Source organism: Pyrgilauda ruficollis, unplaced genomic scaffold (assembly GCF_017590135.1).
Source record: "Pyrgilauda ruficollis isolate IOZ18807 unplaced genomic scaffold, ASM1759013v1 scaffold7, whole genome shotgun sequence".
Taxonomy (NCBI): Eukaryota; Metazoa; Chordata; class Aves; order Passeriformes; family Passeridae; genus Pyrgilauda; species Pyrgilauda ruficollis.
The window spans coordinates 4690876-4760290 of NW_024528821.1; the positions used below are offsets into that span (position 1 = coordinate 4690876).

General features: G+C 56.5%; 2 protein-coding genes across 6 annotated transcripts in view; both read right to left on the reverse strand.

Annotated features, from left to right (window-relative positions):
* Positions 1–13302: 13302 nt before the first annotated feature.
* On the reverse strand, positions 13303–54609 carry STARD8 (StAR related lipid transfer domain containing 8). 4 transcript variants are annotated; one of them, XM_041485128.1, is made up of 15 exons: positions 54480–54609; positions 52228–52261; positions 22885–22956; positions 21500–21581; positions 20392–20455; positions 18740–20106; positions 17925–18098; positions 17314–17473; positions 16862–17060; positions 16556–16766; positions 16284–16398; positions 15773–15988; positions 15344–15561; positions 15018–15194; positions 13303–14911 (listed from the first exon to the last, which is right to left on the reverse strand). In XM_041485128.1, exons 1-15 carry the CDS (start codon positions 54522–54524, stop codon positions 14794–14796), a joined length of 3252 nt encoding a protein of 1083 aa, XP_041341062.1. In that variant the 5' UTR covers positions 54525–54609; the 3' UTR covers positions 13303–14793. The 4 variants fall into 4 exon arrangements, with proteins under 4 accessions (XP_041341062.1, XP_041341063.1, XP_041341060.1 ...); XM_041485129.1 differs by lacking the exons at positions 52228–52261; positions 54480–54609 and adding an exon at positions 42803–42926; XM_041485126.1 differs by lacking the exons at positions 52228–52261; positions 54480–54609 and adding an exon at positions 31142–31394.
* Positions 54610–66256: 11647 nt separating this feature from the next.
* YIPF6 (Yip1 domain family member 6) overlaps positions 66257–69415 on the reverse strand; it is a 5656-nt gene continuing 2497 nt past the window's right edge. For both annotated transcript variants that reach the window (XM_041485300.1, XM_041485301.1), the window contains exons 5-7: positions 68931–69056; positions 68671–68828; positions 66257–68019 (exon numbers count right to left, since the gene is read on the reverse strand). In XM_041485300.1, the coding sequence (XP_041341234.1) occupies positions 67901–68019; positions 68671–68828; positions 68931–69056 (403 nt within the window). In that variant the 3' untranslated portion in view covers positions 66257–67900. The remainder of the gene's footprint in view (positions 68020–68670; positions 68829–68930; positions 69057–69415) is intronic.

Consider the following 69415-nt stretch of genomic DNA (forward strand, 5'->3'; position numbering starts at 1 on the left):
GATGTACTATAAAAAAAAAAAACAACCTGGAACTAGGAGACACGTGCCAAACCTCAGCAGCACATGCAGGAATGCCTTTGTCCCAGCTGTTGCTGGATTGCCTGAGTCTGAAGGCTTTTCAGGACAGGAACCTTGTTTTTCTTAATTTATTGATTTTTTTTCCTGGCACTGAGCAGCAGTGGTGGCAGTGGCTGTGCACAGTCAGTGATGCCATCTGTCCTTTGGGTCCCGTCTCCTGAGGCCCTGCCCAGGGCTCCCCAAACCAGAGCAGGGAGTGTGGGTATCAGTGGAGCTGCAAAGTGTGAGGGGGGGCAGGAGCAGGGGCCTCCCATTGTCCCGAGGATGCTGCTGCAGTTATTGCTCCTCAGCTCCTGTACCTGTCAGAGCCCTCTCCCTCCTTCCTCAGGGTTGAGCCAGTGCCCATCTGGGACCCCTCAGCTTCTCCTGGGGTTTCACTGAACTGCTGGTTCCTGCGCAGGTGATTTGGGGCACCCGTGAGCAGAGAACTGCTTGTCTTTCCTATCAGGGCTGACGTCAGACCCTGAGCAATCAAGGGATTCCATCCCACAGCAGTACCCACACCCTGAGGTGCCAGCCCTACACTAGGAGTGCCAGCTCTTGGTCCTCCCTATTTCCTTCCCCTCCTGGGCTGGTGAACTTTCCTGCAGCCCTTCAGCCCTAGCTCCATAAAGCTCCCGATTCATTCCGCAGATATTTCCTGCGCTGGGGCTTTCCGCAGCATCTGCTGGTTTGAAGTGCTCCGTTTATTCGTCCTGGGGGCACCATTACTTTCTGCTTTAGCAGTTCTGCCTGCTCTGAAGTCTCTGCCAGGCTCCATCCACGGGAGAGAAAATTGATGAAAGAATAATAATGATGATTGTTATAAATATATATTTCATTGCGGTGGCCCTTGGTGCACGTGTTCGTCACTGATGAGGAGACCAGAGGGTGAGGGGGTGCTCAGTTCCCAGCAGGCTCCCAGCAGCAGATGTGTGTCCTCACCCTGCTGCCCTCCTCCTCCTCCTCCCCTTCCTCTTCCTCCTCCTCCTCCTCCCAAGGCACCCCTGCCTGTTCTCCCCTGAGGGTCTCAAGTCGGTCTGGTGGCCAGAAGAGCTGGACATCTCCAGAGACAGGATTCTGGTAGTGCCTGTGGGACATGTTCTGGGCAGGCTGCAGCCACTTCCAAGCCCATCCATCCATTGGGATGGCAGGAACAGGGATCAGGGGGAGAGCAGCTGAGCTGGGAATAGAGCCTTACAGAGTGGGGCATGGGGAAGAGATGCCCAGCCAAGTCTCCTGGCCTCTGCCTCCATTTCTCCATGGATTTCTGCTCTCATCCAGCTCAGTGGAAACATAAATCACCAATAACTTCACCCATAAATGATCCCCATCAGCACCAGCAGCACATTTCCCCTCTCCTCAGGAGATTATCCAACCAGGGATTCTGTGAGTGACTGCAGAGAATCTTTCCCCTTCTCTTAAAGGAAATATATTTCCTTTGTTTCACCAGCTGTGGATAATCCCTTTCCCTCCACATCCTTAGCCACAGCAGACTGAGGATGCTGTGGGCCAGTGTCCTGGCCCTCATGGCCACTCAACCTCCTCCACTTCCATTTCCTGCTGCACAGAGTTTCAGGTATTTCCTGTAGACACTTTAAAATTCCTCAAGGGCTTCTCGGTTTCACCCGCAGTGGGATGGTCTGGAAGCAGGAGCTGTGTGGAGTGGGGTACCTGGGAAGGCTTTGTACGGATCAGCATTCCTTGGCTCGTTTTCCCACTGGCCTTCCCACTCAGAGCAGCCCTCCCCTCCCTGCAGATCAGACCAGAGAGTTGAACATGGGCCCTCCTGGGTCTAAATATCAGTAAATGCAATTCCATCTGCAGCAAGGATAACGTTACCACTGCTGGCTCATCCCTGCTCCGGCCAGGAGCCATCTGTGTGCTGGGGGCTGTGCTGGGGACACACACGGATGCACAGAGAGCACCAGCCCAAGGGGGTACTGTTACCTACAGATGGAAATTCATCTCCAAGGTACTTGATCTCCTCTAAACTCCTTTGCTGTAACTCTTCCAGAGGACATCTGTTAAATCCCTCCAGGGATGGAGACTCTACCCCTGCCCGGGGGAGTCTCTCTCAGTGCCTCACCACCTTTCTGGGGAAGAAATTATCCCTAATATCCAACTGAGCCTCCCCTGGCACAGCTTGAGGCTGTTTCCTCTCGTCCTGTCCCTGTTCCCTGGGAGCAGAGCCTGATCCAGACCTGGCTGCACCCTCCTGTCAGGGAGCTGTGCAGAGCAAGAAGGTTCCCCCTGAGCCTCCTTTTCTCTGAGCCTCTCCTGGCTCCCTCAGCCACTCCTGGTGCTCCCAACCCTTCCCCAGCTTTCTTCCCTTCCCTGGACACGCTCCAGCCCTTCGGAGCCTTCCTTGTCTCTCCAATCTACATCTTGCAGCCCAGGAAGGTGGGAGAAAGAGATGTATCAATCACCAGAGCTTGCACAAATGTAGACGCAAAACCTGGAATTTTTTTATTCCTTATCTGCTGTTAGACCAGTCATAACCTCTGCTGGTTTGAAGTGCTCCAGCATGGTCAGAGGCAGCAGAGCTCTCCAGTGCCCTCGGGGTCACCATCTCCTTCCCCATGCTGCTCCAGTGGTGCATCCTGCAGACAGGAGCAGCTCCCTGCAGAGCCCCCTGCTGTGGCCATCCCAGCCTCAGATTGCAGCAGATCCTTCCCAAACACTCTGAGATCCAAATGCAAACGCACAATTCCATGGAAAACCCACAGCTCAGCCCAAGCAGCAGGTCAGGGATGTTGGCTGAAAGGCTGGTTCAGAGCCCAGAGAGAGACCATGCAGCCCAGAGGGTCTCAGCTTCCCTTGTTTGCTCCTGAGGAAGTTGGTTCTTATGGCAATTTGTGCTTCAATAAACATGAAATAAAATCCATTCTGCCCTTTCCCTGCTGGCGTCATCCCCATTTCCCTCTGTTTATCACATCATATCCATTGCCCCGGCAACCACGGCAGCCCAGGCAGGGATGGTGGTGGCAGGTGGGGCCTGTGCCAGCCCCACACCCCAGCACGAGGATCCCGCTGGCACACAGGTGTCTCCAGTGGGACACACCACAGGGAGGGAGGGGGGCTGGCAACAAACCCAAGATGGGAGAAAACAGCCCCAGAGGAGGATGCTCTTGGCAGGAGCTGGCGCTGGCCCCAGGCAGCACCCACAGGAGTGACTCTGGATGTGTTTGCCTGTGGGATCTGCAGGTCTGGACATTCACCCCCATGGCCTGGCTCTGGCTCCAGGACGGACACAAACAGAACCCCCAGCTCAGACAGAGAGCCCGGGAGCAGGCTGGGGACTTGCTCCCAGTGCAGGTCCCTCTCTGCACTCACTCGTGCCCTCGTACCTCGTGGGGCCCATCCTCTGCCTGTGCCTCCCCTGCCCTGTCACCCGGCAGGTTCATCCCTTCGCCCCTGCAGTCGGGAGCCCATTCCCGGTGGATCCGTTCCCTTTAGCCCTGTATCGGTTCGGATTCAGAGCCCACCGCTCCCAGGAGAGCTTGCGGACCCCACTGAGGACAGCGCAGCCCGCGGGGTTCCTTCCCCCTGCTCCAGGCTTCGCCCCCATCCAGGAGAGATTCGCAAAGCAGCGACAGCCCGGTCCCACGCTCCTCCCGCGGTCTCCGCCTGCCCCCGCGCGGCGGCTCCGGGCACGGACCCTCACCCACGGACAGACCCACAGACAGAGCCAGGGACGGACCCACGGACAGACTCACGGACAGACCCGCACCCACGGACAGACCCACGGACAGACCCACAGACAGACCTGCACCCACGGATGGACCCATGGACAGACCCAGAGACAGACCCGCACCCACACTCACAGAGGGACACGCATCCACCAGGGAACTGTGCCCGGACACACGGACAGACCCACAACAATTTGAGATAGAGGAGGGTCACCGGGAGGCAAGAACAATGGGAAGGACAGGTGAGAAAGCTCAAACACTGGGGGAGATTTACTGGAGAGAGGAGACTGAGACTATTCAGAGGATGGGGAAGCCCTGGCACGGGTAGCCCAGAGAAGCTGTGGCTGCCCCATCCCTGGAAGTGTCCAAGGGCAGGCTGGACAGGGCTTGGAGCCACCTGGGCTAGTGGAAGGTGTCCCTTAAGCTTCTCGTGGCAATGGGGATGGGATGGATCCAATCTGAGCTGGAACCTCCTGGATTCTCCAGAGGCAGCCCCATCTGGGTTGACCCTACAGGCAGCTCTCATGCCTCCCTGTTTCACACCCTCTGTGGGCACCAGAACCTCACTGCTACGTGCCCAGAAGGGACACAAGGCAGTGTGGGACAGGGTTCAATGCTGGGGTCACCAAGCCTTGTGCAAGGCTCCACTGGCAGAGTCAGTGAATGGAGATTAACCAGCCACAGGGAGTTGCTTCACCTCTTATCAGAGAGCTGCTCTCCCCTCCCCTGCAGTGACTCATGCTCTGCTGAGCCCTTCCCACCTCATCTGGGACGTGTTACAGCCCTGGACCATACTCCCTTTCCATACAGATGGAGATTCTTGTGGAATGTCTGCCTCTTCCTCCTCCTCTTCTTCTTCCTCCTCCTCCTCCTTTCCATTGTTTCTGCTTCTCAGGTGTCCCCTGCCCAGGTAACACAGCCTGTCCCCTAAGCAGGGCTTCCTTTGGCTTGTCCCACTCTGGAGCTGGCCCTGGAAGGGGATGCTCCCCAAAGGCTCCCCCTTTCCAGAAGCTGTTCATGCCCGTTTCTGCCTGCTTGGTTTGGCTGCCAATCCTCCCTCAGGCCAGTGTGACTCTGCCCCGTAAGGGGAAGGAGGCAGACAGCCAGATTCCAGGGAGTGAGCCCAGATCCATTGGCTCCTGGTGATGAGCTGGCAGCTGACATTTCTGAGGAGCTGAGCACGTGCCCCTCGGTTGGGTGAGGTTTAATTCAACCGTCTCAGAAGCACGCACGTCTTTCAGAGCCGGGAACGGTGGTGACTTGAGGAGGGAGCAGAGCTAAATCGGATGTCAAACACTGATTCCTTCACACATCTCCAGGGACTGACAGCTGGAGCCACTCTCACCATCTGTCTTCCCGCTGCAGCCCCCAGAGAAGACACACTCTGTTAGCTGTTCCTCCAGCTAACAATGGAGACAGAGAGAGAACAAATGCACTCATTTCCAGGCCTATGGATTTTCCATTCAGGGATTTCAGGAACACGCTGCATTGGGGAATGTGCTCTGTTCATCCCAGGGGCAGGACACAGCTCCTGTACTGTTACAGGGACACCAATGAACCATCCCATCCCCATCCCCTGCCCAGAGCACCCTTCGGGCAGGCGTGTCTGGGCTTTCTGATCCTCGGAGGAAAAACTGTCTGAAAGTTTGTATTTATTGTTCCTCGTGCTCTCGTCCTCACCCCAGCCAAGCTTGGGGAGACCAAAGGGGTTGGCCAGAATCTTGGGACACATGATAAAAGCATTTTGTCTCTAGATAGGACACATCTTCTTGGGAACGAGTCCAGGATTAATAAACCATCTTCCAGCAGCCAAGTGCATTGTGTTAACTCAGAAGTAATGAGGTCGTGGGGAATCACCAGGAGTCTGGGGTGTAGGGAGAGAAACCAGCTCAGAAAAACACTGGATTAGACCAAACCTGGATGCAAACCCTGCTTCTTTCTTCATGACTGAAACCACTTAACAGTTTGTGTTCCTGTCATTAGAGCTCCATTGCAAGCTCCCAGGAAAGCAGAAGGGGAAAGCCACAGGTACCACAGGAACCAGCCCAGCCCGGGGGGATGCAGGAGCTGGCAAGGGGGTGGGGGGCTCAGGAAGGTCTGGCCTTTGCCCCCCCAGCAAAGGCCCCCTCGGGGATGCCAGAGCTCTGCCCTGGCCCTGCAGGGACCTGTCCCCACCCTGCCCGTGGCTGGGGCTGTGGGTGGTGCTGCTGGGCTGGATGAACCGGGAGGGAGAGAGGGCTGCAGGCTCTGCCAGCCCAAGGCATCCCAGAGAGCAGGAGGAGGAGGCTGAGGGCACTCTCCTGCCCTCTGGAGTTGTCTCCCTCCAGAGCAGCTGTTGCCAAAGGGTTCTTGTTCCTCGGTGGCAGCACACCCACAAAACGTGAGCAAAGCATCTCTTTGCAGAAGTTTTCCAGGTTACAGGTGGCTGGGGCTTTGGGAAAATGACTCTAGGGTGGGGTGACATCCAAGAGTTCTCACATTGAAAGGTAGTTGCAGTGGGACAAACCCTTCTCCCCAGCTTTGCATATCATTAATTATGATTTACAGGCTAGTCCTGAGCCCCTCCCTGTGCCGTGACAGCCTCAGCACCCACCCATACTTGAATCACCTTTTTCCCCTGCAGTCTCTAGCTTAGACCACCCACAGGACTGCCAAGGCCTCCTCCCACCCCTGCCCTCGGTGTCTCAGGGAGCCACCTCCCTCTGAGAGTCACCCAAGGCTGTGGAAAGCAGCTGGGAGCAAATCCCTGCTCTGAACATTCCTGTGAATGGGGGGGCTCAGCCTCAAACCCCAACCATGGTCCAGCCGGGGCTGGTCTCTGCTCTGCAGTGTCTCTGCCACACTCTTCCCCAGCCCTTCTTCCCATGCTTGTGTTCTGGCAGGTTTTCCTCATTTTCCCATCCAGCCACTCCAGATGTCTCTTCCTCAGGCCCTGCAGAGGTACAAGAAGGTCTCTTTGCCCAGAGACCTTTGGTGCCTTATCTTCCTCCTGTCCTCCCTGTGGGTCCCTGACCCACATTCCCACTCCTACCCCAGTATTTAGCTGTGCCATCAGTCCACGAGTCCCTCAGGCACTGCCTGCAGCAGGAGCATCATTCCAGGGCTGGTGAAAACTCCCAGAGGCTGCGCAAGAAGGTCTCTTTGCCCAGGCACGGTGGTGCCTCATCTTCCTCCTGTCCTCCCTGTGGGTCCCTGACTCACATTCCCACTCCCACCCCAGTATTTAGCTGTGCCATCAGTCCACGAGTCCCTCAGGCACTGCCTGCAGCAGGAGCATCATTCCAGGGCTGGTGAAAACTCCCAGAGGCTGCTGGACAGAGGGTTCCCACCCTCACTCCTCAGGAACCCTCTGCCTTTGCTCTGGAAATGCTCTTGGGCAATCCCAACACCGTGGAGGTTAATCCAGGTCCTTGTTCATGAAAACCAAGCCAGAAGAAGGGATATTTCAGCTCTTCAAGCTGCAAGAGACAGCAAACCCATGCACCAAGGGTTCAGCCATGCCCCACTCAGAGCAGTGATACTTCATTCAGCACTGGTTTGCAGATCTTTGCATTCACAGCAATGTGGAAATGACTCTGGTTTCCAACAACGGCAAAACCAGGCTTGGGTGGGACAGGAGGGAGCTCATGCTCTCTGGCAGCACAGCTCCCTCAGCATTTCACACTAGAGCAGGGAACAATTCTGCAAACCACGAGCTGAAAAGTGATGTATCGCCCTCCTTCTCTTTCTCATCCATCAGCTCAAGTTTTCCTCATCCCCAGTTCCTGGAAGGCTCTCTTTGTGATCAACTTCCAGGAACGTGAGCCCCACCGTGCTGTGAGTTCCTGGGCAGCGCAGGCGGCCAAGGAGGACAATCCATGGGAACTGCTGAGCCTGGTGCTGCCCTCGGCCCTCGGTCTCCCTGGGTGTGGGGACACCGATGGGCTCTCCAGGGAGGGCAGGGCCTGAGCACACCCTGACCCCCGGGGGCTCCTCCCGCGTCAGCCCTGGCGGCTCACCCATCCCAGGGATTTCGTTCAATCCAGGTGCACTTTTTATTGGATTTTGTTAAATTAAACATGTGATCCCATTTTATCTGACCCGACTCTGAAGTCTCCCAGGCCCAAGCAAACGCTGCTGCCTCAGCTTTTCATTTCCATGTTTATTTACTGCCTTTCAGATCGCCTGGGCTGCACGGTGCAGCCTCTGATGAATAAATAACCGGTGCCCTTCCAGGCCAGATTGATTAGATGGATTTAATTAACGAGCCCAGCTCCCCTTGAGGACTATCCCAACTAAAATACTGGAACCAGCCAGTGTGTTAGAGCGCCAGGACCTATTGATTTACGGGAATATGAACAAGGGATCACTTAGTGACTTCATCGATGCCATAACAAGAGGCTGCGAGGGGTTGGGTCACAGCTGGTTCATGACAGGGAGATTGTTCCCTCCCACTGCTCGGCCAAGTAGTGCCTGCAAACATCCGTCCATCCATCCTCCCCAGCCTGGCTGGACCTGTGTGGCCGGGGGAACAGGGAACAGGAGCAGCCGGCTCGGTCTCAGTGGGAATGAGTGCACACGGGCGCTGGAAACCACAGGGAAAAAGGCAAAATCCTCAGGAAAGCACAGCGGGGGTTTCTCTCAAACCTGGAGCTTTGCCGGGAAGGGGAGGCAGGGCAGGAACACAGAACCCACGCTGGGCTGGGGTGGAGGGAGCTGCCAGGACCTGCCTGACCCCCGTGTGCCCAGGGCCATCCCTCTAAGGGGACAGCCGTGTGACAGACAGGGCGCTGAGCCCAGCTGTCCCCTCCCCAGCTCACCCCGCCCGCCCCCGCAGCACCCCGGAGAAGGTGCCGCATGGGTTTATTAATTAGTCCATTACATTATCGCAGAAGTAATTGACACCCACGTGTTCCTCCTGCAGGTCCCTCCCTGCCAGCCGTGGCACGGGCAGGAGCCGTGACACGGGAGCGGATAATGAGCTGCCGTGGGGAGCATCCAGTGACACCTGCCCTGTCGCTGTCCCCCCGCCGCCTGCCACGGGCGGCTGCCAGGCTCGTCGCGGTGACAATCGTCAGGTTTTAATTAGTCTCCAACACGACTCCTGTCACAAACACTCTGCTGGGGGTTGTTTGTTTTAATTTGATCAGGGACGGGCACAGAGAGGGGGAAGAAGGAAGGTAATTAAATTTGACTAAAAATCTTGGAATGCCACTAAAGCGGATGTCCTCATTTGCATAATCCGCTCCCCGCGGCGCCCTAAAGTGCCACCAGTTTGTTGTGACTCTCCCGAGGTGTCCCACGGCAGCCGGGAGCCCCAGCCAAGGGACAGGGGAACACAGGAGTGCCGTGTCCTGCTGGGGACACGACACCAGGGGCACGGGTGACAAGGCAAACACAGCCAGCTGTGCCTCCAGATCCCAGCCTCGGGAATGCTCCTGGAGCTGTGGGTTCAGGCTCCTGCACCAGGCCAGCCAAGCAGGAGGTGGTGTAGGGTCAGAGTGGGTGTCTCTCCTCATTTCGTAGCCTTCAACAACAGCTTTTGCCCTTTGGTGCTTCTCTTTCCCTACTTGTGTTTCCCGGTTTAACATGGAGAAAATGGTGCTCCCTGCTTGGCTGTCCATAGAGCAATTACCTGTAATTATTTCTGCTCATTGGCAAGCTGTTACTAATGATGTTTGCTAAAGGTTTGATTATTATTGCAAATGCTGCTTCGACATCTGGAGTTAGGGCTGGGATGCTGGGGAAGTTTCTGGGAAAAGCAGGTTTTCCAGGAAGGGGCTGTGCTTTATGGAGATATCTCAGTTGGAACCAGAGATTGTGATGCAGTTGGGGTGGGGTTTGTTTGGTTGGGGAGGTTTTTGTTATCTTGATAAAATAACGAATGTGATAAACTCACACCAGGTGACAAACAGGAGTTTGACGAGAGACAGTAAAAATCCTGCACAGTTTGGGAAGAAACACGAAATGCCACCAGCTCCTGGCAGGGCTGCAGAGGCAACAGCAGCACCTTTGGGGGAACACCCACAGTGGAACTGCCACAGGGAACAGGGGAACACTGCCACAGTGGAACAGAGGCACTGAGGGAACAGCGAGAGCAGGGCAGGGCAGCAGGAGCCACTCGCCTGCCAGCTGTCCCACAGCACAACTTCAGCAGCTGATGTGATGTGCTCCTGCCCTAGAAAGCCTCTCACAGCCCCCAGCAGGAACAGGATGTTGTAAGAATGATCGGCATTTGGGAGCAGGATCATGTCTGCTGTTACCATGGCCGTGCCCTGGGAGTGCCTCGATGCTGCCCCAGCTCCAGCTGCAGCAGCACTGAGGATGGACCAGCTGGGGGAGGATGGGATCCCCTCCTGACCTCTGCAACCACAGCGAGGGGTCTGCAGGGTGTCATTATTCCAGGTAAAAACCATGGGACTGGCACAGTGACTGTCACTAAAAGGAGAGCTGCAGCATCCTCTGAGCACCTTGCCCAAATATCCTTCCATCCTGTTTTGTAGCTGTGCCACCAAACCTTTCTAAGAAAGACTTGGTTTCCTGCTGCCTTCAGCACCTGGGTCTTCCCCGTGCCACGAGGACTGTCTGACTTCACTTACCTACAGGATCTGGTCAGATTTGTCAATCTGTTTCCAGCATGACTCTGCTTTGTGTTCCTTTTTAACTTTCAAAGTCCCAGTTAAAGCAATGTTTTCTCCCATTTGCCCACTTCCATCTCTTTTCTGCCTGAAGGATCTTCTCCTGCACCTGAGGACAGAGAGGGAATGCAGAGCCCAGTGAGGTGCCTTGGGCTGGGAGCTGCAGACAGAAAATGTGTTCTGAAGTGGGCTGATCCCTCAGGATTCCTGCTGGGACCACTCACCTTCCCCCAGGACACATGGCAGGCCCTTCTCCAGGCTGGGTGTGTGATCCCAACAGGAGCAGTGTCTGTCAGGGTGCCAGTGCAGTGCTGGCAGGGCCAGGAGTACTGCACAGGTTCACTGCCCTTTCTTTTATGTAAAGATGAATGGTTTTGTCCCAAATCTCTGTCAGTGGAGTCAGGAAGGGAGGATGCCTGAATTCCCATCTTGTCCATGACCAGACAATGTCCATTCTGCAGGAATGCTGAAATCAGAGTGCCTGTTTGTGTGACTGCCAGGCCAGGCATGTGGTGTGGTCTTCATCCAGAGACGGGGAAAAGCTCCAGGGAAGCCAGGCCTGAGTGAGAACTGAGGGCTCATCCCAGCAGCAAACAAAGCAAAAGGAAAAGCTGGCTTGGTTTGTTGAAACACAAAGTTATCCCAGTGGGAAGGGGCCTGTGCAGCCGTGCTGGAGCAGGGGCTGCCTGGGACACGAGAGCAGAGCTCTGCCATGGAGGTCACACCTTTGAAATCCCAGGATATAAATCTATGCCGAGGTTGCACAAGCCTTCCCCGAGCCCCTCAGGGTCTGCATTGTAACATTTGCTGGGCTGCACAACCCAGAGGCTGAACCCGTGTGGGGAGGTGTCCAACAGCCCTACATCATCCCAGGCTTGGGAGGAGATGCAATCCCAGGAGCTGGACAAGGACTGCTGCCAAGGGGTGGGAAATCCTTGGACTACTAACAAAGCTCATGTTGAGAAATACAACCAGAGTGTAAAGATGCTGTGACAGCAGGGGGTGGGTGACTGGACTGGGCATCACTTTTTTCTCCTGCATTTTGTTTCTCTCTCTTCATTAGCACTATAATTTTTTTTATTAATTGCTAAGCTGTTCTTATCTCAACCCACAGTTTCCCTTTTCTTTCCCATTTCCATCCCCACATGGGGGGTGGTGGGAGTGAGTGGCTGTGGTGCTGAGCTACTGCCTGGGGTTAAAAAGCCTGATCTGAGTGCAGAAGGGAAACCAGTTCACTCCTATTCCCTGAGAAAGTTATTCCAGCCCACTGGAAGCCCCCCAGCATGAAAATACTGCTTAAATCCCCTGGGACAAGAGGGTGTCTCCTGGCTGGGACTGATTCAGGGCAGGGGGAACATTCTGCCCATAAAGACAGAGAAGTTACAGAGCCACTGGGGTCCTGTCCTGGCACAGGTATGGTACAGAGTGAGGTGAATTTGAGAAGGGAGGTGGAAGTGGGTGGGGATGGGGCAGGTAGACTCCACCATCTGTGCACTGAGAGCTGTGCTTGAGCAATGCCTTTAAAGATCCTTCTGCCAGGGCTGAGGAAACAGCCCAAGGATCCCCGTGATGGGCAAATGTTCAGGCTGGACAAGCATCACTGCTGTGCTGGGGATGGCCCACACAGCCAGCTGGGATGGCTGCAGCTTCTCTTTGGAAGGAGAGAATCATCATTAATTTTCCCCAGATGCACATTTTCAAGTACCTGTAATGAAAGACAACTGTGCATGTTCTTCCCTGTAATTGGGCTGTTTGCACTCTAAATACAGTACAGCTTCTACCTGACTGGCTAATAAGGAATGATTTCCTCTCCTTTTATCTCTAATTAAGCCAAACTGAGCCTGGCATTGCTGCTCTGCAATCATTTCCCAATGCAGGGGTTTGTTGAGTTGTAGGGATTGGCTTTTATAAGGTTTGAAAAGATTAATCTGTAATAATGTGCAGGGAGAAAACATAAATCTCTGTTAATGAAACTTGGAGGATTTCAGTAAGAAATTGATTTTACATGTTAGTGTCTGCAAAGCAGGGGCTGGAGGAAAATACTCTTGGACTGATCAGCTGACAGTGAGGGAGAGGGGTTTGGGAGCTGGGATGAGCCCAAAAGCCCTGGCATGACACCAGCCAGCTTTGCAGAGACTTTGGGGTGTTATTTAGTGTTTGCACCAGCACAGCATCGTGCAGGGAGTGGGGAACCTCTTCATTCAGTGTGCTGGGGACTTGGACTGGGGATGGGGACGATGTGAGGCAGGACAGGGACCCGGTGGGAGTGGGGGGCCCTGAGAGCTCACACCCCTCCAGCAGTGGATGCCTGGGTGGGTCTGTGGAGTGCTGCCATCCTGCTGGGACCCTGGAGGAAGAGATGCCAGCTTGGCCTCCATCCCAGGACGGGGAGGGTACCCTCTCCATCCCAGTGCTGGAGCCCTGGCCATGGGTGGGTTTGGGATGAGCCAGGGCTGCCCCAATATCTCTGCCCATTAGTGCTAAAAGCCAGAGCAGTCCTGCTGCTGCCCACCTCAAACTTTAGCCAAGCTCAGAGAGGGATTTCTTCCTCTCCAGGCTTTAATCTTGCAGCCTTCATCACCATCATCTTCATCTACTCCAGCATGTTCCACCCCATTCCCATCACTACTCCCCAAACAGCAGCCGGAGGTGTCTGCTCCAGGGAATTCAACAGCACAGTGTGGTTCTTCTTCATCAGCATCACTGATGCTGGATGCTCATCTTCCTCCTCAAGGTGCTCTCCCTGCTGCAGGTGGCAATGCCAGGAGAGCCTCAAACCCTGGCAAGGCCCTGGAGCACAGCTGGATGTGGAAAATGCTGGGTTTGAGCCTCTTCACCCACACAGGGGCTGCCCCAAGGCCACAGATTGCTCAGCACTGAGCTGCTCCAGTGCTGGAGGAGCCCTGAGCATGGAGGTTTCCTCATCAGCCAGCAGATCTTGTTAGTACTTTATTAATTGCATGGATGGGAAGAGCAGCCCCAATCCAAGTCAAACAACTGCTGCACTTTCATATGATACAAAACAAAAGTCCCTTAAATACAAAATACCCAGCTCTAAATGAGCATCACCTGGTGCTGAGCTCTGCCACCAGAGTTATATATTAATATTCCACCTGTACAAGTATTTATAGATAGAAAAAAAAGAAATGCTTTAAAAAAATATCAGGAGAAAATTCACTCCCCCACATGTTAGTTATATTTTTATATATGTATATAAAATACATATATATAAAAACACAGACTAGAAGCTGACTTGTGCTTTTCTTTTTACCAAAAGACAGACAGTTATGGCCAAACTGACACTGGGGGTCCCCAGCTCATGGTTCATGTTGCCTTCCAGTTGGAACGACGTCTGGGAATTTGGGTCCCTGCCTGAATGGAGAAACCAGGTCATCTCCTGGGTGCTGACAGCTCCAGAGAACAGTTCCTTCATGAAGGGAAGGAAGGGGTAGAAAGGGGAACGGATGTCTCTGCAGGGAGTGGGTGGGCAGGGCCATGTGTAGCTGCCCGAAGAGGGGAGAATCCCAAACAACTGCCCCTCCTGCCATCCCTCCTCCCTCTCTGGGTACAGCCCTCAGCACTGAGGGCAGCACAAAGCGGGAGCTGGTCTGGGCAGTCTCTCCCCACCTCGATGCCTCTTTCCAGGCATTGCCTCTTCCCACCCAGGTGCAGCTGCTCCAGGGCTCCAGCAGTGTCCTGCCCCATGCAAAAAACAGGTCGGCTGGTTGAGGATGGCCTTGGCTTGGAACATGGTCCATTCACCCCTCCTCTCAGTGACACCCAGTGCAGAGAGAGGGCTTTTAGCCAAGGAAGAGCAAGGCATGGGAGTACAGGGCTGCTTCTTCCATGAATTCAGCACCAATGCTGCGACAGGTTCCATCTGCCCCACGACAGGGGCTGGCACCTATCTATCTATAGGCAGCCCCCTCCGCCCAGAACAGCAGCCTCTTCCACTACCACACAGTGACTCCCTGGCTGTCCCCACCGGGTGACACCACACACACAATCCCCCCCTCGCTGTCCACCCTCCACTTCCCAACCCCGCACTGCGACCTGCGGACACGGCCCCATTTTCCCCGCTCGCTCCTCCCGCCTCACTCCACGCTCCTTCACCCTGCTGCTGCTCCTGGCCTGTGTGGGGGCCACACTTCCTGCCACAGGCTGCATTCAGGGGTGACCCCATGGCCACTCTGCTCCCACACCTCTCCTGCGGGACACCACGGCTTCCCCTCTGCAGCCACCCTGCCCCGCAGCACCCGGGCCGTGGCACGGGACTGCCCAGCCCGGGGTGAAAGGACATTTATAAATATGTGCCTCTGTCTCCCCCCTCCACGGGCACTGCACCACACCGTGCCTCCTGCTGAGAGCCCCAGTCCGGATCCAATAGCAAGTCCACGTCTGAAAGGACAGAGCATCTTCCTGGTGCCTCAAATCTTTGTCTCGGGGCCGGTGGGACTCAGGGCTGGGAAAGAGTCTCGGATCCTCGCCAGCTCCATGGCACAGAGGTGGCCAAAGACCCTGTTATACCACTCGGGAGACCGACCCCTGGAGAAGGGAAGAGGCAGGAGGGGTGAGTGGGCAGGAAAGACCCTGGCAGTATCATGGAGCAGCACATCCTGCTGCTCCATCCCTCCCCGGAGGGTCCCCTTACCTGAGGTCAGCCCTGCAGATGTGGGTCACCCGGGAGCGGCCCATGGCGCCGGGCTCGATGAGGTACTGGGACGTCAGCACGATGGCCTTGACACCTCCCTCCACGGGCACCTTGTCGTGCTCCACCGAGAGGGAGCTGAGCAGGCAGGCTCCCCGCGGCAGGTCCGTGCGCCAGCGCCTGCGACAGAGCAGCGGTCACTGCGTGCCCGCCGCGGCACCGCACCGTGGGAGCCCCACACAGCCCGGGAACGGGGCAGGAGACGGGGCTGGAGCACAGGGATGTGCCCAACTGAGCCCAAACCCCCCGCGGGTCCCGGCCGCCCTCACCGGAGCACCATGCAGTCCCTGCGCGGGTGCGGGGCCATGCTGTCCGTCACGTAGTGGTACACCTCCATGTCCTTGTCCAGCGCCTCCACCACCCGGCTCTGCAGCAGGTCCTCGTCCCACAGGTGACGCTCCCGCAGCACCCGGTGCAGCACGGTGGCAGGAGGGGCCTCGACATCCGTGGAGACCTTCCACAGGCGCAGAGGGTGCCCGTCCCCAACCTGAGGGGACGAGGTGAGGGTCACACAGACTGTCCCACAGGACCCCCGGTGCTAACCACCCCTGAGCAGCTTCACTGATGGCTCCCACTGCCACAGAGCAGCACAGTCCCATCTGCTGGCTACTGAGGCATGGGGTGGGACCTGCTCTGGCTGCTGGAGAGGTCACCTCACACACATTTCCCTTCAAGCCCCTCCACACAGTGGCATTTACCTTTTTGCAGGACAGCTCCGTGTTCAGGGGCCCCGGCGTGCTCAGCCATCCCTTGAATTTCTCTGACGACTCTTTGAGCAGGTTCTGGACACTCTGCTCAAAGTAGGAGTGTAAATCCTTGCTCTCCCCCTGGCACACTAGGTCAGCCAGGGGGTGGGGATAAGCATCTGCAGCCATATAGGAGCTGCTCAGCTGCAGCAAGATGTCATGGGAGACCTGCAAGCCAAAAGCACACAGATGTTCAGTGAGGCAGAGAGATCCTGTGGGGACTTTGTGAGTGGTCCTGGACAGACAGAGAACATAACTCATTCCCTTGGGAGTGGGGAGGATGGACATACAGACTGCACCACCTCCTGCCCAGGACATAGCTGGGCTAGGCTCCAGGGCGAATGGCTGGTGGCTGCTGTCCCACTGAGAGAAGGATGTCCTCAGCTTGCCCCAGGACCAGCACCTACCAGCAAGGAAACACCTCCCATGGGCAGCTCTGGGCTGGGACACCATTGCCACCTACCTGGAAGAGCTTCTTGCAGTCGCTGATCATGTGGGAGAGCCCCTGAGTGGCGGCCATGTTCTCATTGAGGTCCTTCTGGTCCGGCTTCCCCATGGTGCCCTTCTTGTGTATGGCCCTGTGGGGGATCAGGTAGTGCTGGCACCTCTAGACCCCCTCATTTGTGTCACAGAGCAGAGCCAACAGCCCCCCCATGTCTCACCATCCCCTGCTGGCCCCCTCCCACAGCAGGCAGGGAAGGGGCACTGGGGAGCTGGGGCTCAGCCAGCCCTTACCTGGGCGATGTGCTTTCCTTCTTGGACACGTTGAGGTGGAAGATGGAGGGGGCCAGGCACACAGCCAGGTTCCCAGCCGTCATCTGGTTCTCCTCAGCCGAGGCGATGTCGCTCAGGAAGTAGAGCAGGGTCTGCAGCACCTCCCTGTTCTCATCTGGCATGAGGATGATGGCAGCCTGCACCGCCTGCAGCCGCTGCTCCTTGGACACAACTGCGGGCACGGGGCAGCGTCAGCAGGGCGTCCCCACGGCCACCACCCATCCCCTCCTCCCCAAGACCCCGTGCTGCCCCCAGCCCGGCCCTTACACTGGTAGATCTGCAGGAAGGTGTCGGTCAGCTTGCTGGTGAAGATGGGCTCGGGCAGGTCGCGGAAATATTGCTTCAGCAGGTCGGCCACGTCGTACGCTGACTGCCCCGAGTAGTCGACGTTGTCGGGGCTGGTCTCATTCATGTGCCGGAGCGCCTGGATCCGGGACTTCACCCCGGACTTGCGGAAAATGCCAACCTGCCCGAGCAGAGCAGGGGTGAGTGGGCACCGGCCTGGGTGGGACAGGCAAAAACACTCCCTCCCCAAAGGGATCATCCCTGAACCCAGAGGAGACACTGAGCGAAGGACGGCCATGGGGATGCTGCTGCGTTCCCACGGACAATCCCACCCTCCCGCTTCAGCACATGCCACGAGAGGTGAACAAGGGACCCCTAAAGCTTTTTTTTCCCCCCCAAATCCCAGTGCTGCTCCCCAGAAGCCGCAGCCTCACCTGGTCCAGGCACTGGCTGCGCAAGTAGCGCATGGCCTGCTGGATGCTCTGGGGCAGGGGCTGCCCTGTCCGCTGCACGTTGACGATGGGTGGCACCCCAAAAACCATCTTGTCCCTGTAGTCAGGGACTTTACTCCGCTTCATGAATTTGGGGACAGTCCTGCAGAGTGGGACAGAGAGACATCAGTGCAATGATCGGTGCCCTCAGCACCCCTCCTCACAGAGAGAGCAGGACCCTGGGAACACACACACACACACACATTTCTGCAGTATTTGGAATACAAGCAAGGGAGCTTCCCAGCAGGAATGGCAGCACCTTTTATTAAGCTAAAATAATTTTGATATTTGGCTATGAAAAGAAACCACTGTCCCACTCGCTTATGTTGCTGCAGCACTTTTAATGCCCCATGAACACCTGCAGCCCCCACAATGGCAGATGATGCCAAGAGCCCCCCTGGAAGCCAGGATGATACCAGGAGCTCTGGCTCACACTTGCCAGAGCAGACAGCCCTTGGTTTATCTTTTCCACACCCTGAAGCTGCCCCAGGCTGGGGACACAGCACGAGCTGCAGCCTGTAGGCCCCATCCCAGTCCCCCTCGTCCCAGCTCACCACGTCCAGGCCTGCTTGTGGGGCACAGAGTACTTCTCCATGATGGCCGTGAGCCGGAGCAGGGAGCACTTCTGGAGCAGGTTGAGCTGGGCCGATGACTGGCGGTTGATCTCCAGCGAGGCCGAGTTCAGGCTGGGCCGGTGCGAGTTCTGGAAGCTGTGCCAACGCAGCTTTCTGGGGACACACGGGACATTCCCAGATAAGGAAACCCCCACTGCTCTCCACTCCTTCATGGATACTGCCACATCACCCTCTGGCACCAGCCAAACTGGGTGAGGAAAGCCAGAGAGCTCGGCACCAGCTGTAGCTCTCCTGGGGAGAACCCCAGGGAATACTGGCACAGGGGAGGCACGTACCCGCTGCGTTTACACTGGTTATTAATTAATGAAAAACCTTTTAATCGCGGGCCTGTGCAGGCAGACAGGGCCGGCAGCTGTGGAAGTGCTGGCAGCGGTGGCAGCGGTGGCAGCGGTGTCCTGCGGCCACCAGAGCGCACCAGCGCCCCGCGCTGCGCTCCCCTGCCCGCACGGCGCGGCTCCGGCTGCTCCCGTCCCTCCGCCCGCTTCTGCCTTCCGGGAAGAGGCGATCATCCAGCCCCCGAGGCCGGGATCGAGCGCTGCTCCCCAGACCCACGGGCCGTGCACCCCTCCCTGCTGCAGCAGCCCCGACCCTGGGAGTGCTCACGGCCAAGCTGGACGGGGTTTGGAGCAATACGGTCTAGTGGAAAGTGTCCCTGCCCTTAGGGACGGGGGAGGTGGAACGAGATGATCTCTATGGTCCCCTCCCACCCAAACCACCTCGGGATTCTGTGATACCTGCAGGGTCTTGTGAGGGATGCTCCTACCCCCGAATCCCGGCGCTCCCGTGTCTCGATCTCTTCAGCCTCGTTGAGGGAGTTCCCAGTGCTATCAAAGTCACTGGCAGAGGTGCCAACATCCGACATGGACTGTTCTTCGAAATGCAGGTTGGAGGGTTCCCCTCCCGAGTCCGACTCCTCCTCATCCTCCTCTTCCTCGCCCACTTCCTCTCCATCCAGGCCAGGGGAGACGGCTTTACACCAGAGCTCCACCTTCTGCTGCAGCACCCACACGTGCTGCAGGATGTCGTCGAGGTTCTCGTAGGTGACCTCCCCGTCCTTGCAGAAATCCTCGCTGCTGCCGAAGTCCGGCACGTTGTCGTAGACGCTGACGCGGCTGCCCAGGGAGCTGCAGGAGCCCCGGCGCCGGCGGGCGAAGCCCCTCGGGGAGGACGAGCCCTCCACGCTGCTGCTGCTGCCGCCCCCGCCCAGCCCCACGGCCGCGCTCCCTGCCTTCCAGTGGGTCAGGGAGCTGCCGGCCAGGGGACACAAGCTCTCGATGGACAGGGATTTGGGGAAGGTGCCGGGTTTGTGGTCACAGGGGATATAGACCAGGCAATCGCCATGGCGAGCCCGGCGCTGGCACTCGGCAGCAGCCCAGGCACCGCTGGTGGCAGTGGCTGTGTCTGTGTCATAATCCTCCAGGTAAACTCCACCGCGTTTGGGGTCAGAGCTGCCCTTGGTGCCCCCGGGGCTGAGCAGGCGGTTAGTCCTGTATGATACCGAGAAGAAGTGTTTTTTGCTGTGGAAAGGGGCAGGTGTCCCTCTTTTAGAGGAGTTGGTCCTGATGGCTGCAAGGTCCCCATCACTCTTCAGAGAGCCCCATCCTGGTGGGAGAGTGGCGCTGCTGCGCGGAGCCACCCTCCTCTCTGGGCTGGGTTTCTCCTTGTCCTTCTTCCGCAGGGACTCGATCCGCTTCAGGAAGCTTCGAGACCGTCGCTTCTTCAGCTTCTCCTTAGAGCCCTCTCCCTGGCCCGAGGGCTGCTCCGGGGCAGAGCCCTCGCTCTGGCTGCAGCTGGAGGCGGTGGCAGCGGCACGGAGGGGGGACGGGGGCTCGGATGGCACGGCCACAGTGCCCAGCGTGCTGCCCGTGCCACCCACGCTGCCCACACTGCCCGTGCTGTGCAGGGACGCGGCCTCGGGGTTGGTGCTGAGGTCTGTGAGGACACTCTCACGGCTGGACACCGGGTGCATGGTGCAGCTCAGGGCCTCCGAGCCCTGGGACAGGACATCGGCGGACCCCACCCGTGACCACCTTTTGCTGTCCCTCTGGTAGGTCCACCGGGTGCTGATGGCACAGTGCTCTTCCTCCTCAGAGTCTTCATTCTGCAGGTGGTTGAGAACAGGGGATGATCAACTGGTTGGAGCTGAGGAGGGTCAGCACATCCCCCCACCTCAGAGGGGCACGGCCACCAGCATGGCCCCAGGTGGGGAAGAGAGCAGCATGGTCACCCCTTAAACCAGCTCAGGACCCCTTTGGCAGTGGAGGCTTCCAGGAGCCACTCTGTGCCCAGGGCAGTCCCAGAGCTCATCAGGACACTGCCCCACCGCTAAGAACATGATGCCCTGCACCCCTCAGCCCCACACCTGCCTTGAGCATCCAGGACTTACCTGTTTACGCTGAAAGTGAACATCCAGCTTCATGGAGGCACAGGTGTTCAGGGTCATCAGCCTCCTGCGAGAAACAGAGTGGCTTTACCCTGGTCCCAGTCCCTGCCCCAGTCCTGCTGCAGTCACAGGAATGGCTTTGGCTTCTTTTGATTTTCCTGTCTTAGAGCCTTGGCTGTGCCTGTCACCTGTCACCTGCTGCTTTGAGGCCACAGTCAGAGGGGCACCTGACTAACAAGGGGACAATGCCAGCAGATGGTAGCCCAAGCCAGGCAATGCCCAAGCCAAGCTGCTGGGGCCACTAGTGGGCAAGTGGGCAGAGGTGGTCTGCTCCAGGCTACTAAAGCAAAATCACCTCAGAAGCTCCTGTGCCCCAGACAGGGAATGACTAAAGGACCTGAAAGCTCAGAGAGGGAGGGACAGGCAGAGACCTCCCATCACCTCCTGCCTCATTGCACCCAGGAAATGGCACGGGAATTCCCTCCTGCCCAGCACAGCAGCCTCTCTGCTGGGAAACAAAAAGGAAACAGACCCTGTTCCCGCCTCTGTTCTGTGTGGGAGGGACGGTGTGGAGCCAGCACAGGGACATGGGTGTGACGATGTGTCCCGAGAGGCAAGGCAAGGCTGAGTCACTCACAGCACCGAGTGACACATGGCCCATCCAGACTGACCATCGGTCAGTGTCCTGCTTTGGGTGCCAGCTCTGGCTTGCTCTGAGTCCCCCACACGCTGCTCCTGCACACCAGCCCTGGGCAGCTCCCAAGCCTGCAGCTGCAGCAGTGGCCGTGCCCAGGTGGAAACGTGTGGCCAGGCTGCGTTGCCTGGTACTGGGACGACCAGCATCACATGGAGCATAAAAAACCTCCTGTTTCCCTGGAGCCACCCAACACCAGCAATGTTCCCTGATCTGAACAACTGAGTTCTCACTGCAGAGGGAGTGACAGTGCTGGAGTGGGCTCTGAGCCCAGCCAAGGTCCAGGCAGGCACCCTGGTAAGCCCACCACCACATCAGGCACCCCCTGAGCCCACCACCCCATCAGCCTGGGGCACTGTCCTCATCTGTGCCACATCCCTGTGCTGATTCCATGTGAGGGGGGCAAGGGAGTGTTACCTGCACAGGGATTTGAGGGAATCCTGGTCCAGGAAGCTGTGGTCCTTCTTCACAGCACTGATGTCAAGAGGGAATGACGACTCTGGGGAAGGAAGTGACATCAGTGGCAGATCCCGAGCCAGCTGCTCCATCAGGGACAAGGGCAGCAGTGGGCATGGGAGGAGGAGGAGATGCCAAAGTGGCTGGAGATGACCTGGAGGTGGTGCATGCCCAGGGTGCCTGGGCACGGCTCTGCCCAGGTACATTAGGTGAGAGTGATAAGGTGCCCAAGGGCCTCCATTCAGTTCCCTGCTCATCCCTGTGCACAGACAGCTCTGCTGGGATCGTCATGTGGGACCTGGACCTTCAGCCCCAAGGGTCTCAATCCATCTGTCCATGAAGCCATGGAGTGTGACCACCACGGGAAGGGAAACAGAGGGCAACACTTGGAAGATGTGGGAAGTTCTGTGGACAGAGGCTGGAGAAGGGCTGGTTGATTCACAGACTGCAGCACCAGCCCCGCTCCTGGCTGCCCAGCTGGGGCCAGCACCTGGGGCTGGGTATCCCAGCAGGAATCTGGCCTGTCCTTGCACGTGGGGCCTGCCCCCCAAAATAGGCACTGGCAGCAAACAGGCTGCTCATAAAGCCATCACCGGGGATGGTGCTGCAGGGGCGGGGGAAGTGCCCGGCTGAACAATGGCCACGGCTGCGGCCGCCCCAGCCCCGCTTCCCGCTATTGTCTGGCCGGACGGGGCCGGCTGCAGCCGCCGCTCCTCACCAGCCAGGGACTGGGGACCAGGATCCCCCCAAGCCTTCCAAGTACACACAGCTGAGCCTGAGGCAAGAGCCACCGCCACAGCCACCCTCCCACCGCCCTGGCACAGGAGCTGGGAAGAGGAACACTGGCTGGGCAATGCCCGTGCCCTGTGCTGGCACTGGAACATGGTCTGCTCCAGGCTGAGTGCTCAGGAAGGACAGGCTGGAGCAGGGCAGGGGTTGTGGGAGTGGGGAGGGACAGAAGGAGGAATAACATGGTTGCTCTCCACATTACCTACACTGGCTGCCCCTGTGCTCCCACCCACGGCAAACACTCCCTGAACCACTTCAGAGCTGATGGCTCTCCAAAGCCTGGCTGCCCTTGGCCAAAGCAGCCGCCCCAGGATTCCTCAGAGCCCTGCCTGAAGGGGAAAAGTTCAGGAATGCAGGGAAGTTAACTGGCTGGTTCTCCAGGCCGTGGCCAAGGGCTCAAAGTGTAACAAACAATCATATAATCAGTGAGCAATCCCCTCTGTCCCCTCCTCTCCCTGGAGCTGTGGGCGCTGTCCCTGCAGCCCCCCTTGGAATCTGGATGAGATAGAGGCTCTGTGCAGGCAGAGAGCAGGGTCAGGGCAGGAGGCAGCTCTCACCTTCGTACAGCTGGGCATACTGGGGGAACCCCGCTGCCCGGAGCCAGTCACACGCTTTCTTGGCTTCAATTTCTGTAAGAAAGCAAAAAACCAGCCTGAGCATCCTGCCAGCAGCAGCAACGCCCTGAGAACACAGCCCACACCCCCAGAGCCCTGACAGCAAGCCCATGTTCCATGTGCACAGAGCAGAGGAGATGTGTGGCTGCAGAGCCAGGGGTCCCACCAGCAGCAGGGTCCTGGGCAGACATAGCTCAGCACTGGGCAAAGAGCAGGAGGTGACAGTGATGCCACCTGAATGACAGGGCCACAAGATGCAGTTTTAACCTTCTGATGAAACGTCTTGTTTCTGAACCCTCCAAACCAAACACAGTTCTTGGCCAGGCAGGAGAGGAAGATCTTTCTTTGTAATCATCAGTTCAGAGCTCGTCAAAGCTCAGTGCTGATCACTTCTGCAAACATCCCCGAGCAAAGGCTGCCAAAGGAGCCCTTCCTCCCCACCTCCTTCCCACCACCCAGCCCTCCCCACCTCTTCTTTCAAGCTGGTGTTCATCCCAATCAGCAGCAAATCTCTGGTGGGGTTCTTCACCCTCACCCAGCTGGTTCCCACCCCTCACACAGGGATCAGCCATCGCCCAGATGAGCCCATTCAGCAGCCAGCAGTATTTCCTGGGAAATTCCTCCCGTTTAGAGAAACTGAGGGAAAACAACCCAGAGCTCCCGCAGCCACAGGAAGTCATTGCCAAGGGTCAGCACCCATTGGCCCAATGACATTTCTGCTACTGAGGGTGACAACATCTGACCTCAAGGGTAGAAAATGCCTTGGCAGCCTCAGGGTCTGATCTGTCCCTCCTGGAGGCAGCACCCAGCACAGAGTGGGCTGATGCCAGACCCACCCAGCACTGGAAAACCCTGATTCCATCCCCATCCGCCCACTGCCTCAGCCGAGAGCTCTGGCTACAGTTTGCATTCCCAATTTCGAACATACAGAAGCAAAAAAAAAAAAAAGCTCCAAATAAGCAGCTCAGTTCAGGACAGGATTAAGCCAAAGCCCTGGACACAAATACTTGGCAAGTTTTGGGAAAAAGTTTTGGAATGAGCATCTGGATCCGGGTCCAAACCACACAGCTGTCATTAACCATGCCATTAATCCTGCCAAAAGCCAGGGCTGACCCCTCCTGCCCCCAGAAGGGCTCTGACCCAGCAATCCCAGTGGAGAACTCAACCCCGGAGCTATCCTGGGTCAGCTGGTCCATGTGGAGCACCACATCCCTCCCAAAGAACCCAACATGCCATGGGGAGGGCACCCCATGGCTGCATCTGTCCAGCAGGAGGGCACCAAGACTGGTGGTCCCTGGGAATGCTCTCTGGCCATGCCAGCTCTGGAAGCAGATCCCTCCCACGCTCTGGAGTGGGCAGGACCCAGGGACAGGCACTTCCCACAGCCCTGCCAAGGGACCTGCCAGTTCCCACTCCTGCCCGACTCTGCTCCCAACGGGAATTCCGTGGGGCCAACCCCAGCCAGCGACTGTAGCTCCGTGTGCCCCAAGCCATGAGCAAATCCACCAATCTCCCACCTGTGCCGTGGATCCTGCCCCAGGGATGGGTCTGGCGGAGGGCAGCAGGAGCAGGGCCGTGGCTGAGCTTACCCCTGCCCGCAGCGGGGCTCAGCTGGTGCCAGAGCATGGCCGGGCACCGACTGCGGCCACGCCGGAGCCTGGGGACACCCAGCGTGACCACGGCCACCCCGGCAGGCCGGGAGCAGCCGGAGCCCAGGGCTGCAGCAGGATGCTCTGTGCTGGACTGGGCTCAGCCACTCATCATCGTGGTGGAAATGCGGAGTCAGAGCACGACATTTCCTTCCCTCCCCACGCACGGGCTGGCAGCGGGCCAGGGCCCCAAACCTCCACCCTTCCCCTCCTCTCCAGGAGCCAGGTCCCAGGCTCTGCCTGCTGTGGCAAGTCCTGCATCCCCCCAGAGCCCCTCCAGCAGGGAGGAGTCCCCTAGAGCAGGGGGATGTTTGACCAGCCCAGGCTGAGCCCTCCTCATGTAGAAGTGCTGTCACAGAAAAGGTTTCCAAGTGTCCTGTCCCAGAGGGAGCCAGCAGCCAGCTTCCTCCTCTTCCCGCCCTTCCCATGGACGTGCTTTCCCAGGGAAGTGCAGGAAAGGCCGGGCAGGCAAACACTCCTGCCGTGGGGCATGGCCGGACGCTGGGCACAGGGTGACCCGTTCCAGCCGTGTTCCCAGCCCTCCCTGTCATCTCTCAGGAGCCTCACTGTCGGGCAGGGTGATGGGACCTGAGCCCAGCACACACCCCTGGCTGCAGCCTCCACTGGGAATCCAGCCTGAGCCAGGGATTGCTGCCCAGAGACCATCCACCCTCCACCCAGCTCAGCCTGAGCCCCAGGCAGCAGCGACAGAGATGGGTTCCCAAAATCCCCAGATGCCAGGATCTCTGATGTCTAATGTAGGCTCATCAAGCACTACACCCATCCTCAGAAAACAATTTCCAGGAGCTTATAGCAATTCAATATCTTTGAGATCTGTGGTTCAAATGGTGCAGAAATTGTCCCACTCCAGTTGTATAGCAGGAGGAGCAGGCACAGGGTACAGGCAAAGTCCATGCACACCTGAGAAAGAAGGGGATTCCTGACTGCAGGCAGGGAAGGTAGACCAGCAGCCCCATTATGTTTCATGTTCTCAGAAAGCTCTCCATGGGAGATGAACCCTCAGGAAACACCTGGACAACCACATGGGGGACACCAGCACCAACACCTTCAGTGGAAAAAGCTCCCAACGGTGCACAATCTATGAGCCACCAGAGAATCCTCCCCCAGCAAAGCCTCTGCCTTGTCCAGCAGCTGTTGAGGCTGGATGGTGTTTCCCAAGGAAAAGGTTTCCACAGTAGCTCTCCCATGCCCCCAGCAAGGGGCAGAGACTGTGACCCAAGTGCCTCCACGGTCCATCAGAAATGCCCCAAGTGGGTCCAGCCCCACCAGCCAGGGAACCTTGACCCCCCAACACCCCCAGGAAGGAGTGGAAATCAAAAATGAAGGAAGAGAAGATGTTCCCATTGTTCCAGAACGAAAGGATGAAAACCAACACTGAAGTGGAGAAAAAAGGACAAAGTTCCCCAATCCTCTTCCTGCAGTCACTGCACTCTGGCATTTCCCTGGGGCAGCCACTGGTGGCTCCAGCAGGAATGGCTCCTGGCTGTGCGTGTCTGGAGCCTGATAGCTCTCTCTCAAGTACTTCTGGTGCTCCGTCCACCCCACCCTGGCCTGGAACAGGCATGGACCAGGGAAAAACGGGAAAAGCCCAGGACATTCCATAAAAGGTCTAAAATAAGCAACCTGGAGCACTGGAGGCAAGCAGAATTGCAGGCAGGAAAGCCACTTCCCAGAACCCCAGCTCTGCACTTTCACTTTAACAATCAAAACTGACAAGAAGTCCCAGGCCAGGCTCTCAGCTTCCCACAGCAAGGTTCCAAATCCCCATAAAACGTCCCACACAGCCAATTAGTGTGTGAGGAGAAAACCCCACCACAAAATCGCTCACACGTTACCTCATGGAAAGCTGGAAGCAGCTGCCTGGCACTGCGGGGGAAGCTTCAACCCCAGCAGCAAGGGGAGAAAATTGCTCTTTTTCCTTTCGTGTTGGTGTGATTTCTTTCCATCCTGCCTGAAAGTAAAACTGCCTACAACAGGGACTTTCCTTCCCGGCTATAAGCAGAAGTTTCTTGCCTGCTTTTTACAAGAATGACAGAAAGTCCCAACAGCTCTCCGGAACCAGGGGGATGTGCCTTCACTGTTGAGAACATGAGGAGCTGAAGAAGGTGTCCCATGGGAAAGGTGTATCCTACTCATGCCAAAGGGACAGAGGGACTGACTCTGCCTGGAGAAATCAGAGCTGCCTTCCTGAGCAGGGCATCCCTCCCACAGCAGCCAAGGGCCAATCCCAGACCCTCCCAGGGGGTTTTGGAGGAAGCCCCCACCATGCCCTCCCAGCACTGGGCATAGCTGGAACTCACTGCCCACCCACAGGGGGCACACAGAGCTCCACACAGCCACGGGCATCTGCCAGCCACGGGCACCTCCTGCTTCCAGCTGCCAGCTCCACTCAGCAAAGTGCAGAGATTTTGGAGCTGCCAGACACGGACAGGGCACATGGACAGGAATGAGGAATGGTCTTGGATGTTCTCCCAGACACGGCGCGTTTCCATAATTAACCTTCACACAGTAAATAGGTCCCACAAGCTTTGGGAACTGTTCCTTGCTATGTCACCAATCAGGAATTGCTCAAATGCCTCCTTCACCTCTAGCTCTGAAATGTCTGCTCCAAGGGCATCGCTTCCTGGGGATGGCACCTGGCAGGGGGGATGGCAGCAGAGCCCTCTGCCACCCCACTCCTGTCCCAGACACTGCTGGGAACACGAACAGGAGGGACATCCAGGGGTAAAAATGATCCTAGAGGTTGCACAGGAATTTCTTGATGGTGTCTGCAAGTACCGGCTGGTACAACCCACACAGGAACCCCTCTGGCCACCACGGGGCAGGGAGGCTGTGGCTGTCAGGTGTCTGGATCAGATCTGGATCATAATCCATGCAGGCTGGGCACAGAGACCCCCAGCAGCACCATCAGAGCCCCCCAGAGCACCCCCCTGCCTTATCTCTGCCCACCCATCCCTCCGCTGGGCTCCAGGGCTGTGTGTGACCACCCTTATCAGCTGAATGTGGTAGCTCTCATTTCCTTCCCTCAAACGAACTCAACAGCAGCCCTAGGTCTGGTTCATTCTGTTCTAAAACCTCATGCACCCCTTCACGCCCGCAGTGTGCAGAGCTTTGTGCTGCAGCACGCAGGAACGGCCACCAGGAAACCGGGGTGACGCTGCAGCACCCATCCACCCAAAAGGAGGCACCTGGGAGAGGGGCCCAACCTGCTCAGAAAACACCTCTGCTTCCACAAACATCACTCAGAACAACCTAAATACAGGTTTGCAGCTAGTGCTGTCTTTAATGAAGATGAGAAGGAAGAACTGAAGCAGACATATTAGCCACAAAAAAATGATGCGTAGGATTATGGAATCATTGAATGGTTTAAGCTGGGAAAGCTGTTTCGGATCAAGGCCACCACTAACCCAAGTCTCTTCTTCACACCAAAACCTCTTCACAGACCCCAGAGGGCAGGGTTGAACAGGGGACAGCCAAGCTCAGGGGCACGGGATGCACCAGAAGGACTGAGTGGTCTGGGACATGCCATGTGATGGGCATTGGCAGCAGGACACGGTGGGGTGGCAGAGACCAAGTCAGTGTCCCCTGGCACTGCTGTGATGGCTACAGGAGTGTCCTACAGCACATTACAGACTTCTGCTCCTCCAGGCAGCTCCTCAGAGTCCTGTAGCCCCTTTAGCCTACAGGACACCTCCTCCCGGCAGCTCCAGAGCACTCGGGAGCAGGAGCTCTGCGGCAGCTCGGGGGCTGCACGTCCCACTGCCCGGGCTGCAGCTGCAGAGCAGATGTCTGGGGGGAACAAGGGATGGAAAAAGAGAGGAACAGAAACAAAGGGCCAGGAAGGTGAGGACCCTGATCCGTCCTTGCCTCCCCCACCTGCATTTTTGCAGCTGCTCAGATCCCACAGGATCAACAGAGAGGGCAGGATGATCCCACTGTGCTGGGAGCACACAGCAGCAGCCCACCATGTCTGAGGGCAAGCCCAGCATGGAGGGAACCTGGGGTTTCATCTCTGAAAAGGCAATAGCAAAGCAAGCTCAGAGCAGAGAGAGTCTCTGGCTCCATCCAGCCCTGTGCACCACCCCAAGATCGATCAGCACCAGCACAGCCACCAGCCACCTCTGTCGGATCTAGGCTTGAGGTGAAGTTTCTTCCTTCTCTTTGGTGTTTGCTGAAGCCAGACAGAAAAATCCAATAGAGAATCCCAGAATAGTTTGGGTTGGATGGGACCTTACAGATCACCTCATTCCAGCCCTCTGCCATGGGCAGGGACACCTTCTACAACCCCAGGTTGCTCCAAGCCCCGTCCAACCTGGCCTGGAACAATTCGAGGCATGAGGCATCCACAAGGAGCCAGATGAAAACAGCTACTTGGATGCTGAAGAAAATTAATCTGTCTTGCCCATCCTGTAGTCCACCCTTTCTAAAATTGCACCGTTTTCCTGTTGGCCATCCCATGGATCTCACACGCACTTTGTTTGGACAAGCGGACGCCATCGCTCCGAGGGCAGCCAGCGGTGATGGAGCTTTGGCATCCATCACCCACCACAGGTACCAGCCAGGCTGCACCTCCCAATGAGGAGCCATCACATCTCACTTTTCTTTACAGGGACAACAGTAAAAGTCCCGTTTTCACCATCCGGAAGAGCGTTAAACCCAGCATGGACTGAGGTCAACGTCCGGAGTACTGCACGAGACCCAACACCAGCCACCACCAAAGGCCAAGGAAGGCCAAGCCAAAGGAAAACACCAACAGTTCTGCTAAAAAAAACAGAACCAGCAGCAGCTCTGGCTCTGCAGGGAGCTCTCAGCTCCAATCACCCATTGGAGCATTGGTATCTCCCATCCATGGATGTGACCTGCTGCAGCTGCTCTCCTGCTTCCCACGCCAAGGAACAACCTCCAGCTCCTACTGCTAAATCCAGACACTAAAGAATAGTTATTTCCTTAATACACAAGGGAATGCCCTCCTACTTTTATGCATTTATTTAGCATAAACACGTGTGTTACCAGAGGAACCCATGGAGCAGAATTCCCTTGTGGTCTTGCTGCAGCTTTTTCCATGTTGAACAGAATCACAAACCCACCCCGTTGCTGGCTGAAGAATGCTGAGGCTCCAGCGGCTTTGGTGGGAGCCCTATAGTCCCCAGGGACAGGAAGCCCAAACCACGGCTGTCACACCCAGCCAGTGGCCACTGCCACAGCCCTGGCATGGGCACGAGCCCTTGCAGAAAGGAACAGGCACTGAATTCCAAGCAGAGACATAAATAGTTACTTTAGGGCTCTCTTCTTCCCTTTTGCAATATAAAAATAACCCCAAATCAAGTATTTCCCAGCTCAGCACAAGATCCTTCCTCCTTCCCCACCAGACTCAGCTTTATCAACTGATCCCTGCTGCCCAGGGGAAGTACAAGTGCCTGCATGTGCTCCTTGCTAAACTCCTGAAATCCCATCCCACATCAGAAAGATCTGCAAAATTCAGGAGTTTAACCCCAAGGAGTCCTGGATGTGCAGCTGAGCCTAAGGCCCCCCTCAGCCCGTGGGGTGCAGGCTCAGAACTCCTGTCCGTGCAGGGACCCCTCCAGGCACTGCCACACATCAAGGCACAACCCAAACTCCAAAAATGCAGCCAAGGGACATTTGTCAGGGGGACACAGGTCTGGGTGCCCAGGGGAAGGACTGTCACCAGCTCACAGGTCTCTCCCCCATCAGGACCCCCTTCTGCTGCACCCCACACCCACGGGCACCGCTTGGGGTATTTCCACCTCCACTCCACAGCTCCAAACCCCGCTCTTTTCTCATTCCTTCTTCTGAAAACTGCTTTTAAATCAGTAAATTGGTGTCAGCAGATAATGCCACATCCCAGAGCACGGCTGGCACCAGCACCATCACAGCCCTGGCCATGCCTCACAGCCTGCCAGGGCCGGGGGGTCGGGCTCACACGAAAGGATTTTGGCTCAGGAAACAACCAGAGATCAGGAGGAGCTGGCACGCAGCGCTCCCACCCGCTTGGCTGGCTCTGGCAGAAATAAACTCAAATATTGCCAGGGCTGCAGGTCTCTTGTGCCTGCTGCACCTCCAGTGGGGAGCAGAGGGGGGAAGGAGAAGCTGCCCGCGGTGTGACTGGGGCCAGCCCGTGCTCTGTCCCTGTCACCAACCCCGCTCAGCCGCATCCCCGCTGCCAGCAGGGCACAGGGCTCCTGCACACCCCGCTGCAGTCCCGCTCCGGCCACGGGAAAAAAAAAAAAAAAAAAAAAAAAAAAGGTGAAGGGAATTCTGGTTTTCGAGAAAAGATTTTTTTTAAAAACCCCAACAATTTAACAACAACACAAGCGACACCTCTGAAGCCTGCCCTCGCCCCGCTGTGTAAAAGCCAGAGCAAACCGCCCTGCTGCACAGGAAACGCTGCTTTCAAGAAATCTCTAACAAGAAAAAAGGTCATTTTAGAGCCTTTCCCACCTCCCCCCGAGAGCGTTTGCTGGCTGGAGCCTCCCAATCCGAACACAGAGCCGGGACACGAGCAGACTCACCATGGCAGGAGCTGTTAATCCCGGCTTTGTTCATTGGAACCCGTGGATTAAATGCAGAAAAAAAAAATAAAAACCAGCATGACCCCCCAGCCTCCTTCACGCCCTCCTCGGCCACCCAGCACCGTCCGCCGGCGGCAAGAGCCCTTCGCACAGACACTCCATGGCAGCGGTGCGTTTTCCTCCCGCAGGGCTGTGCCGAGCCGAGCCGAGCCGAGCCGAGCCGAGCCGAGCCGACGTGTCCCCGCCGCCCCGGCAAACAGGACATCCCGGCCCCGCAGGGCTGAGCGCCACGGCGGGGGTGGGAGCGGCGGGGAGGGCTCCATCCGGGACCGCTCCCAGCCCCGCCGTCCTGCCCAGCACGGAACCGTCCTGCCCCGCTCGGCACCCCGGTGCCGCCAGGTGAGCCGCAGCTTTCCATCCCAGCCCGGGGAATAAAGGGTTAAGGGCAAAGCGTGGTGCCGGCTGCGGGCGCTGGAGCGGGGCTGGTGGGGTCTGTCCTGTCTGGCAGGACACCGGGATGGAGGAGAGGGATGGATACCCCAAAACCCCCCTGATCACCAGACTGGCCACTCTCATCACCGTCACTGGCCGTGAGCCTCAGTGAGGCTCCTCTCGAGCAGGACAGCAGGAGCTGCCAGCAGGTTCTGTGTGCAAGGGATGGGAAAGGTGACAGCCAAGGCTGTCATAAATTTCCCAGTCCTTCAAGTTACCAAAGAAGACTAAAAGATCAAAAAGATGGTTCAGGGACAACAACAGCAGTTCTTGAGTTCTTTGCAGTCTGAGACATCCAGATTAAATCACTCAATTCCCTACAAATTTACGGTTTGTGCTGAGCCCAGTGTGCTCCACCTGCCCTGGGAATGCTTCTTCTCCATGCTGCAGGAGTGGGCTCACCTCTCAGCCCAAAGCAGAGGGGTCAGCACGGTCCAAGCAAGAAGCTGTGGCTGACACAATGAAAACCACATTCCCTGTACCTGCACTTCCCAAACCAGAGTTTTGGCACAAATTATTCCCAGAATGAGCTGAGCACCATCTCACCTTGCTTCTGATTTCTGGTGAGAAACACCATAGGTCTCTCATCCCTATCAGGGATACAGCACTGGAAAACATCCCACCCACCCTCAGCTCACACCTGGCAGGTCAGACCCTGCAGACCCAGGGGGTTCCCAGCCTGTCAGACCTTGCTGTCCTGACAGGCTGTGACAACGATGGAAGCTCAGGTGACAGGTCCGATATAATCCCAAAACCATGGGGGGCAGTGAAACCTGCAGACAGGGGTGGAAACACAGCAGGGACATCATGTTTAGGGAGGTCACTGAGTCAAACAGGAGCACATGGTCTACCTCTTTCTTCATCTCCCAGCTGGAAGGAGATTATGTTGGGGCTGGAGTTGAAACTCAAGGCTTCCCGGTCTTTATGGAGCTAGCAGGAGGTGCCAGGACAGCAGGACAGCAGCATTTTGAAGAAGTCTTAAAGGATGTCACAGTTTTCCAAAGAGATGAAGGAACATTTCAAAAAAATACAGAAGTCTCCTTGCCAGGAATGTGGGGAATGTTAGGGAATATTATAAAACAGGATGCAAAAGCTGGCCTCAAGCAATATTAGAGACTCTTACGCTGGTCTGACAGTCAAGATGCTGAATCCCAATGGAAGACCAGTCATGGGAATGGCAGAGTCAGCTTATATGGTCCCAACCACCTGCCTCCCACCAGAGAAATCCAGCACTGCCAGGCTTGTGCCCTTCCCACAGCAAAGCCCACCCTGCACCTGGGCATGGACCAAAACGGGACCCTTTTATGTAAAAACCAGCATTTCTGAGGAGCCAAGGCAAGCAAAGCCTTGTGGGACACAGAAGAGAGCCATGGATCGGGAAGGATCCAAGAATGCACAAAGGGATCTGGGCTGCTCCGTGGCTAAAACACAATCCCAAATCCAAGACCTTTGCTGTAAGCCAGGTGGAACTCTTCCCAGACATGGTTCAAGCACCTCTTCTTCAATTTGGTTAATTAACCAAGCACTTCCCGGCCTTCTGAGGGGTTTACAGGCACAGGAGCTCACACCCCTGGCACAGCTATTCCAGCTCAAGGGAAGTTATGACGCCGAGCACACCGGAGCCAGAGTGGCGGCTGCCAACAGCAGGGTCAGGAGCAGAGGAACAGCTCCTGGGGTCAGGAGAAGGAGAAGCCCAGGGGTCAGCAGGCAGCAGGAAGCCCCAATTTCACACATCAACCACTTGCAGTAGGAAGCAGAGGCCAGTTACTGGCAGAGCAGCGCCTTTGGCAGGAACGGGCATGCTTGTTCCAGCTTCCCTTCCATGTGAAAGCCCCTCTGTAAGGAAAAGGTTTGTCACAGCAAGACCCACTTGGGGTTTTTTGTCTGGTCCCAACTGCACAATGGCCTCGCTGGTGCTCACAGCTGGGCATGGTGAGGATGGGGCTGCTCGTGGGTGACAGATCCCCTCCTGATGGTGGGCTGATGCCAGGGCTGGCAAAGGCTCCAGCCTGTTCAGAGCTTCCCAGGGGTGATACTAAGAACACTTTGCCCTCAAGACAGTCATTCTGGAATAGCCACTGCCTTCACACAGGGAGGAACTTCCCCAGCCAAACCCCCTCCACAGCAGCTGTGCATGGCAGGGGAGCCATCCTCAGCAGGCAGGGCTGTGTCCTTCAGAACAACACTCTAAAATGCTCATCTTTCCCCAAGCAAACATTCCTTTTCAGTCCCAGCGTGCAGCAGTTGCCCCACTGGTGTTTCTGAGGAAGCTTTGCCTCAGCAAAGTTCTCCCGTGTGCTTCTGGCTGATGTCTTTGTGGTCAATCAGCTCACACCCTTCTAGAACTTTAATCTAATTTTATGACTAATTTTTGACTCAGATACGAGTTTTCAGAAGGGACCCAAAGCTCTGGCACACCTGCCCCCAGCCCCATCCAAGACAGCTTGTGCCTTGATTTGCCCAAAATCCCACTCCCAGTGCCTGGAGCCATGGCTGCTCACCCAGCCCTGCCTCGCTGAGCCACAGCCATGCACACACGGCCAGCCACGCTCCACTGCCCTGCCTGGCATGTGGCAGGTGACACTGACCCGTGACCGCCGCACACAAGGACTCGCTGCTCTTCCCCCTGGCTGCTCACCGAGTGTTTCACTCCCACCTGCCCACAGGACTGTGGAGTGGCACAAGGTCCCTGCAGGCTGAGAGCAGCAGCGGGGCTGCAGGAGCTGATCTTTGCTCTCCTCGGTCTCCAGAGCATTCCCAGAGAGAGAGAGGTGGGATATGGCATCTCCTGACCCTTCCACTGCAGAACTCCGTGCCCATTCCCACCCAGGACCTCGGCAGAGCTGGAGATAAGCTGAAGGGGAGCAGAGCTGGAAAAACAGGGAAAGCACTGACAAAGCCACTGGTGCATCACTCCATGCCACGATGGGCTGAGGAGCCTAGCCAAGAAACACAAGTGCTCAATAATCCATGGAACCCAGTCTTACACAACATCTTCTATGGAGCCCTTCACGGCTCAGTCCCTGCTCAAGGAGCAGCATGAGAGCAGGTAAATCCCAGGTGAAGCAGCTGGGCAGGTACCTGGCTCTGCCAGCACAGCCAGAGAACAGCCCAAGAACAGCCAAGATCTCTGTGGGTGCTGGCAGTAAGGAGAGCCTGGGATCTCTGAGGTTTTGAGCTCCATTCCAAGCCAGCACTGAGCACTCAGGGGGATGTGGCCCTGCCAAGACAGATGTTCTTAACTCACAAAGTTTCCTCCTGTCCTCAGAGACCACTGATAAAATATCAGTGAACCTTATCAAACATCAATCATTGAGACTCCTGACCTTGCTGTGAATGTCTTCTCCAACCACTGCAGCCAAAGAAACAGAGACACAAGACTTAGGCTCCTTCCCCAGGACCCTGCCTGGGGGACCCCAGCCCAACCCTCAAAGCAAAAACTGACATCCAAAGCAGGGAGGCAGCAGGGGCTGAGGTAGGGGCAGCCACAAAGTGAGTTTGCTTTGCTGAGAAGGGCAGGAAGGAAAAGCGTCAAACTACGAGCTCAGCCAAGGGTCCAGCACCGCTTCCTGCCACAGTTCTGCAGAGAACTTCATTAATGAGCCAACAGCTGCAGCTCCCCAGCCTCTAACAGTGTTCACAGAAACAAAAAATTAATTAAAAAACAATCCCTGCTGCTTGAGCAGGTGGGAAGGCCGTGGAGAGCAGGAGAAGAGAGGCACCCTCACAGTGTGGCTGCAGCACAGCAGCCGTGCCCGAGCTCCAGGGACAGCGTGATTCCCCCACGGCTTCCTCGGTCGGAGGAAGAGCTTTGGGCACACCCAGCTCCTCTCAAAGCAGGCTCTACTGGTGGGGAAGGACATCCACCCAAAACTCACCAGGTCCCAGCCTGCTCCTGCTGCACCTCGCTGTGCCCGGGATCCTGCAGTACCCAGAGCTGGCTGGAGCTGCAGGACGTTCACCCAAGGTCAGGCTGGCAGCCCCGTGCCCAGGGGGAACATGAGGCACAAAATTGCAGCTCACCAGCAAACTCTGACTGTTACCACTGCTTCAATCCCACAGCACCACAGGGATCACAGAATCACTGACTGAAGGACAGTTTAGTTTGGAAGGGACCTTTCAGCTCATCCAGTTCCAACCCCTGCTATGTGCAGGGAAACTTTCCACCAGACCAGGTTACTCCAAACCTCATCCAACCTGGCCTTGGACACTTCCAGGGATGGGGCAGCCACAGCTTCTCTGGGTAACTTGTGTGAGGGCCTCACCACCCTCACAGGAAAAAATTTCTTCCCAGTGCCTCAGCAGCACTTGAGGGTCACCTCTGACCCCCCTCTTTGCATTTAAACACTAAAAAAAAAAAAAAAATTTAAAAAAAAAATTAAAAAGTGTGCTGCTTCTTTTGTGCTGGGAAGTGTCCTCACCACACCAGCCAGCACTGCCTCTTTTATTTACCCCCTCTTTCCTGCCTCCTGCCATGCAGACACCATCCATCAGTGCTGCCCCTGTGCCTGGCCCAGCACACAACAACCCCAGTTTGCAGGTGATGTTTGGAGCCAACCGAGCCAGCACCCTGCCTTTAACCAGAGGCAGCCCCAGGGAGCTCCCAGGTGCTTTCAGAGGCTGCCTAGAGAGCACCAGTGCTCCCAGTCCAGCCACTGGGACCACCACTGCTCCGGCTGCTGGAGCAGAGCGACACCCCAGCGCTGCGGGGCCAGGAGCCAAGGCAAAACAATGGGAACCATTTACAGGGCAGGAAGCTGCATCTGCTGGATGAAACGCTATCTTCAAACAAGACGTGTTTGGATAACTCCAGTTTCATAACTCGCCTCTTCCGATGTTAGGAAATCACGGTAATAAAAAGAAAACAAAATGGGGGAGAAGAAATTTGGCACGGGGAATATCGGGGAGCAGCTCGAGCCTGGGGGAGCCCAGCCTGGGGCGTCGGGGTCTGGCTGCAGCTCCTGCCCCAGGACCAAGGTCTGATCAAATATCCTTGGAGAAAGAGTCAAATCTGCACTGCCGACCCCAGGGGCACAGCGAATGTTGATGATCTGGTGCATTTCCACCTTGGCTTGTTGGACTTTTCAGCGGCAATCAAAGCCACCCTGGGGGAGGGAAAACAACCACACCAAGCACAGGACACGGGGTTCAGCAGCTCTTATCTTCATCATCTTAAAGATAATGGAAGGGATGGCCTGAAAGCAGCCTGGACACGCCGTGGGTGCCAGCTCAGCCTCAGCACAGTGGCAGCAGCACTGCCGGGGCACACGAGGGACCCGCAGGACCCCGCTCCTCGCCCTGCTGTGACAGCCAGCGCCGCCCGCAGCTGCCACCGCCACAATTCGGGACAAGGAGCCAAAGCTGAGGTCACCCTGCTCGGCTGCAGACCCTCCCCAGCACCCACCTCCTCTCCCCACCCTCCCCAGGCCAAATATAAATTTGCTTACAGGAAATGCCTTAAAGAAAAGGCACCTCCCTGCGTCCCGAAGAATGCCCAGAAAATAAACTGTCTCTGGACAAGAAGGAAATGGCTTTTTTTTTTTTTTTTAAATCACATTGCAAAGCAGCTTTAACTCCTTCAGTCCCTGCTGCAAATGCAACCCCTGTGTGCCTCAGGGAATCTCAAGGTGTCTGGAGTCTGCATTGGTGATGTGAGAAGAGCCTACCTGTGGCATCGCCAGATCCTGAAAAGAATGCCACAAACCCCAGAATCCAAACACAAACTCTCTGTCTGGCAATGAAAGCACGAGATCCCTGAAAGGGGCTCATAGCTGGGGACCCACTCTTGACTTCACAAGAGCTCTGGCTTCGTTCCCAGAGCCACTGGGCAGAATGGGAACTTGCACAGCTGCTGGCATTGCTGGAGGTCCTGCACTGCAGCCAGGGGGGCAGGGGGCTGCACCTGTGCCCCCCTCCCCACCCAGACCCTTTCCACAAGGGCCCTGAGTGGGGTGTGTCAGTCACCCCCTCCCAGGGTCCCTCAGGGGCTGGGCTGGGTTCTCCAGCAGATGGAAATGTGGCTCCTGGGCTTCCTGCGGAGGGCAGGGATGGGGTACCCAGGGCCCCTGCAGCCCCCCCAGCCTTGCACTGCAGCTGCTCCAGCCCAGCAGGAACACACGTGGAGGCTTAGGAAGCACAAACGCTGCCTTCACACCAACGTCCTGACACAAGGCACAAGAAAGCAAAAAGAGAAGAAATGCAGGAAATCCAGGAGGTGGAGAAGCAGCTGCCTCCAACAGTCAGTCAAGGACAGAGCAAAGCCAACAGCCCTGTGTGGAGAGCAGAGAGCTTGCTCCCCCCAGCCCTGCACCACGGGACAGCACAATAAATAAAACAATAAATAAGCTCAGTGCCAGGATCTGGCAGTGTTCCCGTGCACCCACAGGTCACAGGCACAGAGAGGGTGATCCCATTCTCTCTGCACAGCAGAGGACACCGAAGCAGGAGCAAGGCCAAGGGCACAGCCGAAGCACTCCCTGTGTCACCAGCACCCCTGAACATCCCCTTAATAACCAGGCACTTGGTGCTTTCAGCCCCAGAGGCCCTGTGAGGTTGATCCAATTCAGCTGCTGCTGCACAAGGCCTCCATGCCTGCTGTGGTTTGGAATTTCTCGGCGCAGCAGCGGCGCTGGAAGGGCTGTGTGGAGGTGTGAGGCCAGGCGTGGGAAAGGGAAGCGTGGGGTCAGCTGCCACTTGGCTGGGAAGCAAATGTCTGTCCAGAGCAGCAGCCAGGGCTCAGGGTTCAGCAGGAGATCACCTGCCTGGAGAACAGAGGCAATTTCTGCCTTCTCCCTGATTTTGCACTTTGTGTATGTCCATTATTTTTAGCTGGGGGAGAACTGCTGCTTCCTACATCCTTGCTGCTCCCAAGAAAGCAGCACCACAGCTCCCCGGATTTCATAGCAGGAGAAATCACCCAGCCACAGCCCATGTGTGCCCCCAGTGTGTCTGTGTCCAGGAGGCTCATGCCAGTGGCTCTCTCCATGCAACAGCCATCCTGGGATTTGCTCAGGAAGGTGTCCAGAGGCCATGGGACAACCCTCTGCCTGGAAAAACAGAGCTGGAACACCAGCCCTGGCTGCCCAGACATCCTGCTCTTGCCCAATGACACTGATGAAACGAGGTCAAGTGCACACTGTGTCACTGCTGTGGGCGCTGTCCGGCAGCCTTGTGACAACCCTGCCCAGGGGCAGTTCCAGTTTCAGCAGGAGCAGCAGAGGGAACCTGCCAGTTTCAGAGGGAACCCTCTGAAACCCCACAGAGCAAAGACCCCTCTGAAATCCCACCTGCAGCCTCAGAACCACCCCTGCCCCAGCCTGGCCCACTGCCCCAGCCCAGCCTCCAGCACTGCCAGCAAAGCCTCATTCTCTTCACTCCTTTTCCTTTTTTCTTCCTTTTTCCTTTAAATGCCAGCTTTCTTGTCCTCTCCCCCTGCATCTGGCAGGACAGGAAATCCCCCAGCTCACCCGGGCTGGGGTGCACAGGACCCCTCAGGTCCAGCACCAGGACACCCTGGGAGAAGCCACCAGCTCCTGCTCTCACTTAAGCAACGGGACCAATCCTTTTCTGCAGCACCCATGGAAATGCAGATGTTCATCCCAGGACCACGCCAGAAGCCAGGTGTCCCAGGGCTTACCCTGACCACCCTATCAGCCTGTGTCCCCTGGAGACCCCCAGGCTCTGACACTGCACCCCTGCTGGGATCCCATGTGCCTCCAGTGCAATGGGATAAGAATGGCTGAGCCCCTGGGGAAGGTCCCCTGAGCTGCCGAAGCTGTTCCCAGCAGCAGCCGTTAACGTTTACTCTGCCTGTAACTGGCACGGGTGACAAGTGCCCTGTGGTGATAAGGGCTCTGCAAACAGCCAGGCCAGCACCCACGTGGCACGGGGACCTGTCAATGATTAACCCAGCAGCTGCAGGGGACAGCAGCAGGCGGGGGACATGTCCACGCATGGGTGTCACAGCACCCAGAGGCAGGGGACACATGGGGACCCACTAAAAGCCACATCCTGTGGGATCAGGGTCACATCTGCATCATCAGGCAGAGGGTGACAAGCCTGGAATGTGGCAGTGAGGCCAGCACAGCTCCACACCGACAACGACCCACCTGCAGGACATGCAGGTAACACACGCAGTGAAACAGAAGGCAAACAGATAACAAAAATCCAGAAGCCATCACCTTCCATCACCAAAAAACTGTCCTCTTACTGGCAATGTAGGGACAGATCCTGTCTCTTTAAATCCCCACGCCCAGCCCCGCAGCCTGGAAAGGTTCCCGTGTTGCCGAGGTGCCTCTCCAAATGGCAGGAACCAAAGGGCCAGAGCAGCTCAATCATTAACCTGCCGAGACCCCCGGCCTCGCAGGAATGTGCCGCCCGCCGGTCCCCTCCGGAGCTCTGCTCAAAGCTCGCAAGCGCTCCTCTGCTTTGGCCACCAGCCCCTGGAGGCTCCAGCCACTTCCCAGCACAGCTTTCCTGCAGTGCTAAACCCCCTGAACACCTCTGTCACATGAACCAGCAGGGGGGAACAGCATGTGCAAGAAGGGAAGTTGAGAAATAAGAAACCCCAAGTTCCAGGGAGACGTTCCCGTGCTCAGTAAACCTGTGACATGGTTTGGGGGAGCTGTTCCTCCCTGTGGCTCCTCTTGCCTTGGAGCACCATTGCTGCTGCAGCAGGACCAGCATGGGCATGGCGTGGGATGGGAAGACTGGCAGGGCAACAGCATCTCAGCCTTTACAGCCCCCACGCCACTTCTAAAGCTTTTTACATGCACAAAACCAGCTCAGCTTTCATCCCTGGGCTCTGGTAAGCCTTGTCACCAAATCCAATGGGCAGAAGGGATGGAGCAGCATCTCTGCTATGGGGCTGGGGGGAGGAAAGGAGACCTCCATGTTAGGGGATGCTCTGACCCCTGGCACAGGGCAGGAGCCCCACCACACCACAGGACACCCCAGCTCCCCAGGCATCAGGGCCACAGCAACCACTCCAAAGGCATTCCCTTCCCCACAGCCCCTGCCTGAATCTGGGGATTAAACTCCCACAGACACCAAATGCAAAAGCCCTTCCAAAGCCACGCTGAGGGCAAAGGCAAATCCCAAAGCCCTGAAACAGACAAACTGTCTCAGGCTCTTCACAGGGTGATCGGGTGATCACTTGAAGGAAGGAGACTTCATTCTTCTGTCTACTGGCAGTGATTTACCCTTCAGTGCCAGCCAACTTCAGCGCCAGCCAACTTCCAGGCTTGGTCCTTCTGCCCAAAGTCACGCAGCAACCTCAGCATGCCCTCAGGGAAAGGGCGACCTTTCGTTCCCCCACTCACTTCAATTGACTTTGAGAACCTTCAAATCTTTTTGAAATTAGTACAAAACCAAAGGGAAGTACTGACGTGCCCTTGGGCACAACCACATTTTGTTCTCTTACGAAACGGAACCGCTGGCAGCCTGTCCTGTGAACACAAACTGGGGTTTGAGCATTGGAGGCAATGCAGACAAGGAATTCTCAATGGAAGCACAGCTGGATTTATGCAGTCAGTCTTTTATCAGAAAAGGATTTCTTAGAGGAAGTGCGAGCACATGGCAGGAACGTGAACTGCTCCTCAGAAGGAGCTTTGATACCTGCTCCGTGGTGGAACTTAGTGTTTTGCCACACACAGAAAATACTGACGAGCTTTCAGGATAAGGGTGGGAGCTGATTTTCCCCCTGCAAGAATGGAGGGAGACTGATGGGATGTGAGCTGATCTGTGGCCCCTGCTCCTGTTGGCACAAGCATGCAAGGGGCAGCTGCACAGCCACCTCCTCAGCTGGGCTTTGGTGAGAATGCAAACAGAAAAAGGCACAGCCATTGATAACAGTTCACGTATGCAAGTGGAAAAGAGTGTGGATTTCTGCCAAAAATTCACGATATGCACTCCAACACCCAGGGACTGTACAAAGGTCTTTAAGTAGAAGAGGCTGCGCTGCCCTCGGCACACAGAGCATTTCAGAACACAAACCACAAATCCAAACACACAAAGAGCTGGTGTTTGAGCTCTGCACATCAAAGAGCCCCTGAGGAAGCAGCCTCTCACCTTGGCAGCACGCTTCCCCAGAGCACTGCTGGGTCACAATGTGACAAATGACACATGCACAGCACACCCACCCCTCCCTAACCAACGACAAAGGGCTCCAAAGGAGCCGACCTGCTGCAAATGTGCCCATGGCACTGAAAGCCAGGACTCAGAGCCCAGCCTGCTGCAGTGAGGGCCTGATCTGGAGTCCCCTGACAGAAGGCAAATCCGTGTTTTCCCAGCCACAAGGCTACCTGCAGTAATCCCAGGTGGAGGAGGTGAGGAGGAGCCCTGGGGAAGCGCAGGTGGCCCAAAGCCCACCTGCCCCCTGAGCCTGCTGAGCCCTGCCAGCCCCGTGCGGGTCAGCGCGGCCGAGCCGGGGCTCACCGGGCCGAACCCCAACCAAACGCAGCCGCGGGTTCTCACCCCACACACTGCCGTAACTCAGCCCGGGAGGACACAGGGGGATCCGGTTACTGCACGAGGCTGTCAGGAGCTGCATACCAGCTCCCAGCTCCTCCTCATCCTTCCCGCCTGCAGCGACAGCCACCTCCTCCAGGCACCGAGTCCGTCCCGACCGGGACACGGGTGCCAGAGCGCACATCCCACGTGGAGGCATCCTGGTGCTGCCGGAGGCAGCGGGGCTGAGCAGCGTTCTCTGGAGCCACAGGGGAATCACAGACTCTCATTCGGGTTAGAAAAGCCGCTGTGACCGAACCGAGCCGAAGTGTTCCCCCAGCACTGCCAAGGCCACCACGAACCCACGTCCCCAAGTGCCACAGCTACACAGCTGTTAAATCCCGCCAGGGACAGTGACTCCACCACTGCCTCGGGCAGCCTGTGCCACGGCTGGACAGTCCTTTCAGAGAAAAAATTGTTCCTAATATCCAACTAAACCTCTCCTGGCACAACTTGAGGCCACTGTATCTCTCTGTAAGTGAGCTGTAAGGGCTGTAAGTGATTTCAGGAAGGGATTCTGCCACGCGTGTGCAACACTCGGAGCACAGCCCAGCCAAAGACAGCAGATTGCTGGGTGCGCTCTCCCAAAACCCACCCTCCTCCTCCTCGGCACTCACCCCCGCACGCAGCCGCAGGCTCCCCTTTATTATCCCCACAATTTACCTTGTGCCCTGCCCAGGGAGGGGGAGGAGAGAGGGCTCCGGAGGAGATGGAGGGCGCAGGGGGCACCCGGTGGCCGGGCCGCCGCGGGCAGCGGGCGGGCTCGGCAGTGCCAGCCGGGGCTCCGGCTGTTGTCGGTGTGAGCGCGGCCGCGGCAGGTGCGGGGCTGTGCCGCGGGGACCGCCCGGGAACCGCCCCCCATCCCCGAGATCCGCCTCTCCATCCCCGGGATCCGCCTCCCCATCCCCAGCACCGCCCGCCGCCCCCGGCCCTGCGCTGGGGCTCCCCGCTGCCCGGGAAGGGACTGCCGCGACAGAGGAGGGACATGGAGATGCTCCTGGACCCCGTCTGCCAGGGAGCCAGGCTGGGAGAGCTGGGGGTCTCACCTGGAGGAGGCTCCAGGGAGACATTAGAGACCCTTCCAGTGCCTAAAGGGGCTCCAGGAGAGCTTGGGACAAGGGATGGAAGGACAGAACTAGGGGGAATGGCTTCTCACTGAAAAAGAGAAGGGTTAGGTGGGGTGAAATTCTTCCCTGTGAGGGTAGGGAGGCCCTGGCACAGGGTGCCCAGAGAAGCTGTGGCTGCTCCATCCCTGGAAGTGTCCAAGGCCAGGCTGGATGGGGCTTGGAGCAACCTGGGACAGTGGAAGGTGTCCCTCCATGGCAGAGGAGGGAATGAGATGAACTTTAAGGTCTCTTCCCACCCAAACCATTCTGTGATTCTGTGCCACATGTGAAACCCAGTGGAATCCCAAGCCCCGTCCATGTCCTGCAGTGCCCCAGGCCCCCGTGCCCCCCAGCTCATCCATCCCTCTCCCTCCACTCCCAGACCGGCAGCAGCAACTGCAGGGCCTGGCCTGGGGCTGCAGGATGGGGACACCAACAGCTGCCACCTCCCCACAGGGCTGAGCACACACAGGGATCCCTCAGGCTGTTCTCCCCACAAAGAGAAGCCCCAGGACAATTTCTGGACACACCTGGCTGCCCCCAGCTCTCCCTGTCGGTCAGAGCCAGCAGATGGAACAACTGGGGTGGAAGCCACAGCGAGGATTGAGAGGAGCAGCGGGGCTGCTCACAGGGACTCGTGTCCCTAAAAATCCCCTTGCACTGCTCTGTAGTCACTATTCCAACAGCACAGAGTGAGGAGGACCTTCTTCATGGCACACACACCTCACAACCTGGCTCTGGACCACACACTCCTGTCACACCAGAGGGGCACAGCCACAGGTGATTTGCAAGAGGGAAAAACGGTGCTTAAAATGGACTTGAAGGATGAAATTCTTGTGAGCAATGAGAGGTGAGAGGGCTGGAGGTCAGGAAGCACCAGCCCAAGCAAGGAGGGAGAGGCAGAGGAGGCAGAGGGTGAGATGGAAGCAGGCAATGATCTGGGGTGGGATGACCATAAAAGCAGGAGAGAGACCAGGTACATTGCAGGGATGCCATAAACCACCTTTCCTCTGGAAATCACTGCTTGGAGAGATGCCCAGGCTCCCAACACGGGAGAATCAAGTTAAAAAACAGGATTTTTCCCCATTGTTTTCATAGTCTGAGAGGCACATCTCCTTCCTTCCTTCCCAAGCTCCCGACCCTCCTCCCACCAACCTCTGCCCCGCCGCAGCCCCCCCCCCTGCCCTGGCTGTCCCCACGGAGAGAAGGGACTGCAGCACAGGCTGCTCAATGCGGCTCTTGTTGGCTACAAACTCCTCCCGCAGCTTTGTGCGTGAGAGCCCCTCGCCAGCTGGACCCGAGGGGCGGGCAGGGGGTGGCAGGGGGTGACAGCAGGCAGCCGGTGCCCCCCGGGGTCAGCCCCAGCGAAGGAGAAGCTGTTGAACTGGGAAGATCACTGGAAGGTCATTCAGGCTGTGAGCACCCGCGGGCAGAGGAGGGGTCAGGGGGATGCGGGTGAGGGGACCCAGCCGAGCCTCGATCCCCACAAATCCCAGCCCTGACACAGTCCGGCTCCCCGGCTCATGGGAAGGGGACAAAAAGGGACAGAGGGCGAGCAGAGCCTCTGGAAACAGGACGTGTGCAGAGCCTTGGAGGGCAGACCCTCAAAGCCAGCACCCCGGGGACAGCCGAGTTGTTTCACCCGGGTGGTCCCAGCACGGTGACAGCCACTGGAAAAGCGCCGGGCACAGCGGTTTCAGGCATTTTTCCGCTCGTTCATTGCGTGAAGCAGGAACAAGGGAGGGTGTGGAGGCAGAGAGCAGGAAATCTCGCCGAGACGCTGAGCTGGAAAGCGGCGGCGGGGGCAGCGCGGGGCGGCCGCTCCCACGCGGGGCCCGGGGGTCCCAAAGCGCGACCCCCGAGGGACACCGATCCCTCTGCTGCCCCGGCTCGTGAAACCCCCGCAAGAGTCACAGCAAGGGAACGGCGGAAAGGAACAAAAACCGACTCAGTATCCACGGGAAAAACACATTTGCTCCAAATGTGCGGGAACCCCCCGCAGAAGGGGAACCCACGCACCCCCCCGGACACAGCCTGCTCCAGCACACCACGACCTTTTTACTGCTGCTCTTTTCCAACAACCCGAATAAACTGGGAGAAAAAATGGTTACAGTTTTCTTTCAGGCATATAAATACAAACAGAGCCCAGAAAGGCACCCATGGGTGATGGGGTCTGTGTGTCACACCCAGCTGCCAGGGGACTCCTGCTTTGCTAATGCATTATCCATGGCTCCTGTTTTTCCACTTCTGTGGATGGAGAACAGGAGAAACTCCTGTTATTTTCTCATGAAGGGTGCCACCCCCTGGCAGAGCTGGCCCATCCTGTACTGGCACCCTTGTCCACCTTGGGATGCCCCATTTATCTCTGTCCAGCTGCCCTAGTGCAGAACACTTGTTGGCTTTTCCCAATCCCCAGCCCTAAAAGCATCACACAGGTGCTGCCACTGCAGCCCTTCCAACCACAGGGTACCCCACAAGGAGCCCCAGGCCCACAGGGCATCCCTAACACCCCTGAAAACAGTGAATCTGCAGCACAGAGAGCCCAGAAACCACCTATGCCCATCCACCTGGAGCTCCCAATCCCACAGGGATGATTCAGTGATGGCCTCGCACCAGCAGGAAGGAGCAAACCAGCTCCAGCTAAGAGGAGGAGGATGGATTCAATGTCCTTCATGAGAGGAAAATCAGGGGAAAGAGGTCGACTGGCACACCCGAAATGGCAGCTGGAGCCGTGCTGCCAGCTGCACGAACACAGCAGGCGGGATCTCACCAGCGCCGAATTCCCCGGCTTCCAAAGGAGGAGGGCGAGAGGGAGGAAAAGAGAAGCTCAGAGACACACACAACAGCATCATTCATGGAGCTGGGTTTGTGCAACAAGGGTCCTGTGTCTGGCTTGGAGCTCCGGGCAATTAAAACAGCAGCCACAGATCTAGGAGAAACAGCAGGAATTTATCCGAGGAATCCGGATTATGTGGCCACTGCTGAAGCAGAGCAGAAAGCCCCCAGCTCCTGGAAGGCAAAATGCTGGCAAGTGATGAGCAACCAGCTCCATTATCCAACAGTTCCTGCCTCACCCACCAGAGTCAGAGCCTCCTCTCCCCACATCGGGGGTTGGGGGATTACTGCTGCTGCTCCTGCCTCCAGACAGCCCCACCAAGGACAGGGTGAGGACCCTGCTCCCCAGCCCACAGTGGGCCTGGCTGCAGCAGGCAGGGGCACGAGGGGCTCGGTGCTGCTTGGGGGACACATGGCAAGCCAAGTGGGCTGTGGTCCCAAAGATAAGGGCAGCGCTTTGCAAGTCAAAGAATGTGCTTTTCCATTCTGGTCCATCCTTGGAAGCATGCATGGGGTTACCAGCACATGTGAAAAGAGACAGGATGCTGAGCAATCTTGTGAAAATCCTCCTGTCAGGGCTGGCTCCTGGGAGCAACTACAGACCCTCCAGGAGACCCCAGAGAGGATCTGTGCTCCCTGCTTTCATGTGGATGATGAGCAGAACAATCATCTCTTGTCCCCTTGACAAATGGGGCAAACAGCCCCTGGCTACATGTGCCAGCTCTGAGCCAGGCAATGTCACTGGCACGGGGTCTGGCAGTGGGAGATCTTCAGAGAACTCCACTTCCCCCTTGCCTACAACAAATTAAGCTTATCTTCTCATCCCTGAGGAATAGCCCCTGTCCACCCAGTGTGTTTTGGGTCATTCCTGAAGGGATCATTTATCAGCAGAAAGAATGAGTCTCCAAGTGTGAAGTGGAATTGTTCACTAAGCATCACAGCCGATGGAGAAACCAGGCAGCAGCAGTTCCTCCTTCACACAACCCAAAATAAATGGCTTTCAAGATCATTACCCACACCCTGTTATCACAGGCATCTTTACAAGCCACATCAAACCAGTTTTAGCACTGGAGTTCCAAATGAACAAAAACTCCTTAAGCATTTTCACAGCCTTGACAAGATGACTGATACAAGCATCATTAAAACGTTAGCAAATACAAAACAAAGCTCTTTCTTTGATGAAAAGTGGAAGTTCTTTTCACCTGACCGACCCTCGGGCGGATGATTTGTTTTACCAGTCGGCTCAGAACAGTCCCCGCCTCGGCTTTGTGACCGGCATCACCCAGACACGACAGACAGCCGGGCACGGCCCGGAACACCACCAAAATCGCTCGGTTTTGGACGGAAAGCAGAGCCCGCGCCCTTCAGCCGCATCCCCTGTCCGCTGTGCCCTTTGCACCCACCGCACTGACCCGCATGGAGCCCACCCTGCGCCAGCCCTCGCCCCGCCGCGACGGCCCCGCTCCCGGCGCCGCCCGCACCGGGCTGCTCGCAGCCCCCGCAGCCCCGGGCTCGCCCCCGCAGCCCCGGGACCGCACTCACCTGCCCGCCCGCGCCGTCTCCCCCCGCACGGAGCCGCGGCCGCGGCGCGGCGGAGCCGCAGCCCCAGGGAGCGCCCGGAGCTCCGGCGCGGAGCCGCGACCCCGGCCGCGTCCCGGCGATTCATCGCTGCTCCGGCGGGACGGGAGAACTGCGGCTCCTCCCCCGCCGGGATGCCGGCACGGGACCGGGGCTAATCCCGGGGAACGCCCGCTCCCCTTCCGCCCGTTCCCCGCAGCCCCAGCGGAGCCTCGGACGCCGCTCGCCCCGTGGACGCTCCCCGCGCCGGGTCCCGCAGCATCCCCGGGACGCGTCAGCTGGGAGCCCGCTCAGCCCCTTCCCCCAGGCTCGGGCATCACCAGGGGCCGAGGTGAAGGTGATGCTGAGCCACGTGTTCCACCTGCACCCTCCCAAAACTGAGTCACCTCCGCTCCGCTGCCACCCCGCGCCTGGGCGCGCTCGCTGCCGCCTCCGCTCCCGGGGGCGGGCGGATGTTCAAAGCCCTGCGGACGCGACGGGCAGGGCTCAGGGGCTCTTCATTAAAAAGGGAAGGAATTAACGTGATCAGACTGGCCTGCCAACACCTCACACTGCTTTTTCCCCACCTGACCTCTCTTGAAAACAAACTCCCGTGAGCATCACACAGCCCCAGGAGGCTCCCACAGCCCCAGGAGGCTCCCACAGCCCCATGGCTGCTCCCTTTGCACCAGCTTTGCCCAGAAGGACTGAGGGGCTACTTCAGGCACAGGATTACCTTCCTGTGCATGTTAAGGCAGTTTGCATGTCAAAATTCTGACCAAAGGAAACCATTGCCCAGACAAACCTTTCCACCAGTTTTCAGTGTATTTTCTCACGATAATTTCAGGGAAATGACCGCACTCAGAACTTCCCTCTCGATCCTTTCAGTCTCATGCAAACCACCCGAGGATGCAGATAGAACTGTACTTTCCTGCCTGCAGTTACTTTCCAGTCGGTCTCAATCACTCCTTGCTGCCATGGGAAAAACTTGGCGACACTCCGGGCACGAGGTGGCTGAAGGGGCCTTTTCCCAGCTCGTTCCCTGCACTTCCCACGTGTTCTGAAGCTCACCAACACAGGAAAACCTTCTCTCCAACCCAGGCTCTTCCTTTCTGGCCTTCAAAGAAAATCCCCCAACCTGTGAGCGGATCCTGCTGTCCAGAGCGGGGAATCTGTATTTTGTTAGCTACAGGAAATGGGAAAACTTCCAGCCCTGGAATTAAAGCCCAGAAGGAAGGAGCTGAGCTGGGGGAGGGGTCTCTGTCACTGCAGCAGTCATCAGGGGGTCAGAGCTACACAAATTTTACAGGCACAGAGACACAAGAATGAGAACTGGTGATTCACCAGCCAAGTCTGAATCCAGGAGGGCAGGGAAGAGGAAGAGGAAGGAGCAGCACAGAATCCCCTCATCACATGTCCCACCAAAACCACAAATAATCACATTCGGTTCAGCTTTTCTGCTTCCCAGCGCTCTGACCCACGCCCAGCCCCATGACTGCCTTTTCCATCATGTAAGAGCAGTTTCTCAACGAGTTCCAGAAGTGCCCAGAATGGGTCCTTGCGGCCACGTCCAGCATCCCACTCACTCCATGGGTCCCCTCTGATCTCCCTGGCTCTGATGCCACAGCCAGAGCATGGCCCCAGTGCCAAGAGCAGCAGCACTGGTGCCTGCACACCCAGAGACCCCAGGGCCTGCCAGCCCCTGGCCCCTCTCCCTTCCAACACCTTCAGACAATGATAAAACCAGATCCCAGTCTCTGCTTTCTGCTTCTCCCCCCAGACCCAGGGAACCACAGTCATGGGCTCAGGTCAGGTGAGGAACGGCGGCCTTGTGCTCAGGCCACAGACCCACCAAGTCAGTGCAGGAGATTTTTGTGTGAGGAGAGAAGAACAGCTCAGCTGTGACAACACATCAACAACAGCTAAATTTAGCAGGTTATTTTCGGTGATCCAGATGCTGAGTAAATACAACCTTATTATTTCATGCAGGGGCAAAAGTTCAGCTGAGTCCCTTGTGCTGCTTTTCCCTGTTACTTTACCACATCCAGCCCAAGGAGCCCACCCTGAAATGCTGCAGTGTTACCACTGCCTGGCTGTGCTGAGAGCAGCCACCAGCTCCATCCCTGTCCTTGAGCAGCAAGAGGAGCCACTACTCCATGACATGGGCAGAGCACCTCCCCATCCATTTTGGAGGGGCTGTTGGTAGGAATTTATTCTGAGGATGCAGTTTTCAGGTGCATGGCCAGGCTGCGAGCCTTTCCTTTCTTCAAGCTTTTCCTTTCTGCTCAGTCCAGAACAATACATGGGAAGTGAATGCTGGAGAGGAAACAGAGGGTTAGGAAATCCATGGAAACCTGACCCAGCTGGGATTGTTCCAGTGGTTCAGTCTGGGGCTGTGCAGGGGCTCTGTGTCCCATGCAGTCATGGGGACTGCAGGGTGGCCCAGGGAGGGCTTTGATGTGGGGCAGGGCAGCAGGAGGGAGAGTAGGGACACAGGACTCCCCATGTGCTCCACAGCTGAAACATCACCTCCAAGAAGGCAGTGAAATCCAAGTTGTTTTCCACCATCACTGCTGCAGGAGCTGCCATGGCATACCCAAGTATTTTAATGACTTCATCCAGCCAATATTCAGGGAGGGCAGCACAACCACAGCTCCAAACAGGGGGCTGGGAGTGCCTCTGTCCATGCCTGGAAAGCAGCTCAGGGAGTTTGCCAGGTGTGTTGGGAGAGCAGCAGTGCTGAAGGGGGAAAGTCAGAGGTAAGCTCTGGGAATTGATGGAAGGAGACACTTTGCCAAGAGCTGCTGGGATAAAGCAGAACCATCTCCACTCTGCCTCGTGCCACCGTGTCAGGAGCTGAGGTCCTCATGCCACCCATCCAAGGAGACTGAAAATCATCATAAGGGAAGGGAATGGTGCCCCCAAGCCCACAGCCTGAATGCCCCCTTTGTCTGAGGATCTTCTGGGGACATTGAGTGAAGAGGACAGCAGGCACTTGCCCTGGCCCCTTCCCAGTGGAGGGCACAACCCCTGTGCAGGCTTGCTCCTGTCCGGTGTAATCTATGGGAAAGGGAGAACTCCATCCTGGTCCAGGCACTGTGCTGCTGCAGATCACAGTGACATCAGGAGCTGCTATGGCCCCATCATCACATCAAGTCACAGGTGACAAATCTCACAGTGAGAAACTGTGCTGCTGCTCAGGACACGAGGCTCCTGCTCAGGACACCAGTCTCCTGCTCAGGACACGAGCTCCTGCTCCTCCTGCCCCCAGAGCCCATGGCCACCCAGCATCCCTCCAGTAGCCAGAGCTGGGACAGGGACATGTGACAGGCAGGTGTCAGCCGGGGTCATGTGAGTGTCATTGAGCCTTCATCAGGAGAGACCTGGATTCTACAGGCAGTTTTAACCAAGGGGGAAAAAAACCTAAAAACATTCTTTGCCCCAAAATCCCAGTCACAGAGTGAACCACAGGAGCCTTCCCTGCCCCTTCCCTTCCACAGGGCTCTTTAACTCTTGACTTTTATGTTCTTAATCTCTCCCGTGCAAGGGCCAGAGACCACCCAAGATACCTCTGGGGCTCTCTCACAAAGCACCTTTTGTTACCCAGAGCTCTCCTGTGCTCTGGGCTCTCACAGGCCAGACTCAGAGTTCACTTCACCCTCATGTGCATGAAAACAAGAGGCCCTCAGTGCACCACTCTTCAGGCAGGGAACTGCCTGGAGATCCCCAGGCCCATGGGCTCCCTGCACGGTGGGTTTCCCTTTCCATGGTGCCAGGGCTCCAGGCAGCAGTGTGGGCAGCCCCACTGCCCCCACCTCTGACACCAGAGCCACCATCCACAGGGTATGTCCTGAGCCCTGTGCCCAAAGAGCAGAGCCACCCCAGCTCCAGGTCCCTCCACTTCCAGGGCCACCAGAGCCGTGGCCATGGGACACCCTGTGTAGGATGGGACAGGTTTGACTCTGGGGGTGTCACTGCACAAACAGTGGGATGATGAAAGGCAGGATCTCTGCCCCACTGCCACAACTCATCCCCATCCCTGGTTCCTCATCCTGCTGGCACACACACCCTCCTCCTCTTCTCCTCCTCCCAGAGACCCCCACCAGCCTCCCCAGCACCCACAAAGCCCTCATGGCAGGGCACCCCATCCCCAGCCTGTGCCTCCCCCTTGGCAGAGGTCTGATCAGGGCAGCAGCAGCCGTGCACAATCCCCACGGATCAGCCTGCAGCTGCACTGCCAGCCCCTCCTGCGCCACAGTCACGGCTGAGACACTCCAGGCACACAAAGCTGAGGGGCTCCGAGCCAGGGGTGCCCTGCCTGCCCATGGCACTGCAGGGCCAAGGCTCTGGAGCTCCCAATGGGATTATCTGCTGAGCACAAAGCTGCTCACCACAACCACAGGAGGACTTGAAAAGGAACCAAGGTCCCTTTGCAAATATATTCTCTTGAAAATAACAGTTTTGGGGGAAAATCACACTGCTGGCAGAAGAACCCAGCAAGGGAACATTCCTCTTCCCATGATCCCTGCTCACCTGCCCTTGTTTAACAGCAAGGGCACTCCTGCCCCAAAAATTATTGCTGCAGCTTACCTGCATCTTTTTTATCTTCTAACAACGTGAAATTCTGTGAAAAGAAAGAAAGAAAGAAAAACAGAAATAATTTTTTTTTATCATTTTGATTCTCACATTTGTGGAATGCTGCCCCTCACATTTGGGCTTGGTCCCTGCTGCAGCCTCCCCTGTGCCCAGGAGTGACCTGAGACCAGCAGTGCTGACCCGGAGCTGGAACAAGCAATAATGCTTGGGGCCCTTCTCCCAAGAGCGTCAGCCCCACTGGCTGTAAAACACCACTGCCACTCCCAAGGGCTCTGAGCACCGAGCAATGACAGTGTGCCCAGCTGGCATCCACCAGCCTGGCTCCCAAGGGAAGCCACAAGAAATGGGATTCACAGCAGCAGGGCCCGGCAGACCTGGGACCCAGCAGCACTTTGCAGGGTGGAGGAGCAGCAGAACGTCCCCGTTCCCAGTCCCAAGGTGAGCCCAGAGCCCAGCAGGCTCCCTGGTCCCTCTCTGGGTGCAGATTGAGCCCCTCCAGTGCTGCTGCCCCGCAAAGGAGCCAGAGGTGACGGCAGGATCACTGCAGGAATGCGCCATGGAACAGCCCGGCTTTCCCACGGACCCCCGGGACCCCTCTTCCTGCCGGGGCAGCAGGGCTGAGCATGGCCCAGGGAAGCCAGGCTTAACCATGTCCCTGCTGCTGTGCTTCCCACAGCACCGAGGGGTGCCACCACCAGGGCTGGACTCATTGCCGGAGCTCACAGCATGCCCCTGTCCACAGGAGAGGTCACCCAGCTTCTCCAGATCCTTTGGCATTACCCAATCTGTTCCCAAACCATCCTTTTCCCACAAAATCTTCCACCAGCCACAGATCCACCTCATTTAGCCTGGAAAGCTTTAATCCCAAAGACAGAGCCCAGCACGTTTCTCCCTGCTCAAGAAATTCCTCAGCAAGGAAGGTGAGAATTCCTCGCCTGTTCGTGGTGAGCAGCTGAGCAGCACTGGCATGGGGAGGAGAACGGCTCCAGGCTGAAGCAGAAGGCTCAGCCCTACAGGAGGCCACTGGTGGCAACCAGAAGAGTGGTGCCCTGGCCAGCTGAGCCACCAGACCCCACGTTGGGCCAAAGACATGGGTTGAGGCCAGGGGACTGCTGGGTGCTTCCAAGGAGGCTGAAACCTGTGGGCACCAGAGTCTGTGCAGGCCAGGCTGGAGCCATCCCAAACTGCAGCTCTGCCAGTGGCCATGCAGGACCCAGTGTCCCTGCCTGTGCCACCACCAGCACGATGGCAATGCCAACACGCAGCACACAGGGACAAACAGGGTTAATGAGGACAGCTAAGCTCTCCAGAGACAGCGGGGACGAGACAGCAGGGACAAGACAGCCACTAATATTACCAATGAATTTCACAAATGTCATTTTTAGACTCAACTATTTTAAGCATTGCACTGAAAGCCCGGGGGGACAGCGTGCATTCCACATTCATTTCACCACAGCAGATCCACTCACCCAGCACAGCCCGGTGTACAGCACTGTCTGAAAAGGGATTTTAACACTTTTCCCAATTTGAAACTCCTGAAATTCACACTAACTATAACTCCACAACCTCCCCAGCTCACCTCCCACCACACTGCATGGGTTGGGACACAATAAACCAACAGTGATCAGAAGCAGGCAGGAAGAGTTGTTTGTTATTAAGGTGACAGATGAAGAATTAAACCCTAAAGAAAAATCTCAGATGTCACGCCATGAGAACTGCTGCTGCAGGAAATGAAAAACTGGGGACTCTTGGCCTTGCTGCTCCTTTGTCACCCTCCAGGCTGGCCACGGTCCCACAGCCACGCCATGGGTGACCTGAGCCTCTGGGCTGGGAAGGATGTCCCAGCCTGGCCACACCACGCAAGCAGGCACGGCAGGACCCTCCTGGCATGGGCTGACCACCTAGGGGGCTGAGGGTGCGCACACACACAAAAACACAGACAGACAGACAGACAGAGCCCAGCTCGCCGGGCACAGCCCCCTGCCCGCCCAGGGTTGTCGCTATCGGGACACGGTGACCCCGGAAAGGGCAGCGAGCGAGCTTAGGGCACAGGGACCAGCGCACCCACACATGGCCCAGCCAAAATCCAAACCTCTCTCGTGCACGTGGGGCGCGGGCACGACACCCCCCGAGCTGACACCGCGCACAAGCCGAGCCCCGCCGGGACCCCGTCCCCAGCGCCCCTTCCCGAGGCTTCCCAAAGCGCAGCGCGGCAGGGACGGATCCGCGGGGCAGCGCTCCCTTACCTTGGCTCTTTTGAAGCAAGCCCAGAAGAAGTCCAGCAATGGCATGATTGGCCCGGCAGACCCCCCTAGACGGCGGGGAGAGCCCCCGCCGGCACCCCCATGGCAGCGCTGCGGCGGCGGAGCCGGCAGAGCCCGGTGCGGGCAGCGCGGAGGGAGGAGCAGCGGCCGCGGCGGAGGCGGGCCAGCATTCAAACCCTGCACCGTTATTCAGTTGGTCGGGAACGGGCTTGGACGCGATTGAAATTCCCTAAAGATTGCGAGTTTTAAACAGCTCCAGGCTTTCCTTCCTGCCTGGAACGCACCGAGCTGCTCCCATTCCCATGCAGTGGGAAGGGGCGAAGGGTGACCGATGCTCCAGAGCGGGAGAAGGGGGATTTTGGCTGTCAAAGGCACGTGTAGGACGTTAGAAACCCAAACCCTGGACTGTTCAGATTGTCACTCCGGTCCTGCCCGAGCTGGCTGGCAGCTCCTGGCGCTGTCCTCTGCAGGCACAAGGTGTACCCAGCCGTGGTGCCATCCCTGGGTGCTCAGGTGCTGCTGGGCTCACCATGGGCACCGCAGAGCAGCATCACCCAGGGCCAGCCTGCTGGTGGGATCCCCCCAGCCATCAAATGTGGCTGAGCCCTTCACTCCAGCTATTCACAGCTATTCCTTATCTGCCTTCTGCAAACATCATCACAAGCACCACAATAAAAGGTCACCTCACAAACATTTGTGCCAGCCTCCCACTCGCAGCCCCCCGGGCCAGGATTCTTCCTGCAGGCACACAAGAACACCCCACAAACTGGTGATTTGTGTCAGCAGTTCGAAAGGAGCAAGGGCAAGCAGATCCACAGTGATGCCTGCTCTTGCCCTGCTCCCAAGGACCCTTGGTGGCTGTCACCCAGCCTGGGCTGGCATCAGGCTCTCCAGTGGGATCATTCCTGCCCAATGCCCATCTCAGGCTGGTGTCAGCTCTACTCTGACAGGACCTGCAGGCAGGAACATGAACCAGAGCACAATTGTTCTGCTCGGGATGTGACATGTCCATACCCAACCCACAGCAGCTGGTGCCTGTGGCAGCTGTGACCAGTGCCACGTGTCAGGGCAGGCCAGGATGGGGTGTGGGGCCCCAAAGCATAAGGATAAGGGAAACAAGGCAAGCACAAAAAGCACAGAAGGCCATGGCACAGCCGTGTCAGATGTACCTGCCTGGGGAGGATGGCACTGCTAGCATCCAGCAGACCTGAGCAGCAGCAGGGCCCTGGACTGGCAGCAGTGCCCTGGTGGCACTGGCACAGCTCTGCCATGGCCCCTGCAGCAGCTTACAGGAGCATCAGTCCCGGCGCCGGCTCCAGCTGCCTCCTTCCATCTCCCCCTCACTCATTCCTCAGCGGGCTCTGGCACCGCTCCCAGCCTTGGCACCAGCTGCAGCTCCTCACCCTGTCCCCTGCATTGCTGGTGTAACTGGGCCAGTAATGTCCCCAGCAGGGCTGGGGACACCAAAGTAGCACAAGCTTTGTACACCAATCTCTTTTCTCCTCCCTTAAAAACCCAGGGTTGGGCAGACAATCTCACCTCTATGGCACGTAGCCCACCAGGGTCACCTCTCCTAGTTGGGATTTAAAACCCAAAGCTGCTTCCCACCCTCTGTAACTCACCCACCACTGCCTCAAGAGCTGCAGTTTTACCCCAAGGACTTGCAAATAGTCCCCTGCAGGGATGAAGGCAGCTGGGGCACTGCTCACTGCCAGACACCCCCATTCAGCTCACTGGGCACTGCTGTCCTGGGGCTGAGGCTGCCAGGGGACCACCCCCACGGCCAGTACATGGCAGGGCACTGCCAGCACAGGGTCCTGTGAAAGGCTCTGTCATGGTCATTCCCGGGAGTCCAAGGATATTTCAATGATTCTACAGGCTCTGGGACAGCTGAGCCTGGGCTGAGGCTGAAGGCAGCTGTCACAGGAGGGACTGTCCCTTCAGAGAGGTGGGCACTGCCAGGCTCGGTGGCACTGGGCTCCTCTTCCCATCAGGGGCTCACCCTTCAGCACCGTGCATTGTTCTGGAGCAGGACAGGCCCTGCTGCTTCAGCCATAACCCTGCCAGGACCCAGAGAACCGTCCCTGCTGGCTCCAGCGGCATCGAGTCCTTCTCCCACTTCCTCCAGAAGCTAAAAAAGCCAAGCTAGCACAAATAGAAGCAGGCTGTCTCCTTCCCAGGCCTGGGAGACAAACCACAGCGGTTTCTGCATACTTGTGCAGCTTCTTCCTACCCGGTCATCCCAAAAGCATTCCAGTAATGCTCGTCTTGGATCCTTCCTCAGCATGCCAGGACACTATCCTCAGCAGGAATAGCTCCTGGGGAGCGGATCCATGGGGAAGTGGCAGGAGCTGTGCACACCAAATGGGTATTTCTGCTGAGTGGACAGGGGACTGACCCCACTGCTGCACTTGGCTCGTCCCAAAATTCCTAATGTACCCACTCTGCAGACGAGCTTACAGGACAAGCAAAAGCAATATCCCTTAGTCTATAAATAAATATGTGTGTGTGCATGTGTGTGTGTCACTATCCTCCTCAGACCCACAAGAGAACCCATTTTAAACCTGAGTTAATTTTAAGAAGCTGATTCTAAGGAAAACGTCACCCTGTAGACATTCACTAAGAGCTTCCCACTGCTGCCCACAGTACCCGGAGCCAGGACAGACACCAGGATGTCAGCAACCAGGACACCAGGATGTCACCAAGCAGGACACCAGGATGTCACCAAGCAGGACACCAGGATGTCAACAAGCAGCCCCAGCAGTGCCACACACATCCCGCCTTCTCCGAAAGTCATGGGACAGGGCCGGTATTTCAGAGGACAGGTACAGCCTCTTCCCACAACAGATCATTCCCTGGAAGGAGGATCCCGTGTCGGCACGGAGCTATTTCTGTGCGCTGATGAGCTATTGCTGTGGCGGCTGTTGCCCAGGATCAGTGACAGCTCGGCCTGCGGTGGCCAGGCCGTGTCCCCACAGCCACAGAGGCCGCGGCCTGGGAGCGGGGCCTCCCCTGGGCCAGCCGAGCCCCGAGCCGGCGGCACACGGGGATTTTCCACTTTCCGCCGGGCACAGGCATTTCCCGAGGCTGGGAAGGGCGCAGCTCCGGCCGAGCTGCCGTTTCCCCATTAGCACAGCGGGAACAGGGAGCCTTTTCTTCTCCCGACGCCGGGCACGGGGCGGGTGCTGGCGGTGCTGGGGCTGTGACACAGCGAGGGCGGTGAGACAGGGACGGGGCAGGGAGAAGACGTGGAAACTGCAGCCCAGGAGCAGCAGCAGGGAGGCAGAGAGGGCAAGGACAGGGCTGAACCGCTCTGTGTGCCCCCGAGCGAGGGCTGTGCCCGGGAAGGGCCAGCACACAGAAGCCCATGGCACCCCACAGCTCCCCAGGGCTGCGGCTCCACTGTGCGGCCAGCCCCGCTCAGAGCTCGGTGCCAGCTCCAGCCCAAGAGGCCAAATGTCTCTGATGCCAGCAAAGAGGCACCGCCACGACCAGACCACAAGAAGCCAGCTGAGAGATGCCCAAGGGCAGCAGAAGACACCGCCCAGCTCCTCGCAGTCCCACAGCTGCCCCATGCCACCAGCGAGCCCCCTGCTCACTTGCCACCACTGCTTCTCCATTAAAAAGCTCCTCATTTAAAATAATCCTGATGTGCTCCGGTCTCCAGTGGCTCCTGGGTGGGATGTGCTGGGCATGGACACACTGGGAGGGTTCAGGACACAGGAGGATTGCCACACAAACCACAGGCTGCACTGGAGCTCCAGCCCTGAGGGAAAGCTTCTCTCTGGGATGGACAATTAGGCAATTACTTAATCCCCACATGCAGCTCCTGTGGCACAAGGAAGCGCTCTGGTGAGCAGGGCAGTACCCTGGAGAGCCTCCCGGGGCCAAAGGCATCGATCTCCCCATCCCACAGGGATGGAGCAGCCAGCCAGTCCCACGGCATCCCCTCAGAATGCCCCTTCCCGAGGGCTGAGGCAGCGCAGTGGGATGTCCCCTCTCCCAGCACTGGTGACCCTTGTGTCCTGCTGAAGCGTCACCCTCCAAAGCCAGTGACACTTTTGCTTAGCTCAGATGTGCACTGGACTCCCAGAGACAAGCCAAAGGCTTGTGGCCTCAGGCAGGGCTGCAGGAAGCCTCTTGCACTCCCTGTCCCCAGAGGGTCCTGGCACAGACGGGTCTGTGCATTTCCCCACACAGGATGCTCCAGTTTGCAAACACCAGTGAGAGAATTCACAAACACCGACTGATTTAGCACACACACAAAACCAAACAAACTTTGCAGCTGACTAATCCCCACAGACTGTCAAAACCTCCCAGTTTCACTGAAAAAAAAAGCAGTCCATGATAGTTCTGGGGAATTTCTGCTGCACCAGCTGGGGGGTGCTCCTGCCCCAGTTCCCAGAGCCAGAAAGACTGGGGAGCTCAACAAGGGCCTGGGGCTGTGCTCGGCATGGGGCTATTTAAATGCACTTAAAAGAGCATAACTGAAATGGTGACATTTTTGAGATACTGTAGACAAGATAAGCAAATTACTAATAAACACAAGTGGTACAGAAGGAAACAGATTTTTTGAGAGCCATATTCCCATTCAATTTTATCTCCATTTGTATTCAAGCACCCAAGAGTTACTGTCTGGGGGTGTCAACAGAGACTCCCATGCGGGACAGAACTCCAGCAAAAACCTGCTGCTACTGCTCTCTGCTTCCTTCCAAGATGCCTTTGTGAAAGCAAGAAATATAAATCAGGCTGCATTTTTAAGTACAAAAGGGGACATAAGCAGAATGCTCACCAGGTTTTTCCTACCCCTGGGAATAGCACTGAGCTGCTGGAGCCTGGCTGGGACATTAATCCTGGGACATTAATCCCCTGCCCTCAAGGCAGGCACCAGAGCAGCCCAAGGAATTGCAGCAGCTCTTATTAATAGCTGGAGCAGGGAGGCTCCCATGGCAAAATGCCCAAGTGTGGCACTGGGAAGGCTGGCAGAACATGTGTGTACTCACACTCATGCTCACACTCACACTCACACTCAGCCCTGGTACCTGCCACTGACAGCACACTCAGCAGCTAAAAAACAGCCACAGGCGACAGGGACACTTTCTCCTGTGGCTGGCACGATGAAATGCCATTTAATAAACTGCATCTCAGCTCCTTGGGTATTTTTTGCACATAGTTCTGGTGACAGCTGCTGTCTGGGGAGGATCCCAGCCCTAATTCTGACCAAGGGTTGGGATTAACTCCCAGGACAGAGGAATCTTGTCAGGTGCAGTGCTGGCTCCCTTGAGGGCAGGTGTCTGCAAGCTGAATTCCCAGCATGAATTCACACCAGCCTCCCCTCGCTCATGGAGTGTTGGGCCATTCATGTACCACATTTCCACTCCCGAATCCAGAGGTAAACCCTGCTGTCCAGTGCAGCTTCTTGGGCAGAGCTGGGGGCATGGCATCAGGACTGGGACACAGGATGGGGGGCACAATAGCTCCTGGGTGCCAACAACCAAATCCCCTCACTCCCAAATCCAGAGGTAAACCCTGTCCAGTGCAGCTTCTTGGGCATTGCTGGGGGCATGGCATCAGGACTGGGACACAGGATGGGGGGCACAATAGCTCCTGGGTGCCAACAACCAAATCCCCTGATAGCTCCAAGCATGCAGCCCCAGAGGAACATGGAAGTTACAGCACCCAGGGGTTTTTGCAGGTCCACCAGTGCCCAGTTTGTCACACTGCAGCACTCTGGAGTCTCCAGAGGATGCCACCATGATCCACTGCCTGGATCCACCACAGTGCAGAGCCCAGTGGCAGGAGAGCCTCCCTAGCTGCCCTCAGGAGCCTGGGGTTGCTGTCAAACCCCACCAGAGCCAGGCTGCTCTTGTGGGCACCCCGAGAGCGAAGCTGAGGGGGCTCAGGGCACGGGCAGGCAGCAGCAGTGGAGGCTGGAAGGGACACAGTTCTCCTCCCTGAAAGGAGCATCAGAGCAGGATTTACAGCAAACAGCATCGGGCACATCTTCCCTTGACACCTGTTCAGTCAAAACCACTGTCCAGAGATGAGCTTTCTTTCAGGCATGGACGAGGAGAGACATTCCATGCTCAGGGACACCAAGTGCCCATCCCGTGCCCATCCCGTGCTCCCGGGCACCGCACCCCAGGATATTTCCAGGTTGGACAGGAGCCACGTGCCACTGCCAGCCTTCTTTGGGGACGCCAGGAAAGGCTCTGAGGCTGCTTCAGAAAACCCTTTATGCCAACCCTCACACACACAAAGCCTCATTATGTGACAGTGAATTCTTTTCGCCCCCTGTGGCCGCGGGGGCTGCCAGGCTGGTCCTGGAGAGGGATCCTGCTCCCAGCCCCGTGCCACAGGGCTGAGCTGCAGCCACGTGCTTCCCCACCCCAAAGGGAACCAAGAGGTAGAAGAGGTTTTTTGGGGACAGATCCTTTCTGCAGGCAGGGTACAGAGGAGGCTGTCCCCACACCCTGTGCTGGGCTGTCTTGGGCTTCTGTTCCTGCTGCTGGGAAAAATTCCAAAGCCCTGGGAAAGAAGAGGCAGCAGCCCCAGCCCAGACCTCAGCCCCGTGGGTTTTGCTAAGGGAGGGCTGAGTTATGGGGAAAGGAAGGATTTAAATCAGTGCCCAGGATAAATAATTGCATGTTCTGTTTATGATCCTGAGACAGTGACACAAAACACCAGAAAAAAACTTGAAAAGAACCAGAAAACAATCCTGGTGAATTCCAGCAGTTCTTGCTGAGCTCTGAAATTCACCCTTTGCCTTTCTCCTGTAGATGTCAATGAGTTTATCAGGCTCCTGCCTTGCAGCAGCAGCAGCTGTGGGAAGCACGAGAGCAGAGAGAGGGATGGGGAAGGAGAACAGCCATGGGGACAAGGCTGCTCCAGTGGCTCCACTGGCCCCCACAGCTGCTCTGCTCCAGGGCTCTGGAGCCTGGAGCTCTCTGCAACCCAAATAATCAGATGTCTTGAGGGCCACTATGCTCACATGAGTTTGTTATAAGCACAGGGACTCAAAGGGGTACAGAGATGTCACTGGGACCTGACAGACAAACAGGCTGCTCAAGGAGCACAAACACTGCAGGGAGGGAGCCCAGCCAGGAGCCTCTGGGCCCACAGGCACAGGAGGAGCTGAAAGAAAAGCCCACAGTGCCCAGACCAAACACAGAGGAAATCATCTAGTGCCAGTTCCCATGGCCAGGGAGGCTTCTCCTCCCTGCAGGGCCTTGGGGGAATACATCTGCCCTGAACCCCTGGCACACTCCCTGCTCTGCTTGGCCACCACACCAGGATGAACAGAAATCCAGCTCCTATTTGGGTAGAAACCCCTCAGGGCAGTAAGACTAACTGTTAAAGGATACAAAGGCAACTTAACACACTGGATTTGAACTGCACATCACCAGCCTAAAGCAGGAGTTAGGAGGAAAAGAGAAGACAAAGCATCCATGTCTGCCAGAGCATCCCAACCTCAGGAGCAGCTGGGCACCTCTAGGGAGCAGGGAATGGGGCACAGGAACAGGCACCCACAGGCACCATGTGGAACACTTACCAGATGTCCAGGACATGTCTTCACTTCCCCAGGAGACACAGAGAAAGCATTAACCTCATCTTCCTTGCAATCCAGGGCATTGTGGGCTCTCCCCAGGTTTGCCCTGAGCAGCCCCACCTGGTCTGTTTTGTTGTGCCTGAGCATGTGCCCAGGCTTTGTCTGGGAATGTTCATCAAAGGCCAACACTTTGCTGCTGAAAATTTTATTGTGGCCTGTAGCATCCCCTCTGTGCCCTGCAGCTCCCTGCGGGAGGCCGATAAATCTTGATCGGTTCCTCCTGGTTCTCCTGGGAAAAGATCCCCAGAGGGACAGCAAGGATATGTCACGGATCAGCTCATAACCAGGCTCATCCTCAGCACTGCACTTGCTGCTCCTCGGACAGAGGAAGCCACAGACACCTTCCTCATCTTCAGCTGATGAGGGAGAGCGTGGGGTCGGGGGCTCATGCTGCTGGCCTGGGGACACCGGTGGCTTTGCTTGGTGCTCAGCGCTCCTTGGCTCCATCGTCCATGGATGGAACCCTCGCTGCCACTGGCAAACCTGGCAATGCAAAACCATAACTCATTAGCAAGAGCCACACAGGAGACTGCATTTATTTTGCTTGTCCTCAGTTTCCTTTCCATTCCTTTTGATTAGAAAGGGGTGTTATGGCACTCACTCTGGGAACCTCCATGCTCTCCTCACCAGAGCATGCAGACCCACAGTTACAACTCGACCAGCTGGGTTTGTACTCCTCATTTCTCTCTTAAAATACCAAACTCCCTCTATACTTTCAGAGGAGGGTGTGCTTCCCATCATGCCCTTTTGCTGGCAATGAAGCACTGGGGGAAGAGTGGGGGTTTGGAGGGGCTCACTGGGATGGATTTCAGGCTGTCTGAGGTGTGCTTCAGGCTCCTGGGGGGAGCTGAGCCAAGACTCTGCACAGGCAGGGGAAGTTTGGCTGAGGCAAAGAATCACTCCATCTCCTCCCACTTGGGCACAGTGAGGAAGAACAGAGTTCCCAGGTGGGAGGACCCTGCCTGCCCACGTGCCCACTGTCCCCAAGGCTCTGACAATGCTCTCTTGCTTCCATCAGCAGCATGAGCAGCAGCTGCTCAGACACAGAGAGCTCAGAGCACAGATACGACAAGTACCAGGCATGGGGAAGCCGTGGCACTCAGAAAACTTGCGCTGTTCCCTTCCCTGAAACGTGGGCAGAGGGGACAAGGTTCAGAGAGGACAACCAGGGCAAAAACACCAAACCTGTCCTTCCTGCATCAGGAAGTGCACTTATTATTGGTTTTTATTCCAACTAGGATTCAGAATAAATAGAGCAAGCCTTCACTCTTGTCTCCCAGATTCCCTGAGCCTCCAGCACAAGCACTGCCCCATGACAAGGCGACAGCAAAGCAATGCAGTGACCCTTGTGTCTGTCCCAGCAGCTGCCCCCGTGCTGGGCTGTCACACCTGCCCTCGATGACGCTCCCCCATCTCCACTGAGGAACCCTCTGTGCTGGGCACAGCCTGTCCCATCCCACCTGCCACTGCCCTTGCATCCAGTACCTGCAGTGTGGAGATTCAGCAACCTCCTGCCTGACTTCCAGCTCCTGCAGCCATGTCACCTGCTTCCCCTGCCAGGAAAGCCAAAGGTCGGGAATCAGGTTCACAGTCCCAGCTGTCAACAGCTGCACTCTGTGTGTTACTTCCTGATTTTACTGTGCAAATTCATCCTTCCACTGTCACCTGCCCCATTCGTTTGCCCTAGGGTACAATTCAGCCTGCAGAATATTTGCCTTAAAAGATCCACTTAGGGGAGAAAGATGCTAAATTTTAGCGTCATCCAAACAAAATGTAACTACAAAGCCCCGAGCTGCACTTGGGAACACCTCTTTTGAGCGGAACATGTACATTTCCAGGACTGGTAAATTGTCTTTAAAAAACAAACAAACAAACAAACAAACAAAAAACCAAAACAAAACAACACCCCTTGTTGAATGAAAGTGTCTTCTTGCCCATCACTGAGCAGGCAGAAACCGCGCAGCAGGGCCAGGTGCGGCACCACCGAGCTGGTGGCTGAGGCTGGCAGCTCACAGCTCAGCTCCCGGGGCTGCCTGCGGGACCGAGCACCCCGGCTGTGCTCCCCGGAGCTCCCGGGAGCGACGGAAACCACGCGGGGGTGACAAGCAAGCTGCAGAAGGCTGCCAGGGACAGCGCGGTCCTGCCGCCCTCTGGTGACCACTGCCCACGGTGGCTGTCCCCAGCCCCGCAGCCCACGCTCGGCACAGGGCAGGGTGTCCCTGCTGCCACCAGCTCCGCGCCAAGGCTCCCCGGCCAGGGTCGTGTCATGGATGTCCTCATTGTCAGCGAGAGCATGGACGAACCCCTGGCCACTGCCTCAAATCCTGGCGTGGCTCAGGGCTGGGTTTAATTGCCATTGGTTCATTAGCCAGTCAGGGATGTGCCTTAATATCCATTGACCCATCAGGGCCCCTCCTAGCAGGTTTCTGCTCCCCCATCACCCCAGGCTCGTTCAGCCCCTGGTGGTCACAGTCATATTTTCTGGAAAAATCCCTTTGCCCAGGATTCTTCTCCTGGGAAGCCTCAGAGAAAAAGGAAAATAATTATCTGATTTGCTTCTCCTGTGTTTTGCTGCTTTGGACTGTGTTTGGACATTGTTTACCAACAGGTGGTTGTTTCATGTGAGTTGTTTCGACTGAATGGCCAATCAGGCTCAAGCTGTGTCGAGGCTCTCGAAAGAGTCATGAGTCACGAGATTAGTATCTTTTTAGCCTTCTGTAAGTATCCTTTCTGTATTCTTTAGTATAGTGTAGTATAGTATTCTTTAATATAATACAGTATCATAAAATAATAAATTAGCCTTCTGAGAACATGGAGTCAGATTCATCATTCCTTCCTTCGTCTGGGAAGCCCCCAAATGCAATAGCTGGTTGTCCCTGGCCAGCACCACTGAGGCACACGCAGGTCCCCTGGGTGGCTCCCGGCCCTGAAGCCACTGGAACCCTGATTTTGGGGTACACCAGCACCACTCTGCTTCCCTGAGCAGTGTGTGAGCACCAGCAGCATCCCAGCCTGGGCAGGGCGATGTCCTGGCTCAGCCTCAGGGGCTCTGGCACATGTGGCCCGTGTGTCCTGCTCTCCGTGTGGGGCCAGGGGACACCAGGGCAGGGACTGTCCCCCTCCTGCCCCAGCCAGGCCAGGGGAAGCTCCTGGTACTGCGGGTGCCACAGGTACAGAGAGCACAGAGCTTCCATCCACACCTCACACTGCCCACTTGACTTTCAGCCTGTTCGAATTTTTCAAGTTAAAGCAAATAAATTATTTTCATTTTTATTGGTATTAAATAGATCAAAATTAAACATATATAACAACTTCTGCTGATAAACAGTATTAAAAAAATCCTAGTAGGAAAGAAAGCCTGGTTTGTGCATTGGAAATCAGCCATTTCTGTGCAGAGCAGTTCAAACACTCCATTATAGGCAACACAGCTGCTTCTCCTTGTCGCCCATCCCCAGCAGCTTTAAACAAGAAGGAAAAGCCTTTCCCCTTGGAAAGCACAACAGTTCTTACCACAGACATTTCCAGCACAAATTAAACCTTTCTTGTGGTGACAGGGATCACTCCCCTGCAGGGCCCTTGGGAGGGATGTGCTGCCCACCTGGCTGGACAGGATGAGGGACATTCAGGGAGCACTCAGCACTCAAAGGTGACACCAGCACTTTAAAGTGCTGCATTAATCAATCAGCTGCATTAATTACAGCATCTGCAAATATCAAACACGCTCGAGCCGTTTTGTTTCCCTGAAACAAAATGGTTTGGCTGTGTTTAATGTGCCCATGTGGTTCTGCCACAGCAGGGACTCCGCAGGACCTCCAGGGTGGCTGAGGAACAAACCCCAGTTTGGACTTTTTGACTTTCTGAAGTAATGTAAAAAATTTCAAAATATTACTGGATCAATTAAATGCTACTCCAGTTATCCTTGAGATAGAACACCAGTTCAAGTCACAAGACCCAGAGAGAATCCAAGGATTTCTTTTGAAAGTGTGGTTAAATTCTTGTAGGACAAAGAGATTTGGCTCAAGGAATCCCAACATAGCCATCAACAGCATTACCATCCATTTCCCCTGAATACTTCTTTTCAGCTTCAAAAAGCTGAACTAACATTTAATTGAATGAAAAACTGCACACTTAAAAGAAAAACCACACTCCATACCAGCAATAATTTAATGGAAGCTTAAAATTCCCCTTTCCATGGTTCCCATGTCTGCGAACCACCACAGCTCCCCTCCAGCCCCTTGGTGCCACAGCCAGGCCCTGCCACACACAGCAGCTTGTTATCCACAAATGCAAAAATGCACTTTTATTCTGAAATTCAGCAATTTCCATCCCAACTCCCACCCACTGCCAGTGTTTACAGCATAGACTGCTCTTGCACATGTAACTAGAAATTAGACACATTCACACCTCAGCAGATCCCACAGACCTCAGTTTCAGTCTGTCTGCACAAATGTCATTTTACAGCAGCTTTTTCACCCCAGATATTTCATGGATTGCTGAATGAGAACAACAGACAACAGGAATCATTTCTGTAGTTGTCAAAAGCAGGTCCCAGCTCCCAATGTCTGTGCCAAAATACACCTGACTCTTGCATGCCTGTACCCAAGAGAGGTGCACAATCAATCTGCAGTGACTGGTAGAGCCCCCTCCCTTTTATTAAAGTATTAAGCAAAATTAAAACCCCACAAAACAACCCACAGAACAGTGTCTGACATCTCATGGGAAGTACAAGGGAACACATTTGCACACATTTCTTTGCTGTCCCCATGAACAACCAAAGGAACAGTCACACAGAGGCAGGTGAGAGCAGAATTCACATCCTGCTTCAGAGCAACCAACACCTCTAGTACCATTTACTTCCCTTCTTTCAAGCTATTTTAACACTTTGGGGCCCAAGCCCTGGTATGGTTTTTCAGACCCAAACAGCCTGTGCAGCAAATCTTCAACTTTCTGCACAGAACCCCCTGTTTTTATCATACATACACATTCTTGGTACTTTCCAAGGAATTTTCACTTCCCAAATGCAGGGTGAGAGCCCAGTCTTTGCTACAAAGCAGTCTCAGCATTTCTGCAGGACTCTGAACTTTGTTCCCTCTGGTCACAGGTCTGCAACTTGCAGAGAGCCCACAGTCCCCTCAGAGGCAGTGCTGAAGGCACCAAGCTGGAACCCTCTTTCCTGCCACATGAAGGGATGGACACACACAACACATGGATAAGGGCAAAAGCCACTCCCTGTCACCAGCTCCAATTCCCTGCAAAGGGAACCCAACTGAGTTTTGACTGAACTCTCCTTTCCTGGGAAAGCCCCAGTCCCACAATGCCCTGGGTGCACATCCCACCACTCTGCAAGGGAATGAAAAGGAATCAGACACGTCTCTTTCCTCACCACACATCATTGCAGTGAAGTTCTACGGTTTGATAAGGCATTTTTATCTTCAGTGAGAATCCAAGCACGGGCAGGAAATCTGCCAAGTCGTGCAAAAACTTCATCTCCCAGCAGCTTGAAACTCCAGGATTTCCCACTCTCTCCTCAGATGGAACAATCCCTGTCCCAGTGGGCATTGTTTATTTAACACCAGTACAGAACAGGGCTAAATAAACCCCTCAGCAGCTGGACTTCAGTATCTTTCACAAAGAGGGACACACAAATGAGCACTTTTTGCAGCTCTCTGGCTTTATCCCACAACCTGCCTTTTTACAGTATCCCTATATATAAATTAGAAAGAGATAAAGCCAAGGATTCACTGCAGCATCCATGAGAAAGTCCAGTCAGTGTAGCAGTCCCTCAGGATGGTGCTCACTGGGGGGTGAAGGTCAGGATCATCCAGCTGATGACGAAGTAGAAGAGGAAGATGGGGTACACGACGAGGGCCTTGCGGTTGGGGGGCTGGCTGTCTGCCAGGAACGCCGTGGATGCTGCAGAGACACAAAACCTGTGAAGCAGGAGCAGCACAACCCTCACAGCCCCCTTACAGCGAGGATCTGCACTGCAGTTGTGTTGAAAAAGAAACCACTGCTCAAACCAACGGGCTGTAATCACCAAGTGCAACTTCCTCTATCATACAGAACGATAAGTTATAGAATCATGGAATCACAACCTGCTTTGGCTTGGAAGCGATATCCAGTTCCACCCCCTGCCACAGGCAGGGACATCTTCCACCAGCCCAGGCTGCTCCAAGCCCCAACCAGCCTGGCCATAAATGCTGATTAACACTGTACAGTGAGAGCCAGACTTACAGATAAAGAACAGGAGAAATCGTGCAAATGCATCTCTATAAAATCAGCATTTTTCTAATAGTATTTATAACATAACCATAGAATAAACCACCAAACAGTCTCACTGAGTTTAATACTAAATCATCATCCTGCTGCCCAAGGCAATTTGTCTATGACCATGGAAATCACCAGGAGCAGAGACAGAGGCTGAACCTCTGCCAGCTCAAGGATTGGAAGAACTCCTTCAACAGCCTTTCAGCAGCCCAAGGCCTCCTTAGACCAGAGCACCCCTTGGTTCTGCCTGAGGGAATGCACAGGGATCAAGCTCCCCAGGCACAGGGAGGGACTCACCCAAGGTGGACCAGGCGAACATGGCCCCCACCACGATGAGGCGGATGATGAAGCTGACGGTGCCCGCGCCCGCCAGCAGCACCAGCCTGCACACCAGCATGGCCACGGTCAGCGGCATCACGCAGTACCCCAGCACACACAGGCTCTGGAAGAAGGAGCTGCACAGGGAGACAGCACCAGGGAAACAGCAGTGAGGCCAGGCAGGGCAGAACTCCATGCTCAGGAGTGAGTGAACCTCCATGGAACAACCCCGCACTCACATGGTGCCTCCCAGAAGCTTTGAGTTGAGCGTGATGACAACGGCCCCAAACCAGATGATGACAAAGACCTCGGCAAACTGGGGCCCTCCGTCATCCTTGCTGTCTGCAGAGCCACCCTGAAGCATCCTGGAGTGGGGAACAGGGAGAAACAGCTGCACTGGGGAACAGACAGATGGAGGCATCAGCACTGATGGAGTTTTCCCAGGCTGGAGCAGGTGCCAGAGCAGGAGCCCCAACACTGATCCCCAGTTATGCTGCAGGCCCATAGTTTTCCATCAATTTTATATTTTCATTTTATCCTGAGTTTTGCACAGGAAAGGAAAATGGTTGTGGCTCAACTGAGGTGATCTCAGTCCATTTGCTGCCCTGTTTTCAGGACTATGAAAGCATTGAGAAAGGAATCAAGCCATGGACAACAGGCTGAGATGGAAATTAAAGTACCAAAGTTTTGGTACCTCTCAAGGCAGCAGAGTAGTGTGTGATTG

What these genes read in the sequence shown, in the direction of transcription:
- STARD8 (XM_041485127.1), bottom strand. Translation starts at nt 24,567, where the DNA reads ATGCTCTGGCACCAGCTGAGCCCCGCTGCGGGCAGGGGTAAGCTCAGC. An exon ending in TCCCTCAAATCCCTGTGCAG is followed by an intron (nt 20,456 to 21,499) that starts GTAACACTCCCT and finishes TGTTTCTCGCAG; the next exon opens with GAGGCTGATGACCCTGAACA. An exon ending in ACTGCAAGAAGCTCTTCCAG is followed by an intron (nt 15,989 to 16,283) that starts GTAGGTGGCAAT and finishes TTTGGCTTGCAG; the next exon opens with GTCTCCCATGACATCTTGCT.